Raw genomic sequence first — 70,393 nt, 5'->3', positions numbered from 1 at the left:
GAAGTTTCTTATCCTAACACATAAAGCCACAGCATCCCCAGCTCGTTTGTCCCCAGTGCTTTTGGTGTTCTGGTGGCTTTGCTGGGCACATGTGCTTCCTGCATGAAAAATACGAGCCCCAAAATAAGTTCTGTAAGGTCGTAAGGGGAAAGTGAATGGTACAAGATTGTGGTGCAAAGAAAGTTTTCAGATATCAGGAGGAGGAAGGTCGGTGTGAGCTGCAGCTGGATACTCTGATTTAGATTCAGCTATCGGAACGTGATGGTGTCAGAATGTGATTGTACATACACAGAGCTGAGAAGGAAAGCCCACAGCACCTGCGTGTCTGCTGTGGTTTTTATCCTGGGGTAACCCAAAACGTTGTTGTATTCCGTGTGTATCTGTGCCCAAAAATTGCTATTGTCTCCTTAAGCCCCTGCAGCCAGGAAGCTCGGGGGAGGCAGGCTGCTGTGGGGCACTTTTTACATCGGTGCCCTCAGGCAGTTCGGCCTTTTTTTCTACATTGCGCTGGCTTCAGTGTCTGCTCGGTCTTGGCTTAAGGAGCGGCTTTGATCCCTTTTTGGGTTCTCTCTCTCTTTTTTTTTTTTCTTTTTTCTTTTTCTCTTCTCTGTCTCAGAGAGTGCATCCAGCAGTTTCAAGCTGCCTTAGAGCGAATTGCTGAGGCGCTGCCAGCTCAGGCCGATTGCCCCCCTGCTCCAGGAGAGAAAATGAGGGATGTAGACGTTCTCCTTTTCCCGGCCGCTGTCACTGAAGGCAGGAGCTCTGCTTCGGAGGTGGCTGGTTTGGGTTTGCAACTACAGCCACACATAATGACCGCGTTTTGCGACTAGAAACTGCTTCAAAGTGAACTGGGCGAACTCTGCCCACAGCCAGGACGAAAGCCAGCGAGCTCCGCGGCCAGGCCGGGCTGTGGCAGCGCCCTCAGGCCGCTCCTGGCCCCACAGCCCCGGCAGCAGCCGTTCAGCTTCAAACTCCACGCGATTGAACGTGATGTGGTTGAAAGAAAAATGTGATGTGATGTGATTAAAAATGCACAGCAGCAGTTTGTTTGGTGTGGTTTGTAGGCTATGAGGGGAACGTGCAGGCCCGCTCTGGGATTTTGTTCAGGGACCATTCCTATGGCAGCAGCAGCAACTGGATGTTTTACGGTTTGAAAGCGGCTCTGTGAGGGTGAAAAAACAAGACAGTGTCTGTAGCTGAGGGCCTTAAGGAGACAATATCAATTTTTGGGCAGACGTACATATGGAATGTGGAAGGTGCAAGGCCCCCGTGTGTGGTATGTGTGTGAATTGCTGCCTTGAGAAAGAATTATCCTGCTATTGCTTCTACAGTGGCACAAGCTTTTGTTCAGTTACATGAACGTGTTGGTCTCTGCTTAACTGAAAGCGATGATGGTGCGAATGGATGAGTAGGGAAGTTCAGAGCAACACAGTGTGAGGGCAATTCCACTAGCTGCAAACAGAACAAGACTGTCACTTTATTGTGATGTGAATAAAAGCTTCTCAACCTAAGGGGCAAGGTCCAAGTGACCTCTCTGTCCTGGCACTTTTATCTGTGAGTTACAGCTGGAAACTTTACAGCTTAGATTCAGACTGCAAGAGTCCGATTGTATGAGTACCTGAGAAGGAAAGAGCGTAGCAGCGGTGTGTTTCGTGCAGTTTATAGCAGCAGGGGAAGGAAAAAGCAGGTTTTTTGTTGTAGTACTGCTTCTTTAATGGGAGCACCTGCGGGATATTTTATGGTTTGAAACTGGGATCTGACAGTGAAAAAATGTGATGGTACACACAGCTGAGAAAGAAGATGCATAGCTCCAGTGTGTGATGTGTTCATGAAAGGCTGCAAGGCAAAGGGGAAATTGAGCAACTCTGTGTGCTGGCACATTTTTCTGTGAGAGAAGTGTGTCAGACTCTGTGAGACTGAAAACGTTGATACATAGCTGAGGAAGCTGTGCAGGAAGCACCAAGTTTACAGCTTGTTAAGGGAAGAAAACTGCCATTTGATTGTGGATCGAATACAGCTTTCCAAATGTAAGGGGCAAGGTCTGAATAAACATTTTGTTCTGTATAGTGGGTTGACCCTGGCTGGATGCCAGGCACCCACCAAAGCTCCTCTCTCACTTGCTTCCACAGCTGGACAGGGGAGAGAAAATATAATGAAGGGTTCATGAGTTGAGATAAGGACCAGGAGAGATCCCTCATCAAATACCATCACAGACAAAACAGGCTCGAAATTAGATATATAACTTAAATTTATTACTAACAAAATCAGAACAGAAAATGAGAAGTAAAATAAAAACCTTAAAACCACCTTCCTCCCACCCTCCTCCTTCCCAGCTCTGTCTCCTGCCCCAGTGGTGAAGGGAGACAGGGAATGGGGGTTATGGTCAGTTCATCACCCACTGTTTCTCCCGCTGCTCAGGGAAAGGAGTCGCTCCCCTGCTGCACCATGGGGTTCCTCCCACGGGAGACAATTCTCCATGAGCTTCTCCACCGTGAGTCCATCTCACAGGCAACAGATCCCTGCAAACTGCTGCACTGTGAGCCCATCCCATGGGTTAAAGTCCCCATCAAACTGCTGCAGCGTGGGTCACCCCACCATGGGTACAGTCTGCCAGGGACACGCTGCTCCAGTGTGGGCTCCTCCTTCCACAGCCTCCCACGGGGTCACAGCCTCCTCCCAGGCATCCCCCTGCTCTGGCATGGGTCTCCTCCACGGGCTGCAGGTGGATCTCTGCATCCCCATGGATCTCCATGGGCTGCAGGGGAATCCCAGCTCCAGTGCCTGGAGCACCTCCTGCCCCTCCCTCCTCACTGACCTTGGTGTCTGCAGAGTTGTTCCTTTCACAGATTCTCAACCCCACTCTGGCCAGAATTACAACTGCGCAATGATATTTTAGTTTTTCTTTCTTCCTGAATGCGTTACCACGGAGGGTTCACCACCATTTCTAATTGTCCCAGCCCTCACCAGTGGCCTGTCTATCCTTGGAGCTGCCAGGGATTGGCTCTGCCAGACATGGAGGGAGCTTTCAGCAGCTTCTCACAGCAGCCAGCCCCACTACCAAAACCAGGCCATGCAAACCCAATACACTGGCATCTTTGTCCATGCCAGATGCAGATGGAAACATTTTAGTTCGGATTCAGACTGCAAGAGTGGCAGAATAGGACAGTTCAGGTGGCTGAGAAGGAAAGTGCAGAGCATCAGCATGTTTTGACAGAAGCAATCGGATGGACTGATTCAATACTGATGCATTTTCCTCAGCAAGAAGTAGATGGACATTTCAGACTCTGCAGAGACCAAAACTGATGCAACATATAGCTGAGCCTGGAAGTGCAGCGCACCACACTTGTGTGTGCAGTTGACAGGCTGCAAAGAAAAATAACTGAATACATGCTTTCAAATGGAAGGGAAAGAAATTGAAATCTTTCTATTCTGGCATGTTGAGAGAAATGGACTTAGGATCCTCACATTTGATGGGCTGGAGATAACCATGGTGCTCTTACGCCTCTGTCAAGTACACACTGCCATCAAGTGGACGTTCCCTCTGTCGCCATTCAACAGCTCCACTAGACAGCAAGCATCAAAACCCCTAAGAGTAGCTCCAAAGGTGGAGACATCTAGTCACGGTCCTCCAAACACGTGTGTTCAGGACAGAAAGGTTTTTCTGACCTTCCCGTTCTCTATACAAACTCCTATTTGCACCACATTCAAACTCCCTCCCAATTATACGTGCTAACAAGTTCTATCACACCCAAAGGGTCCAGATTCAAACTCCAAAGCATCTGACAAAAATAGAACTCACGAAACTACCAGGTAAGAAAGCTGTTGCAACATATCCTTCCAAAGATTGCTCTAAAAGACAAGACAGGTATTTCTGGACTTTACCTGTCCTAGTCACACTGCTCAGTACAGCAGCCTCATTGTTTTGTATTTCACATTCGAATAAAACTGCAGCTATTGCACCAAAGTTCATCTGAGTCCCAAAGACATTAAACTGCCTTCATGAAATGATATTTCAGGACTGTAAAAGATTCAGAAATGCATTCCAAGCCCAAAAATTGTTGTGAGGAAAGATCCTACTCTCCAGCTATTACAGATATCAATCCTAGTCCTCAAATATTAGTAAAGTTTTGTGTCATTAAAATTTCCTCTTGCTTGCAAACTCAGAAAGCTGTATTTTATCTACCTAGTAAAAATAAAAGTAAAGGGCTCCATTGCACAGATATACAAAGAACAGCCTGAGGTCAAAGGTGAGGGATTACAGCCACCACTCTGGGAGGCCTGATTCCTCACATCAGCCAGGGAAAGGGTCATTGCACTGACCCACATCAGGCCAGCACAGCCAAGTTACCTCTGCACAAACCCATTTAACAGAAACTGCAGGCTAGGGAATGTAACCAGGACAAGAAGATTAACAGGCCAAGAAGATTAACTCCATCCCCTGTCACCTCTCCTTAGTTCTTCATCAAAAAACATTACTTTGGTCATAGCTAAAACATGCAATTACCCAGCCTCTCTGAATTACCAAAGATATTTTCTCTTCTTCTTTTTCTGCAGCCAAATGACTCCTAATAGTAGCTGATAGTCAGAACAAGCCCTTCAACCAACACCAGATTCACTGAAGAAGGAAGTTCACTGAAGTAGAAAACTGCCATTTTCTAAGTGAAGAAATGTGAGTCCAGTCTCTGTAGACTTGCCTGGTACAAATGATTCTTCACAAGGAGCAGTTCTGAGGCAGCAACAAATGGTCTTGCTTTTATTAGAGACATCTAGACTATCACCATAATATGGTTATTAACAGTTATTAACACAATATGGTAATTAACTGTGCTGGCTTGAAGGCAAAACCAGCGAGAGACTCCAAGTCAGAAAAAACAATTTAATAGGAGAGGAAAAAAAAGTAAAATAAAATAAAACACATGCAATGGTACAAAAGATCACTGACAGAGTCAGAATACAACCTGAAACCGTGGTGGTGGCAGTCCAGATGAAGTGGTCTTGTTGAAGCCGTGTTCTTGCAGAAAGGTCTGGTAGCTCTTGTCCTCTGGGAGTCCAGTGGGTAAGGCTGCCTGTGCTGTCCCAAGGCCCCGATTATATCCAGGTGGGAATGCTTGGCTCCTCCCCCTGGGTGGAGCATCTCACAATGGACTGATATCATTTTATCAGTTTCGCAATGGGTCCTTGATTGCCTATTAAACAGAGATAGCTCCTGGGGAGAGTTATCTATGAGTCATGCAGGACGGTATTGATGGGCCATTAACAGAAGATAGTCTGGAGGGAGGGGCACGGGAAACAGTGGTGCACAACAACATTTCATGTAGATGGTGATAGAATACATACTTTGGGCACATTTTACATTGTAACCTAGGACATAATCCACCCCTTATTCTATGACCATCTACATTATACTTAAATTAATACATTCTTACAGCTAGATAGATAAATATACACATATACAGAATGAAACCCTACACTCAGTTCTCACTTAAAATTAGGTCTCCCTGTGGTACACAACGGGTTTCCCCATCTTTCTGCATTACCCACCAAGTGGAACCAGGTCCTTGAGCAAAAACAATCCCACGGATGGGTCTGCCTTTGCTTGATGTGGGATTAATCCAAACAGTTTTTCCTAAGATGCCTTTCATGTGTACCACAGGGACTTTATCTCCATCCACTGTGTGCAAGGGTTCAGACTGGGCAGGACCAGCTCGATTGATTGACCCTCGAGTGTTGACTATCTAGGTGGCCTTTGCTAAGTTCAGTTCCCAATTTTTGAAAGTCCCCCCACCGAGCGCCTTCAGGGTAGTCTTAAGTAACCCATTGCACCGTTCAACTTTCCCGGCAGCTGGTGCATGATAAGGGATGTGATATATCCATTCAATGCCATGTTCTCTAGCCCAGGTGTTTATAAGGCCGTTCTTGAAATGGGTCCCATTGTCTGACTCGATTCTCTCAGGAGTGCCATGTCTCCACAAGACCTGCTTTTCAAGGCCTAAGATAGTATTCCGAGCAGTAGCATGAGGTACAGGGTAGGTCTCTAACCATCTAGTGGTGGCTTCCACCATAGTTAGCACATAGCGCTTGCCTTGGCGGGTTTGGGGAAGGGTGATGTAGTCAATCTGCCAGGCCTCCCCATACCTGTACTTCAACCATCGTCCACCGTACCACAGAGGCTTTACCCGCTTGGCCTGTTTGATTGCAGCGCAGGTCTCACAGTTGTGGATGACCTGTGAGATGTTGTCCATAGTAAGGTCCACCCCTCGGTCACGGGCCCATCGGTATGTTGCATCTCTCCCCTGATGACCAGACGCATCATGGGCCCAACGGGCTAAGAATACTTCTCCCTTGTGTTGCCAGTCTAGATCCACCTGTGATACTTTCACCTTGGCGGCTTTGTCCACCTGCTCGTTGTTGTGATGCTCTTCATTAGCCTGACTCTTGGACACATGTGCGTCCACGTGTCGAACTTTAACGGTCAGCTTCTCTACTCGGGCGGCGATGTCTTGCCAAATCTCAGCAGCCCAGATGGGTTTCCCTCTGCGCTGCCAATTGGCCTTTTTCCAGCGGTTCAGCCATCCCCACAGAGCATTAGCTACTATTCACGAGTCGGTGTAGAGATAGAGTCTTGGCCACTTCTCTCGTTCGGCAATATCTAAAGCTAGCTGGATGGCTTTAAGTTCTGCAATTTGACTTGATCCACCTTGTCCTTCAGTAGCTTGTGCAACTCGTCGTGTGGGGCTCCATACTGCAGCCTTCCATTTCCGGTTAGCGCCTACAATTCGACAGGAACCGTCAGTGAAAAGGGCATATTGTCTTTCAGTCTCCGGTAGCTCGTTATACGGTGGGGCTTCCTCGGCACGTGTCACTTGTTCTTCCTCTTCTTCAAAAGATAGTCCAAAAGTCTCACCTTCAGGCCAGTTAGTTATAATTTCTAGAATTCCAGGGCGATTCGGGTTTCCAATACGGGCGCGCTGTGTGATGAGGGCAATCCATTTGCTCCATGTGGTGTCAGTGGCATGATGCGTGGAAGGAACCTTTCCCTTGAACATCCATCCCAGCACTGGTAGTCGAGGTGCCAAAAGCAGCTGCGTTTCAGTGCCAATTACTTCTGAGGCAGCTTGAAGTCCTTCATAGGCGGCTAAGATTTCCTTCTCTGTGGGAGTGTAGTTGGCTTCAGATCCTCTGTAGCTTCGGCTCCAGAATCCCAGTGGTCGGCCCCGAGTCTCCCCAGGCACCTTCTGCCAAAGACTCCAAGACAGGCCATTGTTCCCGGCTGCTGAGTAGAGCACGTTCTTCACCTCTGGTCCCGTCCTCACTGGGCCAAGGGCTACCGCATGAGCGATCTCCTGCTTGATCTGGGCAAAGGCTTGCTGCTGTTCAGGGCCCCAGTGGAAATCGTTCTTCTTGCGGGTGACCAGGTAGAGAGGGCTCACAATCTGGCTGTACTCAGGAATGTGCATCCTCCAGAAACCTATGGCGCCTAGGAAAGCTTGTGTCTCCTTCTTGCTGGTCGGTGGGGACATGGCGATGATCTTATTGATGACCTCAGTGGGAATCTGCCGCCGTCCATCTTGCCACTTTACTCCCAGGAACTGGATTTCTTGGGCTGGTCCCTTCACTTTACTTCGCTTAATGGCAAAACCAGCTTTCAGCAGAATCTGGATGATCTTTTCTCCTTTCTCAAAGACTTCCCCTGCTGTGTTCCCCCATACAATGATGTCATCAATGTACTGTAAATGTTCAGGAGCCTCACCTTTTTCCAGTGCAGTCTGGATCAGTCCATGGCAGATGGTGGGGCTGTGTTTCCACCCCTGGGGCAGTCGGTTCCAGGTGTACTGTACGCCCTTCCAGGTGAAGGCAAACTGGGCCCTGCACTCTGCTGCCAAAGGAATGGAGAAGAAGGCATTGGCAATATCAATGGTCGCATACCACTTTGCTGCCTTGGACTCTAGCTCGTACTGAAGCTCCAACATGTCTGGCACAGCAGCACTTAGTGGTGGGGTGACTTCATTCAGAGCACGGTAATCCACAGTCAGTCTCCATTCTCCACTGGACTTACGCACTGGCCATATAGGGCTGTTGAAAGGTGAACGAGCCTTGCTGACCACCCCTTTGCTCTCTAGTTTCCGAATCATCTCATGGATAGGAGTCACAGAGTCTCTGTCGGTGCGGTATTGCCGTCGGTGTACTGTTGTTGTGGCGATTGGTACCTGTTGCTCTTCAACTCTTAGTAGTCCCACAGCACAGGAGTCATCTGAGAGACCAGGCAAGGTACTCAGTTGTCTGATGTCTTCTGTCTCTACAGCAGCTATCCCAAAAGCCCAGCGATATCCTTTTGGATCTTTGAAGTATCCATTTCTGAGGTAGTCTATGCCAAGGATGCATGGGGCCTCTGGGCCAGTCACGATGGGGTGTTTTTGCCATCCATTTCCGGTTAAACTCACTTCGGCCTCCAATACAGTCAGCTGCTGGGACCCTCCTGTCACTCCAGAAATAGAAATGGATTCTGTTCCTACATACCTTGATGGCATCAGGGTACATTGGGCACCAGTGTCAACCAAAGCCGTATATTTTTGTGGGTCAGATGTGCCAGGCCATCGGATCCACACAGTCCAATAGATCCGATTGTCCCTTTCCTCTACCTGGCTAGAGGCAGGGCCCCCCTATTCCTGGTCATGGTACACGTTGCTTCCTTCCTGTAAATATGTTCCTGAGGTCCCTTCAAGTGGATCAGTCATATCATTCTTCTTATACTGTCTGGGGTTCTGTGCCTTTGAGACTGGAGCAATGTTGGCTCTAGATGAGCTCTTCGTGGTAGGTGTCTCTCTCTTCAGTTCACGTACCCGGGCTGCTAAGGAGGAGGTGGGTTTTCCATCCCAATTCCTCATGTCTTCTCCATGTTCCCGAAGAAAAGACCAGAGGTTACCCCGTGGAGTGTATGCTCTCTCCCTGGCTGGTGGGTACCTGCTCCTAATGGCAGAGACTCTTGTTGGTTCTGGCGAGATGTGGTAAATTTCTTCCTTAAGTTCCTTTTTTAGTTTCTGATGGCCCTCTTCAATCAAGCTCCGGACTTGCTCAGCCAGCCTTGTTTCCACGGATGAGACATGGGTACGAAATGGGGCGGTGACAGTATCCTCGTAAATTCTTAGTTTATTGACCAAGACGCCCACCTTGTCCTCACCTTCCCTCCATTGCAGCGTTGCCAGGTAACGGGAGTACATCTCTGGTCCAAGCCGTGCAAATCTTAACCACATCTGCGATGTGCACTGGACATCATCTGGGCTTTTAGGAAATCTCTCGTCTTCTGAGAAAATGATCTCCAGCACAGCCAATTCCCTCAGGCATCGGGTACCTTGTTCCATTGTGCTCCATTTTCCTTGGTGCACCTGGAGGTCTTCTTTACAAAGGTATCTGTCCCTCACACTTGTTAGCAGTCGCCGCCAGAGGCTGAGAGTTTGTTGGGTTCTCCCGATCCCCTGGTCAATGACCACATCCCGAGACAGCGATCCCAATTGCCTGGCCTCACTTCCATCCAGAATGGTGTCATTGGCTGCAGCGTCCCAGATGCGGAGCAGCCAGGTTAGGATGGACTCGTTTGTCTGGCGGGTGAATTCCCTCCGCAGGTCACGCAGTTCACCCAGGGATAGAGAGCGGGTGATGATCTCTGGCTCTGTCTCTTCTGCTGGGTGCGAAGGTCCTGCCACATCCTCATCAGTCATTATGCGGACTGATTTGCTCTTTGATTTCTTCTTCTGAACAGGGGCAACTGCCACTGGTTTAGCTTGTTCTGCTTCGGTGACAGTTTGTGTGGAGATGCTGATGGCACTTTTGGTTTCTTTCTCCTCTGTGACAGCTTGTGTAGACACTGACACTGTTGCTTTGTTTTTGGTTCCTTTCTCCTCTGTGATGGTCTGAGTAGATGCAGAAACTGTTGCTTTGTTTTTGGTTCCTTTCTCTTCTGTGATGGTCTGAGTAGATGCAGAAACTGTTGCCTTGTTTTTGGTTCTTTTCTCTTCTGTGACAGTCTGCATAGATGCGGTTCCTGTTTCCTCTACGACAGTTTGTGTAGATACGGATGCCATTGTTTTGCATTTGTTTCTTTTTCCCTCCTCCTCAAGGAGACGCTGCACCACCCCATGTAGTGTTTGATTTCTAAACATGGTGCAGGCCGTGCAGAGAAGGCAAAGCAGAACTAACAACAATATTATGCTGTCCTTGGCACCTAGAGAGAACTCAATACTTTTGAAAACTGCTGTGCCATACCTAAAAGACTGGAAAAAATCATTCTTTACCCCTCCCCACAGGGGCTGGGTGCGATTATTGAGAGCCCAGATGTAGCATTCTGGACCAGGACAAGAACACAAAATAGAGTATATATTCCGAATGATGCTCATTGCCTCAGAGGTTATCATACAATAAACATAATAGACCAATACAGCAATTCTGGTACCATACCCTGGTCTACACATGAGCATTAAGACCGGCAAATACTGCCCCATGTGTGGGAAAATGTAGAGAGCTAGGTATAAGATATATGAAAGCATGTTGAGCATCATAGCGGACAGCTGTTTCTTTTTTCCTCACTACAAAATTGTAATTCTGACTTTTCTCAGTACCTCCTGCCCCACGTTGGGCGCCAAAATATATGTGCTGGCTTGAAGGCAAAACCAGCGAGAGACTCCAAGTCAGAAAAAACAATTTAATAGGAGAGGAAAAAAAAGTAAAATAAAATAAAACACATGCAATGGTACAAAAGATCACTGACAGAGTCAGAATACAACCTGAAACCGTGGTGGTGGCAGTCCAGATGAAGTGGTCTTGTTGAAGCCGTGTTCTTGCAGAAAGGTCTGGTAGCTCTTGTCCTCTGGGAGTCCAGTGGGTAAGGCTGCCTGTGCTGTCCCAAGGCCCCGATTATATCCAGGTGGGAATGCTTGGCTCCTCCCCCTGGGTGGAGCATCTCACAATGGACTGATATCATTTTATCAGTTTTGCAATGGGTCCTTGATTGCCTATTAAACAGAGATAGCTCCTGGGGAGAGTTATCTATGAGTCATGCAGGACGGTATTGATGGGCCATTAACAGAAGATAGTCTGGAGGGAGGGGCACGGGAAACAGTGGTGCACAACAACATTTCATGTAGATGGTGATAGAATACATACTTTGGGCACATTTTACATTGTAACCTAGGACATTAACTATAACCATAATATGGCTATTAACAGTAACAGATTAAAATTAAAGCAGGTAACTGTAGACAGTAAGGCATTTCCTCAGCAAAGAAAACAATAACTTCTTTGTAACAAAGAGCTTTTCATTTTAACCTCTGGCTTCTATCAGCTTCAGATGTTCTGCAGTTGTTTGGAGTTTACTGCAGTGATAAGATTTTACATGTGATTTCTGAGGGCAATGCAAGAAGCAGCAGTTCTCGTGTCTGTAAGAAATGTACCTCAATGGAGCCAGGCTAATTCATATAAAACAATTATGTGGCCATGATTTCTTAAACAGGAAGTTATTTTTCCCCATCCTGATGTTTTTTCCACTGCTTGTCCTTTCAGGTTTGCACAAAATTAATTGTAACCAGATGACAAATATAATTCTTAACTTCTTAAAAGTTGATTTCTGCTCTTAAAACACCATAGGAAGTATTGTAAAGGCAAAATGTGAATTACCTGCCCTCAGCTGAAATGCTATGAAGGTGTCTGGCTTTGGTCTAGCAACCTGCTGTATGGTGCCCCAGCAGTGCTGAGCTCTCCTGGGTCAAATTCAGTAGGAAAATTCATATGTGAACTGCCAGATCCATTTCTACCCTGGCACAGGTAATCTAGTGACAGCATCTGATTGGAAACTGCTGATTGGAAAGGACTTTGGAAAGTTTTTTTTTATGTTATTCACCATGTGTTTTGTGATAAAATGGATACTGACAGGCAAGATTTTAGGAAAGCTGTTCCAGGTGTAGGGCTTGGAGCTCCAAGGCGGGTCCCACTGAGAGGGAGGTGCTGGCACAGCCACTGCCACCCAGGAGAGCTCAAAGGGTCACATTCAGGACTGTTGTTTATAGAGTCCCAAGGCTCATCAGAAGTCTCTGAGACCCTAGAGCAGGCCCAAGGATGAGAGGGGGTGCGTGCATGCACCCCCACACCATCACAAGCATCTGTGTATTGAGAGCAAGTTAACTTCTCTCATATTGTCAGCTCCTTTCTTCACTTAGGTGACAAAGGTCCCTGAATTGCCTCTGAAGTCTCCTGCCCTAAAAACACAGAATGGAATTTCTTCAGTTTGTCTTGCATAAACCTTAACTTACACTGGCAGCAGTGTTAAAAGGATGTTATGGCTGCAAAGTCAAGTTAGTTAAGAGTAGAAATCCCTATTACAGATATTTCTGTAATATTCATTTGGCATGTTATAGGTGTTATGGTACTATCTTGAATTACACAGTCACAAATTATTCTTCTGCGTGCTTCTGTCTCTGCTGATTAATCCAGCCTGTGTGCCAGATAACACTGCTTTCAATAAGGAATGAAAAAAAAAAAAAATTACAGTCTTGAAGTTCCAGTTATCCATCCCTCCCTGGGAGGTAGATTTGGTCTCTTCACTTGTCATGGAGTTCTGGTGCTACTCTGGACAAAAACACCAGCACAGAATTTTTTTTTTTTTTGTGATCAGCAGTGCTTTGTTCTTTCTTATCTGGACTCAAAGTCTGAGGATCCAGCTCTGATTTGGAGAAAAAACTAAGACAGCTGCTGCTGTAGTCAGTGAGAAGTACCTTGCAACATGCAAAGTAGTAGTACAAAACAGACCCTAGTAAATTTGCAACCAAATTAAGAAATATTATTTTACTTTAATTCCTACATGAATCATTTCCTCTTATCTCACAGGAAATTTAAAATAAATGGCTTAATAGATTTCATAGCAAGTAAATAAGTAGCTTCATCTCCAGCAGTGGTTTAGAGAATATGCACTACATTAAGCACAAAAGTTGCACATTTGACAATCATGAGAAATTTTTTTTGGAGCAAGTACCATCCATCCTGTATACTAAAAGACAAAGCAATAGGACGGGGGAATGAAATATGTGTTCCTATGAAGTCATATCATAGTGCAAATCCGTGGTGAAGCAAATCAAGGATGAACAGATAATGCTGACTTTTATACCTTCTGTCCTAGTATCTGAGCTGGAATCTCACTGTAATGTTCTTGTAAACCTTTTGCAATGAATTTATTTAAATTTGCTTACATTAACATAGAAACCTTGCAGTAGATTTGTCCAAGACAGTCTGTTTTTCAGTCTCTGGTTAAGCCATTTATTCTCACTCAAATTCAGTAACTTAAAATAAATTACCATCTTTATATTAATCTTGAGTATATTTGCATAAATGCTCTCATTCAGAGGCATTTAAATCAGATAGTGACTGCTATATTAAACTCAGCTCCTTGTTATTTAACAATACAGCTAAAATATAGAACTGGACTTGTAAATCCAAAGAATTCTTTCTAAACCTGCACAGGAATTCTTCTGATTCCGGCATCCTGTGGTGTGCCGTGCTTGTATCTGTTCCAGCTAACAGGTGAGGAGAAACTGAAAAGGAGCCATTAGCCAAAGAGATTGAAGCCTTGGGAAATTCCTGTTAGTCCAAACTTTTTTACTATCCTACCTTTCCACAAAAATCAGGGCTAACACTTAGGTGAAACTACCTATAGGTATCTGAATTACCTCCAAAGGAAATTTTTCACCCAGAACACAGTGCAAGCTAAATTTTTTTTATTATTATTTTTTTTATCTTTGCTGCTATGAGTCACTGTAAGGGATGTAGCAGGAGGAGGCAGCAATGTATTAGAAAGCTGACTTTTAAAAAGCTACCCACAAACTCACTAGCATTTTCTATAATCAAGATTGCATTGGTAGAATAAATCTAATTTTACTTTTATTGTTTCTTATCAGGAATGGGGAATTCTGGAGAGATCCATACTGCAGTATGAGTCAATATCGGAGCTGGTAATTTGCACAATAAACCCAGCAAAACTGGAGATTACAGAGCCTTTTATGCTTTATCTAGTTAAAAAGACTTGGAGACAGTTAATGAAATAACAGACTAAAAATTTCTTACAGAAATTTCTTATTGTCATATATTCTAGAAAAACATTAAAACTCAAAAACATCCTTACAATATTATCTTTCTTTTGTAGAATGCAAGACCTTCATATTACATCTTTTTGAGCTTTTATGGGTTACATAGTGTTCCAGTAGTTAAAGCTGAGGTCCGAAGACATTGCTGTCCAACAATTTTGTCCGAAATTTTTCAGTGATACAGGATCTAGGTGGTTCTGAATGAAGGCCCAGATTTCTAAATGTAAAACACAAGGCGAGCGTCCAATTATCTCAGGGCAGGAATCTGTAATATTTAATGGAATGACAGCACATGTTACAGCAAACCACTTTGCTACAACATGCATTAAAAGAGATTGTAACTGAGACCTCACACCAAAATCCATGTATAGTACATAATCTGGCTCTCAGCTGTCGGTGATGTTAATCCAAGCGGGATGTGAACGTGGTACAATGCTTCATTTCTCTGCAGGCATGCTGGGGGCACAGGGCACAGCAGCTGGCTGGATACAGAGAACTTTCCTTCTGAAATAAAATTTCTTTTGGATTACATCCCTGGGCTCCAGGGCTGCGCTCACAACTTCCCTTGTAGGCTGGATGCTGACTTCACAGGGATTACAAAGGCAGCTACACCCCAGATCAGGAGTTTGCAGAACCATTTAAGCTCCAGGAAAGACCACATTAGCAACCATGTCCAAGCAAAGGTTTGTTTACTGGAAAACTGATGAGGCTTGGCCATTCAACACCTTTATCCCTCAGTTGCCCAGTGACCACCAGCACACTGAGTCAGACAGCCAGACTGACTTTCACACAGGGTCACAGGCTCCTGTCCTCAGGGCTTCCTTGTGCTGCAGTTTCAGAGAATTCCAAGATGTTAACCTCTGTCTCTGCACTGCATTCTGCACTCATGTGCTGGCTCTTGTCTGAATAAGCTCTCAGTTTGCTGACCTGTGATTGTGCTTTAAGCTTGTTAAATTCTTGCCTGGGTAGAAGAAGCAGCCATTGCACCACAAAAACACACCAAGCAGGAAGAAACTCACCTTACTAGTTAATACCACAGCTGATCTGTTCTAAAACAGCAGAGTAACACCTCTGCTTTTGTCCCTCATTTATACAGGTTTTGTTTACGAAATTATTTTGGCCAGCATTTTAAATTTCTGATTTTTGACAAACAGAAAAGAGCTTTTTGCCAGGTTACCAACAAGGCTCATTTCCCTGACCTAGCTAAGTTCTTTAACTAAGTTCTTTAACAAGCAAAATCTGAGTATTTGCAATTCCTGTCTGGCTTTCTCTCTCCCCATTCTTTACAGTAGTGTGTTTTGTTTAAATCCATTCCTTTCAGGCTTCAGAATGTTTTATTTCCTTTTATCCTCTTTCTATCTATCTTATTTATTTATTTATTTAGTGTCTGTCTTCTCTCTGGTTTTGTTTTGCTCCCCTTTTCCATTACAGTTCTGCCTCTTTGCAGTGGTTTTCCTCCCTTTCCCACTGCTGCACACGTTGCTGCTGCTCAGAACAGGTAAGGCCCTTGTGACAGAGCTTCTTTGTTGTTTTGTTGTTTGGTTGGGGTTTTTTGGTCAGAAAAATGCACAATACAAACTCTTTAATCAAAGGACACTCTGTTTAGTTACACTCCTTAGTTTTTCAAAGCAAACTCATGCATTCAGACATTTTTATAAACAAGTTCAAACTAAAGTCAAGGTCAGAAAGAGGGCAGCTAGCGGAGTTCATTTCCCCTCTCATTTACCCTTTAATATGTACTTTTTTTTGCAAGTGACTGCACTGAAATGATCACACTTTCAATGTTGCTAACAAAAGGCATGTGTGAGAGAGGCAGGTGCAAAGTAATGCAAAATTTGATGGTAATTACACTCCGTTAGGTAAGAGGTGATTGTAGGGAGACCTTGTTGGTGAAGATGTGCTTAACACTTGGCAGCTTTAAAAATATATCTGCAGTTACATCCAGAGTTATTTTACAGATCATGTCACTCATACACACAGATAATGCTGCGAGTCAAAGCTTATCTTTGAAAATTAATCTTTACAGTCAATCATGGGTAAACTCTAAGTGAACTGACACTGGCTTTTGAAAACATACTTTGAATTTCTGACAGTATTTTTCTTCTTCACAGTATTTTATAAACTATTCTGTTTACCAAGACGACAAACTAGTAAAATCCATTCGTCTCCAAGTTAGAAAAGAGTAATCCCCTAATGGGGAGGAACTGGCAGTTCCATTGTGCAAGGAATTTTATCTCAATCAACACGGGCAGACTGGCTTCCTGCTATGGAAAAAAAATAAAGCACAAGTTAGTTGGTGTCTTAAAGATATTTTTAAGCAAGCTCAATAAGCTTTCCTTATGAGTTTTGCTTGGTTTCTTTCAAACCAGCAGGTTCTGGCATAATGTAGGCTTGGACTTACTTTATCATAACTTCTCAAAGAGCAAGATGTCAAACATGTAATGTAACCAACATTACATTTCAGTTCATAGGACCACAGCTGAATAATCAGATGCATTGCTTCTTGCAGCCAAAACCAACCAGCTGCATTTCTTAGCCCGATGATATCCTTCCAAGTGTTATTTCCAAAGTTGGCAACAACCCCTCAAATAAGCAACTGACTTAAAGTGTTGTTAGTACACTTGGACAACAGATTTACTATGAGATAAATCTGAGTTTGAATCAAGTGTTGGACCAGAGCAGTTATCTCTTTTAAGTGTGTGTTTTACCTCTCAGACATTCTCAACTGCCTTTCTTTGTTGCTTCTTGAAAGAAACCCAATTTTTCAAAGTTCACGGGTTTCAACTCACTCCAAAATTCTTTTTTCACTGTGACTTTTGCTCCTGAACTTTCTGCCCATTTTCTCATAACAGTGTTGGCCTGCCACTGTCAAATTTATTTGTTCACATTTTAAAAAAATAACACGGAAATATAATGCATAGTAATGCTGTTACTTCTTATTGTACATTTGGAAAAGTATCTAAGCCTCCTTTTGATTGTACTTTATGTAGTTTTGTACTGTGTTTGGTTGGAAAGTACTGGTATTCTTTATCCTTAGTAACTTTCCAACTCCTTGCAGGGGAATCCAGAGATTATGAAATGTACTGCTCTTGTGATTGCTCTTGGGGTTTTAAAATAACAGTGTAGTTTAAGGATATGAAAGGAGCAAGGCTTACAGGAAAAGGCAGTAACACCAGATAAATTGATTCAGACTGAAAAATGGAAATGCTTTCAAAGGCCTTTCTTCACAAAAGTTTCCTCTCACATTTCTTTTTAAATGAATGTGAAATAAAGAATATTAAGCATTGTAAGTCTACAGGATGGGCCAGACGTTGAGCCTCAAACTCAGGCAAATATTTAGCAAGTCTTTGTAATTCCTATCTACAGCTGAAAAAATATTCTAAAATACACAGCAAGTTCTTTAGTAATACATTCCAGCATTCGTACAATACAGCGTCAAATAGCATTCCAAAGTGGATTTCATACATAGTTGCTGCGTTTAGGGAGAAGAATATCACCTAGTTCTTTTAAAACACAGTGTCTTTGACCTCGAGGTTTGCAGAACCCTTGATATCAGCATGTTGAAATTCCTTGCTGCTTGACTGGCAGCAGTGAAGGGTGAAAGGCAAAGAGCTGGAAACACTGCAGAGCTCCCCCAATTCAATCATGTGTCAGTTTTCAGGTCAGGTTACTTGCATTCTCCCTTCTCCCTCCCTGTTCTCACTGATCCTACCCTCCACATTCCTTGTCCTAGGAATACGATTCTCTAAAGATTTGTTAAGCCTTTCTAGAGGCTGCAATATAGTAAGATAAGAATAATAACAGAGCCAGAAGTGGTGTCTAGGGAATATAACACAGACAGTTCACAAGGACACAGTGTTCTTACACAGGCTGAAAGTCAGTGATTTCACAGTGGTCAACACAACTGTTCTTGCCAAAACACTGGATATGGAGTAAAAACTGTGCTTATATGTCATCTTCAAAACTGGCTACAATTACCAAAATTCTTCCTAAAACAATACCAGAATATCAATACAACTCTGGCATTTCACGAACATAAGAGAATGCTCAATTCTATCACATGGACATGCAAAACCTGTAGTCCTGACTGCACCCAAAACTAATGGGAATGGCTGACCGGAGAAACAAAGGAAAGGGGGAACCTTATGCCAAGAAGTACTCCTGGTCCTTAAAAGTCTATAAAAGTAGTAGAATCATAGAATTACAGACTGGTTTGGATGGGAAGGGACTTTAAAGCTCATCTTGCTCCACTCCCTGCCATGGGCAGAGACACCTTCCATTATCCCAGGATGCTCCAAGCCCTGGCCTTGGACACTTCCAGGGATGAGGCAGCCACAGCTTCTTGGGCAGCCCATGTTAGGGCCTCACCACCCTCACAGCAGAGAATTCCTTCTGCAAACTCCAGTTCTGGAATTAAAACCAGAGACTTATGCGTTTTCAACAGAGTTTTGCAGCTAGGATTTGGGGGTACAGGTCTGTAGCAGCCTCCTTTGGCACATTTACAGCCTTTACCCATCCGACTGCCAGGATGAAAGCAAGGCGCTCCAAAGGGAGGCGGGACCGCTGATGGAAAAAGGACACTGCAGCTGAGCTGAACGCTGTTAACCGAACACCAGGACAAACCACGCTGAAGGACCTGGAAGTTTTCACACCCTGGCTTTAAGATATGAAGAGCTTAAAAAAAAAAAAAAAAAAAAAAAAAAAAAAGAGAGATTCCATTCGAAGGGGAGGAGGAGGCGCTGTGGGTGTCGGCGATGTGACTATTTAAAGAAAGCCAGCTGCTCTCCCTGCAGGTGACCGTGCCCAGGTGGCCGGTGCCGCTTGCGCCGCCCGCTGCCACCGCAGCGCCCCTCACGATGCCCCGGCCACCCCCGCCGTGCCCTCGGTAGAGCCGTCCAAGGTAACGCTGCCGTCTGTTCCTTCTTTTTTGTTGTTGCTGTTTCGCTTTCTCCTCACCGTAATGTTCTTCCACGTCTAACACCTCTGTCACCAGCACGTTTTCAGAGCACCAGCCGCTCGATATGCGGGTTAGTTTCAGCCATTTGGCGTTCTCCTGTGCTTCACACAGACCCGCGGCTCTGTACGCTTGTCTCTCAGGGGTTTCAGGGAGCCGGGGCCTAGGGGACGGACCCCTTCACCTCCCCGCCGCTCACCCACCGGCGGGTTTGAGCGGTTTGGGAGCGGATTTTAGTTGGAATCTGCATTTCGGAGCTGCCTGGAACGTCGGGGCGGCGCGGCTGTTTCCCGGGGGAAGGGAGGCTGCGCTCCGTGCCCGTCCGGCTCTGCCGGAAGCAGGCGGGGAATGGGGGCGGCACAGCGGCGGCTCCGCCCCGGCTCCGGCTCCCGTTCCCGCTCCTCTTCCCGCTCCCGCCGTGGCTTTTCTCAAAAGGAATTGCCGGACTTGGGACGGGACACTCCCTTTCCCCGCGGCTGCCTTCGGGTCGAACGCTTTAGGCTGTTTTCAGATATAAAAGTGCCCGGCCAACGCTCCCTTCGTCCGGTCAGCGCGGTGAGCCGGAGTTTCAGTCGGTGGACAGAGCTCTTATTTCGCTGATAAAAACGGAGCGTGTTGAGCAGGGAAGATGTGAGGTTGGCAGCCGTTCCGACGTGCCCTGGTTGTGTCGGCAGTAAGGACCCGGCTGCCCTGAGGAAGCTTTGTTGGAAAGCGGCTGCCCAGAGGTGCGGTCATTTCCCGGAGGATGTTCCCGAGCAGCTCCCAGGACTCGGGGCACGGGCAGGTTTGGCTCCATCGCTGATCGCAGCCATTTCCCTGTGAGGACTGGGGCATCCTTGCTCCCGCCTTCCCGGAGGCGGCTTTGGGAGCTGAGAGGAAACAGCGAGGTCTGAAATGTTGGTATTGGCAGCAGCCCCTGGTGAGACGCTTCTGTTCAATTTGGGGAGCTGTAATTAATAAAGCTTTCTTGAGCGGGGTTATAAAATAAGAACTGTCTTTCCCACGAAAGTAAGTTGCCCTTCCTTCCTTCCTCAGTGTTCCCATGCGTGAAGGAGTCTTGTGGCACCTGGGAGCACGTTTTAGGGGTGATTTTGGTGATGCTGGGGTGGTGACCTTGATGAACTGGGAGGTTTCTGCCAGCCTTGATGGTTCTGTGTGATTTTTGAAGTGCTTTGCCCTAGACAGATTATTGTCCTGATTTTTGGACGTGCTAATGATGATAGTGGAGCAGAGTACCCAGCAGATACTGTTGGTCAGGGAAGGGAGTACAGAGAAAATAAATATTACAGCAAGAAAAGATTTTTCTACCTTAAAAGACATCCCGAGTGCATTTGCTGAAGACAGCTGTGGGCTTTTTTTTGTTTGGGTTTGTTTGTTTTTGGGGGATTGTTTTGACTTTGGTTGGAGTTTGTTGCTTGGGAGGGGTTTTTGTGGGTTTTAAATTTTTTTTATTATTATTTTTGGATTTTTTTGTTGTTGTTGTTGTTGTTGTTAGCTAAATAATCTCCAAACTTGGAGCCTCTTGCTTCCAAATTAGCTTCCAGCCCATGAATGCAAGAACTGGCAACTACCTTAGGAGCCCTAGGCTCTGGCACATTTTTATTTGAGGGATCAGGGACTGCAGTTTGCCATCACCGCCACCAAAAACTGTGTCTCAAAGCCAAACAAAAAATACATCCTCTTAAAAAAAACCAAAAAACAAACACAGGTAATGAAACTTGGGGGTTTCTAAGTAATGATCCCCCAGCCAGTTCTCCTGCCAAGACTGAGTCTATGTTGTACTTCAGACATAAGATATAATAGATGATACAAAAAAAAGTTTGGTTTTTTTCTCAGCAAATATTTTAAATAAAAACTGTCATACCCTGCAGTCTGGTCATGTAGCCAGGTGGCTCTCAGAGTGCTTCTTGTGAGCAGGATGTCATGTGCAAGTCTGGTTTCCACAAACTGGATTGAATAAACTGATTATTATTATGAAAAACCCCAAAAGGTCATTAATTGCCTTGAAATGACTTGTAGTTTCAGTGGGTATGATGAAATTTATCTTGAATTTAGACACAGGTATTTTTTTTTTTAGTTGCATGAATAGCTACATTTGTTATCTCAGTCCTGTGGCGTTTGGAAGCTTAACTGGAGCTGTGCTGGGTTTGCACACTTGTCCTTTGGCAGGTTTGTTTCCATCAGTGCCTTGCTTCACTGGGATGTGACACATGGAGCCTTGATATTAAAATAGTTGGTAGGAATAAAGAGAAAAAAGTCAACAGTAATACATCTGATTTTGGTTTTGGCTTTTTCTAAGATGGAAGCATTAAGAATTATTTTGCTTTTTGTTTTTGTTCAGGGCTCAGAGATGGATTCGCCAGAAGGGGCCACAATTAGGAGTGAGCAGAAATTCAGGTAACTTGTACTGGAGTTGATACAAAATTGTCTCTTAATGAAAATCTAAAACCACAGTGGGAATAAACTACTGAATATTGAATACAAGATCAACATCATGCCTGAAAACTTAAAATTATCCCAGAAGCCGGTTTCTTTACCGACCAAGTACTTCATGCTCGCTCAAGTTGTTTATGATGAATAAATAATGATAGGAAACAATTTGGGCTAAATGTAGCAGGAGGGCATGGGGTCGTCAAACAAATTTTATTTGTAGGCAGGAGCTGGCAACCGTACCTGCATGTTTATTGCTCTGCCTGAGGCCGTTTCAAGTTGAACATTATGGTCTGACCTAGATAGTTTCAGGTGATTGTGAAATAAGAGGTGTTAATCATCTTTATTACCATGTTACCAGGAACTGAAAATCTGTAAAGGTGGTTTGGAAAGTCAGGGGGGTTCTGAGGTTCTGTACTGCTGAGATCCTTGTTTGTCCAGAAGTGATTTTTGCTGTATGGTTTATACGCATTTTAACTTCTTTGCTGGTTAATCATGAAAGACAGATTTTCCTCACAGCTCCCTGTGCTGGTTTGTGCAGAGAGTGTGCACCAGCACACCTCTGAGAGGGATCTGTGGGTAGTGAAGTCTAAACAGTGAGCTGGATGAACCCTTGATCTGAACCAGCATGACTGCTGTGTTCACATATCCTACTGTGATCCTAAATGAGAAGAAAATATTCCACTTTTTCCCCCCCAAAAAATCCCAAAGTTTGTTTTCTTGGAACATTATGACTTGTCCCTTTGAAATACTTCTACTTCCTTTCTATCACACATGTATTAGTTCAGTCATTGGATGATCTTTTGCCTACTTTTTTAAAATTTTCATTGGAAATGCTGTTTGGCTTGCCCAGTGGCCTGGAATTTGGCAGTGGTCAATTTGGATCTCAGAGACAGTAGTGATTTGAAGTTGTTGCCTTTTTTTTTGGCCGGCATTAACCGTGCACATTTACTTGTCTGAAATGACAAAAAAAGGCTTCAAGGGTATTGTTGGTTTGGAGGAGACCGTGAGCTTGTGTGCCTGCCCATCTCATCCTGTTCTGTAGGGATGGAGCACTCTGTTCCTGCTGCTTGGTTGGTGTTTTGCAGAAGCTTTAATGGCTCAGGTGAACTTCTGGAGTCAATCCCTGAGCCCTTCAGGCAAGCCAGGAAAGGCAAACAATGAACAATGAACGCTTTTGTTTTCTGTGTTCAAGAAAATTCTTAAAAAGCCTCATAAGGAAGCAGCCTCGGGACCTTCTGCTGGTCATTGGGACGGGGGTGAGCGCTGCAGTGGCCCCAGGAATCCCAGCACTCTGCTCCTGGAGAAGCTGCATTGAGGCTGTCCTTGGAGCAGCTGAGCAGCTGGAGGTGCTGCACCCGGGGGATGTCGCTGAATTCCGTAACAAAGTCAAGAAGGAGAGAGACCTGCTTGTGGTGGCACATGATCTCATCAGGAAGATGTCACCAGTGAGTGTGTTTATAACCTCTGTTAATTTCTGAACCTATTGTGTACTTCTGTTCTGTTCTAAGGAAACGCTGCTTCCAAAAGTTGAATTTTTTTCTGGTGAAAATGGAAGTTTTGTGAGTGATCATACGACACGTTGTGCATTTTGGGGAGGCTAAAAAAATCCCTGAGTTTTAGTGTAAGTTAGAATTCATCAGAATTAATGCAAACAAGAGTCCTGACTATTAAATATTTGCTGTAATGTTTCTGAGAAGAGTAATTTCTAGATCTGTGGCTATAACTGGGGAGACCTTGAAAGTACAGGTAGGCTTTGAGGACATACTGAAGAGCTGAATACTGATAAAAGACTGGTATGTCTGAGGCCAGGGTAAGATAATTTTAGTGTTGTGTTGTTGTACTTGTACTACAAGCTCTCTTGAGAAACCCAGACAATTGTTTGGAGCTACACTAAGTAGAGGCAAGAGCAGTGGAACAAACTGAGATTTGTTTTGGGTGGTGTACTGTTCAAGCCCTCTTTCCCAGGAATGCTGTGGCATTAAGTAGGCAGAGGGTGAGGGTTCTTGTGGGAGGCAGTTGTAACAGGGCACATGGGCTGATGGAGTGTTCATCTCCTCTCCTCTCTCCTCAGCGTACCGGGGACACGAAGCCCAACTTCTTCCAGGACTGCTTAATGGAGGTGTTTGATAATTTAGAACAGCACATTCAGAACCCTGTGGTTCTGCAATCCATCCTGAGGCTCATGGAGAGAGGCACAATGGTTCTGACTACAAACTACGATAACTTGCTCGAAATATTTGGTCAGCAACAGGGTAAACCTATGGAATCTTTAGACCTTAAAGATAAGGATAAGGTATGATGAGACCAGTAAAATTATTTGACTTAATGTATGACAAGTCAGCACATAAGCTGCACTGAAAGATGTTTTCCTGTTTAAAGAGCCAGGATTAAAATTTGTTAATTGTTAAAGCATGTCTATAAACTACAGCAGATGCCCAGACATTTCTTTTACATATCTCTTTATTCTGAATAATCTGGTAACAGTTACCAAGGAGAATTTCAGTGACTTGTTTGTTAACCAGTTCCCTGCCATTTACTGGAAAAACCCCACCAATTATTTAACTTAAACTTGTTAAAATTCCAAATAGAATTTCATCTGGCTGGTAGTTAATTTGCTGTTCATACCTTTTCTGCCAGTGCTGCTGGAACTTGCTGCTTGGTTGCCTGGCTGTTTAACCCAAAAAGCCGGGGACAGCTGCGGTATCAGCCATCACCTCTTTGTTTAAATCTCACAATTTAAACTGAGCTGTGTAATTAATAATCAAAATCTCTTGCTGTAAGAAAGTGCAAAAGGAGTTGTTTCTCCTTTAATTGGTTAGTAAGTCAGTTCAGCTGTACAGTTTTGCAGATTGCTGGTGAGTGTGGTATATTATAACAAAGGAATGTATCTTGCATGATGTGCTGTAGGTTCTTCAGTGGGCAAGGGGCCACGTGAAATACGGAGTTCTTCACATTCACGGCTTATATACAGATCCCTGTGGAATGGTGCTTGATCCCTCAGGATACAAAGATGTTACTCAAGATCCTGAAGTCATGGTTTGTGTGATCTTTAAAATTTTGACAATGTTTTGCTAAACAGTTTTCTTGTAATCACTGCGGAGAAGATACCTAGGGCTCTGTGGGATCATATCAATTAAATACTTGGGGACCAGAGGAATTATTCAGAAGGGTGGCTCTGTTGCAAGGGCAGTCTGTGCTCTTGGGTACTGTGGTGGTGTAAATCACAACCAAACCCCTCAGCTGGAGGTCACGGTTTGTGTTTATCTTTGGAAAGAACAGCAGCCTCAAAATACTGGACACCAGGACAAGGATTCATCATCATATGATTGCTAGATTTCTTAGGGGTTTAAACTGGTACCAGCTCTGGATCCTGGACTTGATGTTGACTTAGCTGTCATAGAAAGTCAGGCATTTGGTCAAGAATATTCATTTTCCTTATTTAGAGATCGACCTAACAGGAACACAATATTCTGTCACCCTAATTCTTTCAATTTAAATTCCCTTGCTGGCAACACTTACGTGCCTATTTAAATTCAATGGAATGGCTTGGGTTGGAAGAAACCTTAAAGATCATCTTGTTCCAGCTCCCATATTTGTATGATAATTTCTTTTGTTTTGTGTAGGAACAATGGTTATGAAATGTCAGTTTGGCCTGGTCGTAAAACATTTGCTTTTTCCAGGTCACTAATGAGGTTCTGCTCTGCTGGTCCTTTTCTGGCTGATGTATTTTACAAGTTCTGACCTTGGCTTTTGTCTGCTGAATTAAACGTGGCTCTTCTTTGTTTCTGTTCCTTCACAGGAGGTTCTTCAGAACTTGTACCGAACCAAGTCTTTTTTGTTTTTGGGCTGTGGAGAAACTCTACGTGACCAGATATTCCAAGCTCTTTTTCTTTACACAGTAAAGAACAAAGTGGATCTAGAACATTACATGTTGGTGCTCAAAGAAAACGAAGACCACTTTTTTAAGCTCCAGGCAGATATGCTGCTGCATGGGATAAAAGTGGTGTCCTATGGGGACTGCTTCCAGCAATTCCCAGACTATGTCCAGGATCTGACTGCTCAAATCTGCAAACAGAGAAGTCCAGGTAATGTGGCCTTTTCAACAGCACAATCTGGAGCAGGTTCTGGGCAGTTTGCCCTGCCTGAACCCTGCAGCTGATCCCAGGCACTGACCTCGTGTGCAGCTTTGTTGCTTGTCAGGGACATGCAGAGTTGGAACATGTGGCCAAACTGTAACTAGATTTTTTTTTCTTTAAATCTGTGGGATTTGGAGGTCTGTGGATTCTTGCAAATTTAATCTTGAATTCTGGATTTGTCTCTTCGTTAGCATTTAGTAAAGGTGTTTACTTAGCATATATATATATATGATGTGAACTACTTCAGCTTTCTGAGTATTACATTATCAGAAATCTGATTTATCAGGAAAAGAGACTGAGAATTGAAGGGATTGACTGGTGGGATAAGCTGGTTGAGCCACAGTATCTGACTGAGCATAGAATGGGAAATTAAATCAGTGCATCCAATAAGCTTAGTACACTTAGGGTTGTGAAGAGAAACAACAGCTGTATGTCTGAGGAAAGAGATTTCTTTAATGTTTTCCAAACAAGGACAGTTCCATTTTGGTTTATCCAGATAACAGAGGAAAATCACTAAATGACCTTGGGAACAATTGCTATTTGACAGCTCTTTTATTTAACATTTCAGTGAGACTGTTTTGTCTAGAATTATTCCCAGATGGCGCATAGCAGGAACCTTTCCCTAAAAAGTGCACGCCCAAATTAATAGCCTGGGTTTTGGGACTTGATGAATATTCCAATTAGACCACATTCTGTTTTTCTTTCCATGAAGGCTAGGAAAAAATATCACACCACTGAGATTTCAGGAAGTTTGTGTGCATTCTGATGCACATCAGACTTACAGGAGGGACCTTACTCAGATTTGAAATTCCATGATCTCAATTACAAGTCCAGATCCCAAACAAAACCACTTTCAGGTGTGCAGGACTGCTTTGTACATCGCCAAACCATCAGGGTTTGGTTTTCTTGTGCCTATTTACAAACTCTCTTCTAAAATGTAGCAGGGGGAGTTTGTTAAGAGCGTCATATTAAAGAAATGAGAAATGCAAAACCAAAATCCTGGAATTCTTGAGGACCACTTCCTAGGAGAGGTGATGGAAAACCCAACAGAGGAGAGGCTGGTGGTAGCCTGGGCTGGAGTAATAATGTCCTAGTTGAATTCTCAATCTGCTAAACCATGATGAAGTTGCTTAGCCACATTACTCAAAAAATTGTGTTGACTGGGGAAGTTCCCACTGACTGGAAAGGAGAAAACATAACCCCCACTTTAAAAACAGGAAAAAAGGAAGACTTGGGGGATGTGGGTAAAAAATGGGCTGGATGGTCACACTCAGGGCTGTACTCAGTGCTTTTATGTGTGGATGGAAACTGATGGAAGCTGCATCCTCCAGGAGCCTGTGTTAGCACCAGGACCATGGAATGGCTTTGATGGGGATGTAGACAGTGAGCTGGAGTGTGTTCTGAGCAGATCACAGCAAGCTGAGGGCAGTGGTTGGAGGGAAGGGGTCACATCCAGAGAGGCCTGGATAAGCTGGGGATGTAGGGCTGTGCAGTCACCAAGTTCAGCAAGGCCAGGCTCTGCAGCTGTCAGGGTCAGGCCAGTCGCACGCACAAATCCAGGCTGAGGATGAGCAGATGGAGCAACCCTGGCAAGGATTTGGGGGTGCTGGTGGGTGAGAGCTGGCCAGGCCCCATCCCCGAAACCCCCCTGTGCTGGGCTGAGCCCCCAGCATGGGCAGCAGCGGAGGGGGGATTCTGCCCCTCTGCCCTGCTCTGCTGAGACCCCACCTGCAGAGCTGCCTGCAGCCTGGGGATCCCCAACATCAGGACACAGAGCTGCTGGAAGTGGCTCCAGAGGTGGGCAGTAAAGATTATCAGGGGCTGGAACACTTCTGCTTTGGAGACAGGCTGTGAGAACTGGGGGTGTTCAGCCTAGAAGAGGAGTCTCTAGGGAGATCTTAGAGCAGCCCTCCAGTGCCTAAAGGGGCTCCCAGAGAGCTGAGAGGGACTTTTGGACAAGGGCACATAGGGATAGGACAAGGGCGAATGGCTTCAAACTGAAAGGGCAGAGATTTAGATTAAAGAGGACATGTTTTTATGATCAGAATGGTGATGCCCTGGCACAGGATGCCCAGAGGAACTGTGACTGCCCCATCCCTGGCAGTGCCCAAGGCCAGGCTGGATGGGCTCTGAGCAACCTGGGATAGGGGAAGGTGTCCCTACCCGTGGCAGGAGGGTGGAACTGGATGAGCTTTAACATCCCTTCCAACCCAGACCATTCTGGGAGTCTAAATACAACCTTGCTGGTTTTTTGGGATGGTGCATCAAAGTATAAAAACTTCCTGCATGCTCATGTGCCTTGCTGATGTCTCTTAACTTCCCTAGATGCTGAACGGGTGGACAGCACAACGCTGTTGGGTAAGTGACATTTTTATTTTCACAGAAAGTTCCATAATCCTACCAACAAAAGAGAAATACTCTTCTTAATTCCATACTAATTAAGTAATTACTGTGCAGAGCTCTGAGTTAGCTCTGAAAGTTTGCTGAACGCTTTTTTTACTCTCTTTTTCTGCCTAATAACAGGTAACTGATGGCTTTTTCAGGTCTGTCAAGTGACAAACGATAGCATTACGTCAGAATACTCTGGTGAATGTTAGTAACTTTTTATATACATTTTCAGGAGCTTTTACATGCTAACATCAATGAGATTTTTGGCTTAGATTTCCAAATACAGGTTTCTGTTCCAAAAGCCTTCCTTAAGGGGGTCAGGAAGAGTGAATCTCAAGGGTGTGGTACCGAAGGTGATTTTTCAGCTGAGCTGTTCAGGTTGCTTTGTGCTATTTCTATGAATAACCCAAGCAACAATACATCCCCGTTGATGGAAAAAATACAGTGAATCAACTTAAAAAGATTGCACTCCTGAGAGATCTGTACTGCTGTAGCAAACATCAAAATTGTACAGAAGTATCATTGGGTACTGCAAGTGAGGGCCTTTGGCAGTGCAGGAGGTGAAACCCCTGCTCTCTCCCAATTAAAAAGCACACAAGCTCCAAGACGCTTGTGGTGCAGGGGTAAAGTCAGAGTTTTGTAATTCCAATGGGCTTTTAAACTTGCCTCTCTCTCAACTGAGTTCATAAATCCCATTTTCAGTGAAGTACTATTGGGTGGAAGAGAAACCAAAACCTTGAATACAATTTATTCCAGTCCCTCTTAACAGTCCTCCTTTACTAGTTAGCACCATCTTTAGATAATTTTAGCACCTGTTTACATGTAGTTCAGAATACAGACCAGGTAAAACCCCCAGGATTACTATGTGTAACACCCCACAGAATCTAAGTGAATGTTCTGGTTTTGAAGGAGTTTCTGTTCCATTCATGTTGCTCTCCAGTTATGCTGTGCATGTACTTCTAAGAGCAGCTTACACCAAGGATTTCTCTTGCAGACTCCAGGAATGGTTCAGGTTGCGACCATTGGAATAATCTATTTCAACCCCCCAGCTCAAGCTGGGGCCTCTGAATAAGGGATGCAAACTCAGCTGTGAGCTCCACAGGTGTTAAATGAGCTTTGGCAAAAGGCAACTGAATCCTCAGCTCAGTCCCTGCTGTTTGTGCCGGTACTAGAGATCAGTTTTGGGGGAGAGCCTGAGCCCAGACCTTTAGCAGGGTAAATGTTACATGTAATTCAAAATCCAAACAGAAGAACCTCAGGGGATCAGGATTGTGTTTATCTTGCTAGCTGGTTCTTATAATAAAAAGTACACCAAGCACATGAATGTAGCAATATTAATTTGTTTTCTTTTCCCTCTCTCACCCCAGGCACGTCGTGTGTGGACTGTGCTAAAAGGAAGTTAGGAGAAAGCGGCACTGATTCTCCGAAGAGGATCAAGCTGTCAGATAATGATGTACCCACTTTGGAATGAAAAAATCCCAACCACCCAAGGCCCACCCCAGAAGCTTTTTAACAGTAGGTGTTCTACATCTGCTGCATGGAAAGTTTTGAGCTGGTATTTCCATGATTTTAAGTGGAATAAAATTGTACATACTTGAGCTTTCTCTTTTCTAAAGCCATAAACGTGTCATGTGTGTAAAGATTGAGAGTGAAATGAGTCACTGCCCTGGCACTGCCAGACCCCTCAGGCAGGACTTGCAACTTCTCTTTGCATCTGTGTGAAGCCACTTGGACCAAACTCTTCCCCAGGTGAAGCCACACAATGCTGGCATCTGTCACAAGTGCCTCTTGGCATACCTGCCTTGGAAGTAGAGGGGTTTCAGTTCTCCCATCAGCTGAACTGCAGCTGGGTTTTGGATTCCTCAGTGGTCCTGCAGGCTTCAGTCTCTGATCCCCAGGTCCTGAAGAGCTGTTCCACATTTATGGAACCCACTTTTGGCATGAGGATTTATTTTTCCCTTTGGTAAGGCACAAGGTCACCTGGGGAGGAAAGGCTGGAACACTGCAGAGGGACAGACTGCAGGGCAGGCACCCCCTGACCTCTCTGCAGTGGGTTCCTGTTTTAAATATTGCTGCATCACAGACTGAGCAGTCTGCTGCCTCGGACGGCAGCTAAGAGGCAGTATCAAACCATCCACCTGCAGGTAATTAATTGCTTTTGGTTGAACTGCTCCAAGGTGAGGCCCAGCAGCACCTGGTACTTCCCCCACCTGCAGCAGAATGCCGACAGAATGCCCACTGCAGCTGCCAGCACTGGTAATCGTGTGCAGTTTTCCAGTCAGCTGGCTCTCACCATGTCCACAGCTGTTCTTTATGCTGGTGCCAGCACAGGTGGACCTGGAAGGGCTGAAGGATTGCTCCTGTCAGGTTTGCCTGTGGCTGTTTCCTGAGGATTTCTATTGTGCCTTCTGAGAGCAGGTCACATTGTACTGGGATTTTATAGGGAGGTCAAGGAGTGGGGCTGGCAGGTGACCTTTCTTTCTGAACTGGGATTTGGCAGGTCTTTACTCCCTTGTCACACAACCAACTCTTGCAGTTCCCTGGGACAAAAAGCTTCAGTGAGGTACACTGTGAGGATGCTGCTGTGCTCCTGCAGCCCTTCAGCCAGCCCACAGCCACCCTGTTCCTCTGAAAGAGTATTTACATCAAGATCACTTCTGAAAATGGTCTTTCAGCATCATGTAGAGCATTATCTGTGAGACTACCCTATAACATAAGCTTGTGCAGTCAGCATGAATGGGCTGCTTTGGAAAGTGACCACTCAGGCTCTTGTGGATCCTAATAATCACCTCGGAACAGTTTGCCTGTTGCTTCAAGCTGAAGTAAAATCCCTCATTTGCACTGAGGTATTTGATTGTATTGACCCTGATTACTGCCACTACTTGAACCCTAAAGTTGTGCAACTCCTTATCATGTGCTTGAAGTTGGGTGCACAATAGGAAATCCTCTCCCTCCCCCTTGGTAATTATCAGCTTACACCCAGCACTGGTCATTCTTCCCTTGTAGACACTGCTGAACTGCAGCTTGTCCAGCAGCCTCCCAGCTCAGGGGCCATCTACTGTATCCTCAAAAGCAGAAGAGTGAGGGGTTATTTTATCTCCTAACACATCTGTTACTGGATTCTGAATTAAGGCTCTGATGCTGACTCATGCCTCAGAACAAATTATTTTATTCAATGAAGTGTAGCAGTAACACAAATGCGTGATGAACATCTGCATTCCCATGAAACATGTTACACTCCTGCTCAACTTTCCTCCCTGAGGCTGGATCCCCACAGGCCCAGCACCAGCCCAGGGCTCACAGCACATGACAAGGCAGGTATGTGTAAGCAACCCACAGGACAAAAGGAACCTGCTCTGTGAACACAAGATACAATTATGAACAACCACAAACCACCTTCAGCACACACAGAGGTGGAACATAAGCCAGAAAAACTGATTCCAGCTTTCAGTTTTCTGTACCCAACTTAATTAACTTTAGATGAGAAGTTCATTAACTTCTATCTGCTTAGATGAAAAATAGCCAGCAAAGTAACTTCAGTGTACTGGGACAGCTGCATAGTAACAAACCAATATATTTTTCTATATATATTTCATTTGCCTCTATAGCATCTGACTCATGCTTTCCACTCCTCTACAAGGTGAAATAGCTCAGAGGTGGAATTTTTTCAAGGTTACATCACAGCTCTAGAGCTGCAGGGCAAGTTTTTGTATAGTTAACTAATACTTGCCTAAAGTTGGAGTGGAAGACTGAAGTTTTCTGGTTGTCACAGAAGTCACCCAAGACAAAGAGCACATTCCAGTCCCTTACAGTTTTAGAGTAGAGGAGATAATCCTATCTGAAGGCAAAGAGATGCAGCTACAACACAAAAGGTCCTGACTGGAGCAGTGAGCACCTGACCAGCATGCTGGCACTTTTCCTAAGAAAAGCAAGAGGCTTGTTCTTTAGGATTACTATACTTAGAACTGAACCTGCAGCCTTTCTTCATACAACCAAAATATTTGGAATGAAAGCTTTGGGTTTGTGTGCACACCTCAGAAATAGCCTCGGGCTCTCACTCCTTAACAAAACTGCATCAAAGAGTAGCAGTTAATTCCTAGTATTTTGCGTAACTGTTTCACCTGAAAAGTGAACATTTCCCTGTCAACCTCGACTAGGAACCCTTGAACTCAGGTTTGTAAGAGGCAGCTGTGAGCCCAGTTCCTGCTGTCACCTGGCCCTGATGCCATCCACGTGCTATTCAAAGAGAGAACCACGGCTAGGCTTCTCTGCTGCGTCCTGCTCTTCCCCCTCAGGGTACACGGTGAGATCCAGCGTCAGGACTTGGCTGAACATCACATCATCGTGCTGAGAAGAGGGAGGATCACACCAGGTAACACACTTCTGGTACTTGGAATGAGCCTTTCCTAACTAAGAGCTGCAAATCATGAGCTCGAGTTCCCCAAAGGATGGTCCCTGGAGCCGGTACCTGCACAGCAGGACACGCCCAGCCACCAACCGTGTGTGATTCACTGGAGCAACGCTTCAGGTGTGACCCAGTGCTCCAACAACCCCGTGTGCCTTATTAATAACCACAATTAATTGTTACCTCGGGACACACTCCGATCAGTGCATCTGCCTTGCAATAAAACTCTTCCTTCAGGGAAATAACTATCATTTGGAGCTGTTCATGTGCCTGTTCCCTAATGAAACTTGAGACCTTTGGAAAGAAACCAAGTATTTCAGTTAGTTCTGGCAACCTGAAACAGTGCTGTGATTAGGGACTGGTGAGGGAAGAACTGAACTGTGCTAGCTGCAGAATTCCATCATGAAATAAGACTGCTAAAATGAGAAATAAACCAAGTTTTAAAAGCCAGATATTTTGCATGGTTTTAACACTACCCCTCGGGGTGTGCTGCTTTTTGAAAACATTTAAGAAAATAATGTTTCATTCTAATCAATAAAGCTCTAAAAAGACACCAGTGCTAATGAATAACAATTTTACTTTATAGAACTAGAAAGGAAGATGGAAATTCCTAAGTAAGTTTTAAAAGAAGTGTGGAAAGTTTGCTACTGGCTGTATAATATTCTTATATTAGTTCACTGCAGACAGCAGCAAGTTTCTCAATGATAATGCAACTTAAAGGAAGAAAATTTAAGTTGTTAATTGGTCCCCCAGTACAAATTAAATGCTGCATAAAGGAAAACCAGTACATTTTTAATTAGCCCTCTGCCTGCACAGGTCTATTTACATGATAGAGAAATTACTTTTTTAATGGAAGAACTGTTAATAAGTTCCAGGAAGAACTGCTGTTAGTAAGTTACAAACTTCACAATAATTTCAGAGCATAGTTCCAATTAGTGAGAGATCTGCTTTAATACATCATCACTCTGAAAGAATGGAAAGAAACAGATGTGTAATCTTGTTTTTAACCACGTCAATGAGAGCCAAAACCCTCAAGCTTCCTTAGGGATCTTCATTATAGCCCCACTACATCCCATCTGATGTTGCTGAAACACACTGCACCAAATAAAAAACCACCTCAGGGGCTGGGTAATCCTTGTGGACGTGCATCCCACGGATTATTTATGGAATCTGGGTTCAGGAACTTCTCACAGTGAGCCAGTAATGTCCAAGAAGGAACTGAATTCTATCTGGCAGGCACAAGTGGTAGAGCTTCCCGTTATCTATTCCTCCCTACAAACAGTCCCTCTGTTCTGAGTCTCCCCCTTCCAGGGGCTGCCACCCACAGCTGCAATCTGCTGTTTGCACTCCAGCCTCAGTTCTTGTTACATTGAACTATTACTGGCAAAAAGGGAGAGAAATTGAGAGGGCAGAAAGGTGTTTTAATCAAGAAAAGTCATGTGGCTTTCATAAAATGACAAGCAACAGCTTAATTGGGGCTAATGCAAAAATTGTTATTAAGCCAATGATATTAAACTCTCCAGTGACAGAATGACTTGGTTTCCACGCGCACACACACTCCTTGCTACTTCTCAGAGCAAGTGACTCCAAGGCCTTCCCAATTCCAAGCAGCACAATTCCCAGGTGCCCTCCAGGTTAGACTGTGCCACGTGGGGTTACAAACACACCTGCACACCTTCACACTCCTCACCACCTCCTCTCACCTTCACAATTTAGAGACCAATCAAACACACCTGGATGAAGGAATTTAAAGTTTTCCCCTATCTCACAGGCTCTCACTAATTTAGCTCTAAATCCAATCTAATATAAAACAGGTTCAGTCAGGCTATTCAATTCCTGTATCCTCACAACCTGCAATGGAAGTAGCCACCCTTCTACAAAAGACACCAGACATTGTGGGTGAAAGAGGAACTTACTTTATCAATGTTGGTGTTGTCCAGTGCAGCATCTATCTCATCCAAAATAAAAAAAGGAGCTGGACGAAAGCTGCGGAAGACAAGACAGTATTTTGCACGGAGATACCAAAATGTTAATCAACGTTTTAATTACTTACTTACTCCATGAATAAAGTTGATTATATTTAATTAAAATAAATATAATAATGATTTTAATTAATTCAGTATAGTTTAATATTTCATATTAATAGGCAAGAAATTAATTAACAGTTAATATTTTAATCAACAGTAAATTCTATATTATATAAACTCATGACAGATAAAGAATAAGGACTTCAGGACGCTCCATTAGCAGGATTTGCTAATGTCCTCACATTAAGGACATTAAGCACAACTGTCTCTCTATCACCTACCTGACTTGGAGAATAGCCTAATACTTCTTTTTTTCTCCCTTGGATATTCCCAGAACATAAATAATAATCCATAAATAATCCTTTTACCTGTGTATGGCAAACACAAGGGCCAGGGCTGCCACTGTTTTTTCCCCTCCTGACAAACTGTCCATTGGCATAAAGCGCTTGCCCGGAGCCACGCAGTTAAAGCCAATGCCCTCCAGGTAGGGCTCCTCAGGGTTTTCAGGACTAAGGAATGCCTGGAAACAAATACATTTAATTGTTAAAAGTGAGATTTATCGATTTATTTAGATAGGTATTTTTTAGGTTTAAATACTGCCTGAGCTAGTGAGGAAACCAGTGAGTTTGCTTCACTTTTAGGGAACCTGTTCATCCATTCTGGGATCAGCAGTATCTGGAGAACATGGTTTTGTTAAAAAGCCAGGAACCAAGAGGCTCAGTAACAAAACCAGTATGGAAGTGGTGCCACATGTAGCTGTTACTTCCAATCTTTCAACTGCTGAACAAATTTGATTTTATCACCTTTCATGTAACTGCTTTGATTTTATTTGAATTATTAGTTAGACTTCAAAAGCAGATTTCTTCTTTTTTTGGCCTGGAAGACAATTTATTTGCAAAACTGCCTTTTTCTTAGTGAAAGGTTGGCTTTACAGAACCTAGCTTTGAGCAGGACAAAGATTGCTTGTATTAAAGTCTTCTTCTATACTTCGTATCCCTGTTCCCAGGGACAAATTTAAAAGCATTATTTTAAAGGAATCACCTTTTTTCCTAACCACTAAAGGTATGTTGGGTAAGATCTTTTCTGCATGGTTTATTTTTCTCATTAATGGAAGAGACAATAAAATAACAGACTCTTCCCCTATGCACAAGTGGAGACAGGCAAGAGAAATTTCCTTATTTAACCCTCATTTCAAACATCTCCTCTGAGATCACAGACATCATGGAAGAAAACCAAACCAACTTACAATATGCTGAAGGAAGACACAAAATATTAAGGCAGACAAGAGTTCAATCCTTTAAACAATCCACAGTCCATGGAATTTGACATAACCAAAGCATTTGGGAGTTCCTTCTTTGGTATTAATACAGTAACAGTAACAAAGATAATTGTGACACAATTTTTCTACATGTTTCTTAGAAGTTGCAAACATTATGTCTAATTATGTTTTCTAAATATTTAAGTGGGGTAGAAGGTGCTTCAAGACCTTGTAGAAAACACTTGCACTGATTTCTGATTTTCAATTATCTGTACTAATGATTATTATTTGTATAACTTGATCTGTAAACCAATGTTATTTTTAAATGAAGTACTCAATTACATTCCACACTGGTGTTCTGATAATTTATAAGTCTGCTAAAAGCAAAGAGTAAAACTAAGCCAAGCTGAATAGCTCCTAATTCTGCTCACAGATTACCTCTCTGTCTAATGCCAAGCACACTCTGGTTTATTGCCTATTCCCTCCCTGTCCCTAAACTTCTGTAGTCTTTATTTCTAAAATTTTCTTCTTAAGGTTTGAGACTGTCTTTGGAAACCACAAATGTTACTTTATTCTATGTAACAAAGCATCCAGTGAGGCCTTTAAGGCAAAGCTCCTGAGCAGGACAAACCTGAGCACTACTGTTCCTGCAAAGCTTCTTGTAGATCCTGTCAATGGCTATGGAGGCATGCTCAAAGCACTGGCTAAACAGCTCATATCTCCTTTTTTTCACCTCTTCAAATTCCTGCTTGCACATTCTGGCCTCCTTTCTGCTGGCCTCAAAAGCTATGGGAAAAAAAATAAAATCACAGGAATTACTCCTTAAGAAGTCTTTGAGCAGATACACAGAAGAAATAACAACCAAGAACAAACTGGGTACCATGAGCAGCATCAAAGAAAATACTTACTGCAGAAAAAGGAACATACTAATTTAGTGTGAGTTTCCTTCCATATTTCAAATGGAGGACCCACAAACCAGCAAAGTTGTGATATATTTAATCTGCTCTGTGCCACATTTGTCTGGAGCAAGGAACAATATTCTTCTCCTAATTCCTTCTGGGAGCCAGGCAGCACTGACCTGGTATAGCTCCAGAAGCCATTAAGTTTCTTACATTGTTAGTATCTTCAAAACTCTCTGGAGATACTAACAGTTTTGTAGAAATGCTCATGTCTGAGTTTTGGACAACATATACAGTTCCTTCAGTTATGTAAGAAAAATTTAAGCAATTTTAATATTAAAGTCAGTACTTCTCAGCAAGCAAGTAAAAACACTTTATGATGTCATGTGGGGAACAAGTATCTTCTCAATCATTCAAACTGCATTTCAACAAACTACTGCACACTCAAGTGTGTTAATGAATTGTTTACATATAATTAAAAAGATAACTGAGAATAAACACTTAAGCACAAAAAAACCACCTTAATATCTGAAAGGGGCAAAGCCAGCAGGACCAACCCCTAGAAGAGGAGTTTCAATTAGGGTGGAATCACAAAAGTGACTGACATGAGAAGACTCAGTGTTACCGTCTATCGATTCTTGGAACTTGCTCCGAGCTATCTGTAACTTCTCTCCTGCTCTCAGGTTTGGAGCAGCTGTCTTCATTAATGTCACCTCCTTAGCTTTGATTTCCTGCTGCATTTGATTCACATGATCCTCTATATCTTTATCAGATTCTAGTTCCTAAATAAAAAAAAACGCCAAAAACAATAGAGCAATATCATTTGCTTTTTGGCCAAGACATTTCAATACACACAGCAAGCACTCATGGTTCCTGAAACAATTATCCATTAATAGCTTTAACTTGAAACACAACTGAAAATAGCACCCAGGTCTTGGTTCTTGCAAGACCTACCAGGCCCTCACTCTTCTTTCCCAAGACCTTTAAAAACAGGGAGCCAATTATTTTCCCTCTATTCCCTTTTTAAAATACAAATACAACACAGGAGCAGGATTAATGCTTCACTCCTTGATTTTTAAAGAGATTCTCAGTGACTTCTTTGAGATAAGTTCTGCTGATGACAGATTCATCCTTTTCTCTGTGCTTTTAGCCTCTGACATTTAACTGTTTTCCTCAAGACTAAAAAGGAAAAAGAAAATTACAAAACCTGCTGAGAAAATGTGACCTAATGGGCTGTTAGACAGGGAAGGATGGGAAGCCTTGGTCTCTGCAAAGAGAAGGTAAATAACCCCCCACAGCCATCCAGTTTTGAGCCTTAACGTACAAAGCTGGAACTTCAAGGCACGAAGGGAAAAAAAACCAACAAAACAAGGTTATATTAAGTCTCTCAATTCCATTTCTGTGGTTGAGGTAAGCTGTAAGGTAAAGCCAGTTATATGGGAATCTGACCTATCTAGAAATCCCACACGTCAAATGCTAAATCATGAGTAGAAAACCAGAGCACACAGACATGCACCTCAGCTTAGCAGTGGTTTTACTAAGTGTCACTTAAAGAACCAGGGTGAAGAATAAAATAAACAACAAATAAAATATCTTTCACCTCTAATAATTTAAGGCAGAAAAGATTACCTTTAAGTTGATTTCTAGGGTACTGTAGTCTATCTGAATTCCCTCTTCCCTTTCATAGATCCCTGAGAGAGCCTGGGTGCCTTCCACTTCAGTTCCTAGCTGTAAGATGAAGGACATTCCAGTTCAGAAATACAACAGGTAACTTGGAAACTGTAAAACCAATTCATTCAAAGGTTTTGAAATTAAGAGACATGGTATGACGTAAACTTTATCCATGGCTCTTCCCCTGGCCGAAATGGGAGTGAACAGTTAATATCTCATGAGCCTAATTAACGAACACACACCTCTGTTAAATGAAGATGAAAACATCTACTAAACTCAGCCTGAAGCTATGTTAAAAAAGCAGCAGCAATCTGTTTATTACATATTTACAACACTGTACATACTGTAAATATCCTGATTGGAAAGATGTACACTCCCTGATACCTCAATCCTTTCCAAGGGGAGGCTGAAGTGCGTAAGCTGAGACACTTCTTCCACTCAGATTCAAAAGAATTGAGGAGCTTCAGCTCTGCATGGCATAAGCAGAGTACATTCTACACTCTGTAGCCTGAATTTCAAACAGTCACCTTCCCTTAAATGAAACGTGCTATCTCTCATTATTAGACCCCTTTCCTACCAAGATTCTTTCTCGGAACCAAATCTTGCTGGTTGTCTCAGTGAGTTTAATTAAGAATCCACACTGTTATTCCTTCTGCTCCCCTCCTTGGTTTCCTCTCCTTCTTATTCAGAAACAGTGAGAGCAGAGTTTCTACACACACTGATCATTCACAGCTCTTGCTTCCTCCCTTCACAGACCTCACTGCCTGCATTTTGTCTGCTGCCCAGTTCATACCTATCCTCCAGCAAAAATACTCTAAGGAGTGGGTTCAATAAAAATCCTTCCATATTCACACACTTGTTTTAAGTTCTTCAAAACCCACAGCTCATTTCTTTTATTACAAAGTTTATTTCTCCTCACAAAAGGTATGTTGGAAAAAGAGGGAAGATGGAGACAAATAATAAGGGGCAGTCATCAGATAGAAGGAATATTTCCATTTTAGCCTATCCCTGATTTCTGTGAGTACCTACATGTACTGAACACAAAAGGATGATTTTATATAGAGCAATTGTATTATGGATGTTAGACCAAATATGATCTCAACCCTTGCACATGCTGTATTTATCTACATTTCTGAACTGACCCCTGTATATCCTCTTGCTCATCTTCACACCAATTTTCTTGTACCACAAGACTTTATATATATCACAAGAATATGTTTCAAGCACAATCAAAAATACTTGCAAACAATATTTCTGTCTACAAAAATAAAAATAAATCCTTCTTTTGAATGAAAGAGACCTGGTGACACAAATAGAGTATATTGGTTTGAACATTACTGTGTAAGAAAAACTGTCCTTTAAGGAAAAAAAGAGGATCTTTAAATTGATGAGGAAGTGCTCCTCCATGCTATCTATCTTCTGTAAACATCAAGTACCTCTATTTCACTGATGTCATCCAGTGATCCAAACAGTAAGTTGATTCTCAAGTCCTGCACCTTGCACTCAAGCAGCAGATTATGTCGCCTTAATCTCTTTGCTTCCAGAGAGCTTTCTAGAGCTGCAGCTTCCCTCTGCAACTTTGTGGCTTCTCTACAAGCACAAAAGGCACAACCCAAGAGTGGAAAAATCACTGCTAATAACATCCAAACAGCATGATAAATACAACATGGAAAAGAGATTGCAAGCACCGAGGGGGCTGTTTCCTCTGCAATAGCTCCCGTCAAACATAAAGGGAAATGGTACTGTACTTCTGCCATCCCCTCCATTCTCCTGAATTACTCCAGGAGGGAGCCTCAGTCTCACTACATTGCCAAGTTCACTTAAAAATCAAGTTCAAATACCCATCCTTCCTAATTACAGCCCACCTCAGTTCAACTCTAGTGAACATGTATGGAGATTTGATCCTTTAACACATAATCAACTATCTTTTATCATTACTCTCCTTGAAACAGCTTGATTCTTTGCAACCAGTTCCTCTGATAGCAGGAAGATTCCACAAGTCTGCCTAGCCATAGTGTGCCAACACGATGGGGTTTTTAAACAGTGATGACTCCTGATTAAGGGACATCAAGATAAGCAAGGACAACAGAACTGAAGTATAAACTCTCCACAAAGGAGTTGATTTAATGTAACAGCAGGACAAAATAATGACCTAAAGTTAGTATTAGTTTAAGGTATCCAAAACATGAAAAGTCTGGAAAAATAACAATGAAATTGGAAAATAAAAAAGTTCCCATTAATCAGACGCACTGTACAACTCAAACTAAACTGTGGAACTACGAGGGAGCTTGACATGCTTCCAATCAAGCTGTAAGCTACTACATACCAACCACAAGAGATGAGAGATCTGTGGTCAGACATCACAGGGAGACACCTAAGACTAGGGAGATGATAAAATAATTCTGTATGGTTTATGGGATGGCTCTCTTGAAAAACTCTCCTTCACACACTGAATTACAAAAACACGGTTAAACTAAGGCACACTGCAAATGCAAATCCTTATGTGCCTAATAAATCTTTCACAAGAAAACAAAACAAGACAAATCCAAATACATGATCAGTAAATCCCTTCTAAATATTATCCCTTTAACCATCTTCCCAGCAGTAGAAGTAGGAATTACCTATTAAGAGTTAACATCGTCTTTCTGAACTCTTCAACTTCATTTTGGCTTTTTGCAAGCTCAGATTTATGAGCACTTAATCTATCCTTAAGGTGTTGCTGCTCCTCCAAAAGTTCATTCACTTTTTTTAGAAGCTTTTCCTCATCCTGCATAGAAATATTTAAGTTTTTAACCCCCCACCAGGAATCTAGATCTGGAACCTCTACTATACAGAAAGGAGTTAAAGTTTAAACCTGTTACATTCAAATGTTTTACAGCACAGAACTTGAAGGGCACCGGGAAGTGGGAGTTCCCCTACTTTGTGGCAGTTTTATACATTTCACTTTTTGGTTTTTTTGTTCAAAGCACTTATTTTTTCCATCCCTTTACTGTGAAAAAGCACAAAATTGTTTCTTTAACAAGCAGCATCAGCACAATACAGGATAAAAAACACTGTGAAGGAGGAACCCATACATATTCAACTAAAAATCTAAACTGGTTTCATAGGATTACTTTAAATGTATTAGTGGGTGCAAAGTAGCTTAAAGACTTAAAGCACCAGAGTTGCTTGCTCTTATTCATAAAATCTTCTGTTGAATCTGAGCCACATGCTGCTGGTTTTATCTTTAGTTGTATGTTGCTTTCTCATATCAACTGAACACGTTAACTGAACAAAATCTAAAATAGTATTGTACACACAGTAATCCGAACCTTAATTTTTAGTTAAGCTTATTTTTAATAATAAATAAGCATCCAAATATGGCAGTTTATTCCAAGGTTAAAATGCAACATACATCCAATAACGAAGTCAATATTGAATTAACCCCTTGAAAAATTAATCCACAGCATCAACTACATTTATTCAAGACTGGAACTGAGAGGAAAGAATGCACTGAATTACAGAGACAGAAATTGATTTTAATATTACCTTCTGTAGCTTGATAATCTCAGCTTCATCTTTGTGAACTGTCTCCCTCACCTTGCTGACGGAGTTTGCTAATTTTTGTAGATGATCACGATTATACTCCAGCTGAACACTCAGTCGTGTCCTCTGATTTTCAAACTCAAGTCTAGACGAAGTACAGGATTTAAAACCAGTTCTTACAAAGCAGGCTATTAACTGTGATTGGACTCTATTTAGATACCATTGCTGTATCTTCTGTGTGAACACAAAAATCTGCATGACATTAATTCTATTACACCATAGCCCATGGATATAAGGGAAATCACAAAGATACAGTGATATTGGTTAAACAAATAGAATATAGCCACATCATGGAAAGTGACACTTGAACTTCAACCATCAGCTCATTTGAACATTCTCCTTCTAAGACACAGATCTGTGGTGCAGTGACAGGTTATCTGTGAGAGAAACACTAGCTGGGGTTGCCTGTGAAAAACTCAAGAATCTGTTTTCCTTATGAGTCTGTTCCCATACCAACCACCTGCATCTTACACCAGTTTTCCTTAAGATTTTTCACACGCTAGAGACTATATTCTCAATCTGGGAATAGTGCCATTTTTCACGGTGGGTATTAGAAAACTATTCTTTATTTTCTTACAATAGTGCCAGCAGAAGAATAAATGTTACCTTTCAAATTTGTTGCAAGCTGTCACTGACTCTGTCTAACAAGCCTGAGTCATAGCAATGGTTTTACTAATCTATAGCAGTGGCCTAGCTAATCCTCACAGTGACAAGGAGAACCTTCTGCATTCCCCTAGGACTTTGTGTTACTTCCAGTGAGGGAGTTTCTCAAGTACCAGTGTGCCCAATCTAATGCCAACCACTGGTTTACATTTCAGTGACATACACCACCTTCTCTTATCAATCTCCTCTTGTTGTCTCACATGTTCTTGTTCATACACGCGAATATTTTCTATACCAATTTCTTCACAGAATTCCCGGAAAACATCATCTTCAACCTTTGAAAACAGAGAAATGGAACAAAAAAAGATTATATTATTTTGCAACTCGCAGATGTGAAATATTCAATCACTTCATGCTACTAGACTAGATTTTTAAGGTGCTTCAAGAAAACAGCTACTGAGAAGTAATTTGTACTTGAAATTTTCAAGTAACACTTTGAGTCCAAACGCCAGATGTAAGGCATACGTGCCCGTGATCTATCAACCAAGTGTAACTTCAATCTCAGCTCTTCTTGACAGCACCTGGTCATTCTGAAGACAAAAGTCACAGTGTAACCAGCTTCCCTGGTTTTGCCTGTTGTTCCCAGACAGCTGAAGAAGAAAAAGCTAGACAGGACACTGTCAGATACACCAGATTTCTTTAAGTTGTAGTTCAGTTCTTTATTTGAATCCTTTCAAGAGACTCATAAATATTAATTACTGTGCTCTGTTTATAGAAAAGTCATAGCAAAACTCTCCCATGGAATATCTCATTTCCTAATTATACAGCAGATACTAACAAAAGCATCAGTCAAAACCAATTCTAAAATTTTTAACAGAAATTTAAGCAGGCAAATACTAGGTGCATATGGCTGGACTGAACCAAGAAACAGCAACAGCCTGTTTAAAAGGAAACCCAATGGACAGAACAAAATTTTGAGAACTTTACAGATCAAAGCCTGGTACTGTTTATACTGTTTTAGTATTCAGGTTTTTTTAGCCAGGTATCAAATACTACATATCAAACCAAGTGATACCACCCAAGTTACACCACTCTTTGGAAACCAGTGATTGGTTCCAAATGATAGCCTCTGTTCTTAGTTTTTTCAGAACAAACAAAAGAGAAGTTCCTGTATCTGGAATTCTTACATTGTTAACCATCAATGACTTTCTCAGTGTTTGCAGATGACAGACATCTGCACTCCCTCATGCCTGCACCCCAAGCAAGACAGAGAACAGGCAGCTATTTTGGCTTGTTCTTACATGTAGAATTCCAGTCATGGATTAATCCCAGACTGACAGATGAGAATTGGGTCAGAAGCCAGGAACAAAATTACAGATGTACAATACAGCCTGAGTTACTGCAGACAGTGGTGAGGAATCTCACTTTCTCCAACAATATCCACTTACACCAGCATCTAAGTCCTGGGCTGTGAATGCCCCAGAGAGAACTGCAGTGCCATTTTTCCAGAGATTATACCAGATGACTTTCTTTGACAAGAGTGGGAACAAAGGCAGCTTCAGGACACAGGTAGGGATGAAGTACCTATTTCCCCATGAGGTCAGCTGCTGCCTACTCCAGCAGAACACAGCAGGAAACCCCTCTGGGCATCGCATTAGGCTTTACTAACATCCCTACACTGAATGCCTTTAGTCTCTTCATGACAACCCTGCTCTGCAATCTGTCCACTGTCTGTATGAACTATTCTGGGCACCACTGGAAGATCAGTAAATGACAGGGAAACTGAGGGATGAGATGGCAGAAGTGCCTACACAAAAAACTGCTGAGAAATCCAAGTGGTGGATGACATATCACAGAGAACTTTTCCTGTTGCTGATAGGAAGCAGACAGGAGTACATTCCAAAGACAAAAGCTGTTTAGTACTGTAACAGATAATGAATTTGGACAGGTGGGGATAGAACAGAATCTCCAAGTTCTCCATCGCCTGCACTTCAAAAGAGAGGTAGAACACTCAGTTTTAGCACAGCCTAGCTCCATCTTCCATGAACTGGACTTGAATACAGGTATACAACAGTCTTAAAAAAACCTAACAAAATACCAAAACAAGCCCCAAACCCACAACATGCAAAAACCCCAAAGAACCTTCTTCCCACCCAGCAAAGAAAACCTCCACAGAAACAAATAAACCCCCCAAAACAGTGAAATAGGAATTTGCTGACAATCATCATGCACATCCCAGCCACTCTCCCAGGGGAATCAGAGCAGAGAAAAATCAAGAACAAATACTGGCTACTTCCCAAGAGAAAGGAATTTTTCATCTACTTTCCAAGCAGACAGGCCAAACCCCAGACATGTCACCTGTAGAGTTCAGAACAAAGCCCTCTCTCAGTGCTGAGGACTATTTTCAGCTCTAGAAGGCTGTGTATATTAAGCAAAGCTTAAAGTTCGACATGTAGATGGGTTTGGTGGGTTGGAGTTGTGTTTAGCACTTGACAGTCACACAACTTTGACTCCAAGGAAACTGATTTGCGAAGCTGTGACTCATTTACATTCTCTGTTCACAGTTACCTTGGTAAGAAGGGTAGAGGATGTGGAGAGGTTGCTGGAGTAATGTACAAGCCTTGATGACAAAGCAGTTTACAAAGTTAGAAGTTGTCCAGGTATAAACATCAGTAAAACATAAGTTTCTGTAGCCCAATAGCAGGAGCTCTCAAAGCTCTGGCAGAGGGGATTACCTTGTTAATTTTTTTCTGAAATTCTTCTATTTTTTCTTTTCTTTGTACTATTCCTTCATTCAGCATATCATGCTGAGCCTCAATATTTACCAGTTCACTTTCCAGTTTTGATTTTTCCTAGAGAGAAAGGAAGAAGATGGCAATTTTTCTTAAAGAGATGCTCAACTTTCTCGAAATTAAGAGAAAGCTCTGTTCCAGGTTAACTGTTTTCTGTGATTAAAAACATTAAATATTTTCTTCTCAAATGCCACTTAACCACTATTATTGCCAATCTGCATGTAACAATTGCAGTTTTAAGGAGCAGAAAAGCAAACTAATTACCACATAAAGTGCACTTTGACTTACAGACTTCTGAAGGCTACTAAATGATAAACCAAGCTTAACAGAAATCCAAGTTTTAAAACCACAATAGAAAAAGCCTCGTGTAAAGTACTCTGCAATCTTGTTTTTTATATTTTATCAATTCCTTGGTTGTAATTGCTTTATGTAAAACTGAGTTTGAAAAACTATGTAAGGAAGTAGCATTACTTGATCAGTAACTGCAGTTTAAAACAATACAATTTTTAAACATGAAAATGATAAAGACTTAATATTATACCATGAAGAGATTAGCAAGATGTTTCTTTTTAATCATGTCTAATTCACTCTGTGAATATTTAAGTCGTGTCTGAGTTCCTTGGCACTGAGCACGCAATTGCTTCAAGTCAGCCTCCTTCCGTCTGATCTTCATTAAGTGCTGGGAAAGTGGGAGAAAAGTATTTTTAAACAAAAGGTGAACTATCTGAAAATTATTTGTTTTCCAGATTTAAAGCTAGCCTCACTGATGTAGGCCTCATTCAAGGTAAAGGCTGATAGCACAGGTCATATTCAATATTAATATTGTAATGGATTTATTACTCCGATGAAAGTATCCACTCACAGATTACATTACAACTCCATCCCCCTTTAAAAAAGCCAACACTAAAGGCATGACAAATCATTTTACACTGGCAGGCTTTGGATCATGCCACATTCACGTGTCACAGTCATATTGCCATTTTCATGACAAGTCTACAGTTCTTTTTCCTGGAGGGAGCTTGGACCAAGAGTGTAGTCCTGTATTTCTGCCTGCAAGCTGAGAATCACAGCTAACAATTGAGATGCAGAATTCACTGTTAACTAGAAGAGGATGAACAGCTATTACGTCGTGTCTGCATCTCCTAGAAGCTTCGCAAATCACATTTTCAGACAATCACCCTCCCAGAGCTGAATTAAGTCAGACACAGTATGATTTCGGTAGTTAAGTGCTTTTAAGAGACCTACCTTTAACTCATTAATCAAGCTATCTCTTCTTTCTTTCATTTTACTCATTTCTTTCTCATCCCAAATTCTAGCTTTAAATCTTAAATCACTTGATCCTCCAGAAATCACTCCAGATTTCAAAAATAAAGTTCCATCAAGAGCCACTGTCTGGAAGAAAATAAATTATATCCAAATGAATCTGAAAAAAATCCAAGATACAGTATTCAAGCAAGTAACAACCACATTTGAGTTGGACTCAATACTCAATTTTTTCTTTTCTCTTCCAAACCTGCTAACATGAGACATTTGAAGCAAATAAAGGCTGTTGCTTCTTAGCAGTAATCACATTCTGGTATTATTACAACTGATCAGAAAATAAAATGAAATTGTATCATTTCCATGCATATAGCCCCTTGTGTACGCACTTGTATTTAAAAGGTGTAGAACAGACACATTTTAAACTTGGTAGGACAGACCAAACAGCACGGTAAAAGAGTAAAGGCAAACAGCTTGTTTGTAAAGTGAAAGTGTAAATTTTAGTAAAGAATATGGGTGGTTTTGTGACTTTATTTCAAGTAAAAATAACTTCACACTTAGCTTTAAGTTGAAGGCATCTTAATCAAAATTTTAGAAGGTTTATTAAATGAGTAAAATACTGTGTGCAGCAATAGAGACTGGAATAAGAAGAAAGAACTGCAGGAATTGATAGAGAAGCTTGCAGTCCTTAACATAATCCATGTCTACAACCAAGAGGTTCTAGGAGGTATTTTAAAAATTTTTGAAAGCATTTCTTCAAAGAAAATCTTGCAAGATAAGGTCTGTGTTTTTAAAACAGACAGTTTTAGAAGAAGGATTATCCATCCCTCCTATTTCTCCTCACATGGACCATACCAAGAACCATATTTGGACACTATCCATCCTTTCATTTGCCTCCTCCTTTTCCCAAGGAACCACTTAACTACCAATCAGAGGAAAACACAGCCATGCGAAGTACCTAGTAATTTGTTTCTGTGGGATTAGACAGCAGGCTACCAACTCTGTGCTTATCTGCAATACTCCAGCACGTTTACAGAGAATTATTTAATGGCATCAAACACAACTGCAATGAAAAATGTATGCAATAAACTTCGACTTCTTACTTTCAACCTCACTGGTCCATCAAATGCAATGTGTTTTGCCTCCTTAAGTGTTTCACAGATCAAGGCATTCCCACTCACAAACTGAATCACTTTTTTCAGTGGAGCAAATTGTGTTTGTACAACATCCACCATCATTTTTGCTCCCTTTATCTCCCTTAGCTTCTCGTTAATTGGTTTAACCTGTAAAGCAAACAAGCACTGTTTCAAGTCCATGTTGTTACAGCAAAGCACGTCCAAATCTGAGTAGTCTGGGGACAGGATGTATAAATCAACCAACAGGGAGCTCAGGCACTACAAGACTAGAAACACATCTTGGGTTTATGTTGTCTGTACACCACTGTCCTGCAATCTCTGTAACCTACTGCATCACTATTTATGGTGCCATTAAGATACTACTGTATAACCTGTGCACCAAACCAAAGACAACAATGCATTGAGAACAAACAAGAGAGTTCAAGATCTGTGTGTGGTTGCAGGGCTACCACCCTGCCCAGAGAAGCTGTGGCTGCCCCATCCCTATAGGTGTTCAAGGCCAGGGGCTTGGAGCAACCTGGGAGAGTGGAAGATGTCCCTGCCCATGGCAAGGGTGGAACTGGCTGAGCTTTAAGATCCATTCTAAACCAAACCAGTCTGTGATTCTAGGATTTCTGGGGTCAAGGAGTCATGATCTGATAGTTCCTCTAGCTGGAGCAGTGCCATGGAGGGATACAAGCTTTTTGGGAAGGACAGGTGGGGTAGGGAGGAGGAGGTGAAGTTGCCCATTATGCGAGAGAACAGCTGGAATACATGGAAGTTTGCCTGGGGAAAGAAGATGAGCCATTTGGGAGCTCACAGGTTAAGGACTGAGGGGCCTGGTAAAGGTGACCTTGCAATGGGTGTCTGCTACAGGCTGCCTGATCAGGAAGGACAAAGAGATGAGGCTTTCTACAGGCAGCTAAAAGGACAAGAAGAAAGGGCATAAGCAATCCATGCCGCTCCTGAGAAGGGCTGATGACCAATTCCTCCCCCAACTGACAGAGATGCCAGAAGGTGGGAATGTGAGGTGTGCTGGAGCTCAAAAAGGAGAGGATTGGAGGAGATGGGGAAGTCAAAAGCAGCCCTGGCTGCAGTAAGCATGACACAGAGGAGTTCTGCATCCTGAGAGAAGGCACCAGGGCAAAAGGCTCACAGCCCTGAACTTGGGCCTCTTCATGGAACAAGGGCCCCAAACGAAGACAGGCCCAAGAATCCTGTCCAGTGTTCAAGGATCAGCTCCTCCAGTCTTAACAGGGTTAACATACCAATGAGCAAGGAGTCAGGCAAAAATGCCAGGAGGATAAATAATGAGCTCCTGGCAAAACTCAACCGCAAAAACGAAACAAACAAAAGGTGGAAGAAGGAACAGGCAGTCTCAGAGGAATCCAGACCTGCATGCTTGGATTGCACTTAGGAGGTTAGAAACTCAGCTGAAACCAAATCTGACAAGGGATGTCAAAGAAATGGTGTCTGTAAATACACAGCGATAAAAGCAAGACTAAGGCAGATGTGAGCCTGCTACTGAATGAGGCAGGGGCCTTGGTGACACAGCACAGGTTGAGGTACTGAATTCTCTTCACTTCAGTCTTCACCTTGCAAGACTATCCTCTGGGAATCTAGGCAGGATCCCAAGAGGGAGTCCAGAACAAGGAGGACATATTCTTGCAAGAAGAGGATAAGGTCAGGAAAACTTAAGTAAACTGGATTCATGTAAATGTGCAGGCCCAGGTGCAACCAGCAGAGCTGAAGGATGTCATTACAAGGCCACTTTCAATGTACCTCTGAGTGATCATGGCAACTGAAAGAGGTGCCTAAGGATTAGGGGAAAACAAATGTCACTGCTGTGCTCAAAAAGGGGCAAGGAGGACCTTAGGAGCTGCAGGACTGCCAATGGACGTTGATCATGGAAAAGGTAACAGAGCAACTTATCCTAGAAACAAGTTCCAGGCATATGAACACAAAACTTGGAGAAGTAGTCAGCATGGATTCACCAAGTCAGTCATGCATGATCAACAACAGCCTGACACAACAGAAATGACTGGCCTGGCAGACCAGGAGAGAACACTGATTTTCTACCTGGACTTCAGAGAGACTTTGAACACTGTCTCCCCTAAGATCATCATGGAGAACCTGATGAAATAGGGTCACGATGAACAGGGAGGTGAACTGAAAACTGTCTGAACAGACAAGCCCACAGGGTGGTGACTGGTAGCACAAAGCCCAGCTGGAGGCCAGTAGGTAGCCATGTCAATACTGGGATTGATCCTGTTTAACATCTTCATTAATTATCTGGATGATGGGGAAGAATGTCCCCTCAGCATCTGCTGATCACTATCAACTGGGAGGAACGGCTGATATGCCAGATGGTCGTGCTGCCATCCAGAGGAACCTCAGCTGGCCAGCACTGGGCCAACAGGAGCCTCACAAAACTCACTTCCCAAGGCCTCTGCCTTAACACTTAAGCTGACTTTAGCTAAACTTAAATGAGCCAGTATCAAATTTACAAGTGTATTAGCTGGCTGATGACAGGAGAAAGAAAAACATACTTACATCAAGGTAATCCAAAGCAAGGAAAGTTTCAGGTTCAGCTCGTTCTTGCTTTAGGAACCGAATGCAATCTCTTGCTGTTTTTTCAGTAGCAACAACGATAGCAGTCATGTATTTGCTGAACACCTTGGTAACGGCAAGCTGGTATTTTTTATGAATAGGATGACACAGGTCAAGCAATCTTCCAAACTGGAGATTAAAATACAGAGAAATATTATCGTCATAAACAAATTTCTTACTCTCTGGAGTAAACAACATGATATTACTCTCTGGAATAAACAACATGATATGCTTTCCATATTCTGGGGAGGTTTCTGCAAAAGACCAAGAAGCAAAAAAAACAACTGAAAATGTTTTACTTTTTATGTTCTGAAGGCAACATTGGAAATCTGAGTAAACATTAAAAAAACATTAAAAAAAAAACCTGCCAGCTCGTACATCTCAAATGACTATGTACCCCAAAAGGGACTGATTACACTGAGTCATACTCAGATGCCAATTATTTAACTGAACATATTTATTAAAAATTTCCAATTTGAAATGGCTTTTGGTGTTGGAGTCTATCTTTTTAACGTCACTAAAAAGATGTAAAGATGCTTCATAAACCAGTTAATGTCTGCTGACAATTAAGAATCAATAGATAAAACCCTTAAATGGCATTACTGAAACGTAATTTAATGAAAATATGTAAAATTTCCTAACGTATAAGCGAAGACAGACCATTTGATAATATAAAAATTGTCTTTCAGAAGCAGTATTTGTTCCAGAATGAATGGCCTCATGGCTAACCTTTCCATTCATTTGTTCAAAATAACGAAGTCAGAAAGGAGGACAGAAGAAAACAAAACCAAATAAGGAAAAAATGAAATAGTTAAACACCACTAAATCACACAACAGATCAAAATTACTATTTGATGCAAGCAGAAATCCCTTCATTTTTGGACCCTGTGAAAAATAATGACAGTATATGCTACTATTCTTCCAGTAGTATTATTTCATCAAGTATACTCAAGCAAGAACAAAATTTAAAAGGATATTCCAGACTGTCCAATTTACTTACAGCTGCTTACTCAGTCTAATGCAGAACTTTGAAGTCTTAACTCTACAAGAAAGCACTTAAATGAGGCCATTTCATTACCACAGAATCTGGATAAAGCCTTTTCAGACTTTCCAGGATCTCTGCTCTCATCTGCTCACGCCTTCCTTCATGGTAATCAATTTTGGCATTCTGCAGTTCATCAACTATTTTGTTCAAGTCTTGGTTCACTTCAGCCATTCGTATTGTTGCATTCTCAATTTCCTTAGCCAGCACTTCCTCCTGCTGTCTTTTTTCTGTTAATGAGCCACTTGGAACAGAAGCAAAAATAAAAAGCAACTCACAATTTTGTATTTGCACGCTTTCAGTATAAATTAAGGTAATTCTCTTGTCCCCTAACTTAACAAGGAATAAATATCAGGAAGAAGACCCAGGAGGCAAGAACCAAGCTGTGCTAATACACAATGTAAATATTAATGCTTTCTAGAGCAGCACAACTACAAACTGTCCTGTTTCCTTGCTCAGAATTTGTCCAATAAGCCCCATACCCACAGTAACGTAACTTGTGAGTAATTAGAATTATAGAACCGATTCAAACAAAATATGGATTAGTCATCATACCTCCTACTTTATTTTGACAGCTACAGGGACTGAAATATTAAGTAAAATTAGTAAGAATTAGTAATCACTCTAGTTCTTATTCAAATTTCAAATAAAGTAGTTAGAAGGAAAGAGAAACCTGTGATGTTTTGAAAATTGTCAAGACCCAAGAAATCCAGTTAGCTTTTAACTTTTTACACATACATGCACACTTTAGCATATTCTTCCAACTTCTCTATGCGTTTTTCATGCTCTTCTACCTGTTCCAGAGTCTGTTTTATGGTTTCCTATGCAGTCACAAATAGAATGTGTTACAAATAAGCCACAGCAAAATGACAGTTTAAAGATATATAGCTCTACATTCAGAACAAGAACTGAGATAAAGCTTTTCTTCTTTATTGGTGTTTCATGGTGAAGTAACAGCATCTCTTCTGCAACAGTGCCAAGCTGCACCTGAACAAATAATATAGGGAAATTGTTTTACCAAGGCCATTGCTGGATTTTCCACGTTCAGCTACAGTTTAGGGAAAGCCCCTTCAACACAGAGAGTCATGACACCAACAAATAAAAAAACTTTAAACAAAGAGCCAGGAGATTATAGGTCTTGAAACAGAAGAGGTGCTATTCTTGGCCCTACATCAATAGCTTTTTCCAAAGAAGTTGACACAGTTTCCAAACTGACACAAAACACTGAAGTAAAAAAAAACAAAAAAAAAAAAAAACAAAAAAAAAAAAAAAAAAAAACAAAAAAAAAAAAAAAAAAAAAAAACACAAAAAAAAAAACCCAATGGTAAACCAGGAATTTTTATTTACTCAAATTTATTAAAAACACGTTAACTGAAGCAAGTGGAGAGGAAAAAAAAATACTGCTATCTACCCAGTTTATTAAGCCTTAATTTAACTCCTGAACTCTTTGTGACCTTTTAAATAGTTCTAGGGATGGAGAGTTAACCTCATCTTGCACCCACTACAATGTTTGCATATTCATATTTCATGCACTCTTAAGTATTCCTCTTTCCTTTCTCAACAACACAATGGGACTTGTTCAGTTTAAGCAGCACAGGCAATGGAATTTATTTAAGTTCTAGATACTAACTACATTTTCCTAGGAATTACTAATTCAAAAAGAAACAGGGTTTGTTAATTTTATGAAGAAAAAAACGGATGTATGAATATTAGCTTAGCTATTACAGTAAGGATAACTTTATATCCTCATAAATATGGAGGAAAATACAGACTTTTCCCTAGAAGCAAGATTATATGTTCAAGAATGAGGTGTTTGGAATGCTATCACTCTAAGTCTCATAGGATGTATTTTTAAGCTTTCTGAACAGCAGTCTCTCTCAACTCTAACTAAATGCTAAAGAAATGCATGTTGTCTCTCTAGCTTCTTAGTAGGTGACAAAAATACAAGTTAGCAGAGTTGGAAAAAAACCAGACCAACCAAAAAACACAAAACAAGGACAAGGTTCCCAGCAAAACAGAAGTCACCAGCTGAGCTTCTGCCCTTTTTACTTCTATCAGAAGAAGACATCAGGCAGAATAACCAAGCTAGAGTGATAAATATACATATTTTATTGTTACATGTTTGGATCTGCAATGATAAAAGATACCAGAATCAAAATGACTGCACCTGTATTCACACAAAAAAACTGCCTCTGAAGTGCAAGAGAAGAGTGGATGGACACTGAGACTTTTTCAACACACAACTGACCTTAAAACCATCTCAGCAAAAAGGCAGCTGTGATCACAAGACACCTCTGCAGAGTGTGAGGCACATACAAAGGCAGTGGGACATCTCAGAAAGACTACACTTACAAAACCAGAAACAGGTGACACTTAAACCAATGCTCTGAATAACTGTAAAATATCAGAGCCAAAGCTTTCAAACCCAAATCCTCAGTGTGGGCCCACACAAACAATTGCTGAACAAACTGAGAGGCCTTTTTGCTAAGCCTGCTGCAGCATGGAAACCGAGTTACCACTTGCAATGTTCTTCTGCTGAGGATTTGATAACATCAAAGCACTGAGCATGTTTATATAGGCAATTTTACCACAGGGAATGGCAGAGAGACATTTTTCTCCTAAAAATGTAATTCTAGTTTGATACAGATACCTCAATTTCCTTTTTCTTCCTGCGATTCAGTTTCAGCCTTTCTTGATCTCCTTTATCCTCCCAACGAAGTTTTTCTAGCTGCTGGGCTAGTATAGCTACTTTCTTTCTTGCCGTTTCCTTTAGCTCTTTGTACCGCTCTAACTGGACAAAAAGAAATTAAAAACAATTCACTCCTTGGAAAGACTCATGTTGTTACTGCCTTAAGTAACTCTACCTACCTAAACTTCATGAAAACCACCCAATTTTCCAGAAGACTCTTCTAGCTACTGATTGCATTATAACAAGTTGTAGCTTTTCAGAGTAAGATTCAATCCAATTATACCATATAGTTCTTGCCTACAGTCTTTTTTTAGCCTTTTTTATTACTCCTATTGTTCAGGGAAGTTTACAGTACTTCCCATTCAATCCGAAGGTTAACAGTAAGTTTTGGCATAGCCCAAAATTAGGGCAGTATTTTCAGCATTCTCATGATATTAAAAAAATTCATAGAGTAGGTGAAATATAAATATTTTAAACAAATCTGCTAAGTGATGACTAACTGCTTCTAAAGCGAAGTGCAGGAAGATTCACAAACTGAGGTTAACAACTCTGCAGGTTCTTCATTAATTGATCAGAAACTGTTTTAAGGAGACAGTGGAAGAAAAGCTATCACATAGTTTTACAAACATTCATGGCCATATGGTTGCAAAGACAGCTTCTCCCAGAGTGAATATACCATCAAGGGATGTAGCCCTTCCCTTCTCAAATGAGCTACCCCAGTTTCACTCACACTCCCAGCAAATGGTATGTATACTACCAGGTCTGGTTTATTTTTTTTGTCTTCATTGGTTTTCCCCAACTGATACATCAGATGAAAAGTCTGTTCTCAAAAATCACTCACCCTGAGACCCTTAAAAACGTCTTCTGTTCTACCCTCCCACAATGTACCATGTATCTAAATAAAACTTGGAATTTGGGGGTTTTTTGAGTTCAAGGGCAAAAAGATCACTAAAAATCGCAGGTCATTGGCGAAATAACAGTTTCTGTGTAATCAGGAGTATTTTTGGACTTCTCTAATAAAAAACACTTTTGGGCCTCCTGGCTCACCTGACTTTCTTCCAGCTCAATATCTGCTGCTCTCTGCCTTCTCTCTTCTTCAATTTTCTCCTCAAACGCTCTCCATGCCTTCTCAATATCATTCAGTTCTACTTGCAGCTCTTCTATGTTCCGCTTTTCCTTATCATAGGATTTCTCCTTATCCCTTAGAGATTTTCTCAACATTTCTACTTTCTTGATTTGATGGGATGTGTTTTCCTTTGCTTTTATATAAAGGGGTCTCTGCTGAATCAGTGTCGCTTCCAGAGTCCTAAAAAACAAAACCAGAAACAAAACAACCGACCACCACAAGACGCAGCCAAAACAACAAAGTCACAGGAAAAGGGGAGAGAAGGAAGACAGGAAAGGCACCGCCCCCCCCAAGGATCAGTTTTAAACCTTAAGATTGGGGCTTACACTGAGGTTGTACCCACAGAGGTGGTTTTTTTTTAATATCCATTGAAAACAGTAATTTAAAAAGCTAAATATGATGTCCTAAAAGTTAATAGCAAACAAGTATTTCTATAAAGAAATATGTATCTAGGCATGGTAGAGGAGGTAAAAACCAATTCTGGATTTTACTTGAGAGAACTGCTAGGAGCTGACTTCCATAGCACTGGGATATCACTCAAATTTTTACCAGGAAGTGCGCACCTGCCAAGCAACTCCCAGTGCAGATAATGCTTTATTCAACTATCACAGAATCTGATTGGAGAACTTACTTCATTTCTTTTTCCATATGCTGTTGGTCCCTGTTTAACATCCCAAACATTTTTTTCTTGGCTTTAAATGAATCTTCTGCTGCAGAAAGAGCCTCTTTCTTAATATGAGCCTCCATATTTTTTTCATCCAAACTGTTTTTCAGAAAGTCAATTTGTTTTTCATTGTGATAAAGCTGAAAAAGCTGCAGCTGTATCCTTTCTTCATCCAGTTCCTTGATTAGCATCTGGTAATGCTCTGCCTACCAACATTAAAATTCAATTTATAGTTTATAAAAACTGTTTTCCATTATTACCAGTCTAATTTCAAGGCCAAAGTCATGTAAGATGACGTGCAAGTAGCTGCAGTTCCAGTAATGGTCACTAATCATAAAACTCAAACATTTAAGTCAATACTTAATTAAATTATACTGGCAAGCCTACCCTTTATTCTATTTATATTACATGTAATTGTCTACTTTTTAAAATGATATTACATTTTTATATAGTAAGCCATACTGAAAAAAACTACTAGACCAAAACCAACAGAAGTTTGTGGGTTTGTTTTCTTGGTTTGTTGTGCTTTTTTAAACACTATTGAAGTCCACAAGAGATGTAAAATCTGGCAACTTAACATGAAAAAATGGAATTAAGTGGAAGGTACCTCATCTTTCTCCATCTTTGCTTGTTTGCGTTCTGCTGCCACACTTTTTTTCTTGTTATAATTAAACTGTGCATCCTCTTCTGCTTGCTGCATTTTCTTCTTCTTTCGTTCATAGTCTTCAGCATATTCCCATGAGTTACTAATCTGTTCAAAAAGTTGAGTTCTCTCCTTTGGCTTCTTCATTGCAATTGATTCTACTGTTCCCTAAACCAAAATTGAAAATAAACAAATTATGCAGCACTGCAGATCATTCTGATGCCTTGTGAATTTAATATAGTACAGACTGACCTCTGTATATATTTACTGTGAACAGAGCTGGTGGAAATGCATCTAGATTCAAACCCAAGGAAAAGTTTAGTGCCAAAACGAGCATCACCTAGCTGCTCAGGTTTCTAGAATTTTTTAGAACATTTCTAGAAATGTTTCTGTAAAAGGGAAAAATCCATTCTTCCTTAGGAATTTTTGTCAGCAGCTCTAAGGAAGACGACTTGATGAAATGTATTATGCATGAAAAGCCTATGCCATTAAATTCTTGGAAACTAATAGCTGAACAGAATTTTCAACCCTTCAATCTAAAAAAAAAAAAAATCCTTTATACTTTCATGCATCTTTACTAACAGGAGCGTTTTAAGATGAAATTACCTTTTCCCAGCACTCCTACAATTAACTACACTAAGCATTTATACAGACCCATACTTTTAAATATATTGTGAATAACAGAAGCACTCAAGTTCTTCAGGATTAGCTTCTTTCTTACTAGTGCATGCACATACATACAAACCCCATTAAGTTTATTTTGTAGTCCTGCAGCTCTTGGTAAGGTCAGGAAAAAATTGTTACCTTGAGGTTGGCTAAAGATGCTCTCACTTCTAGACAATACTTAGCTGTGTATTCGATGAAATAGAATTTTTTTCTTTTGTTTTCTTTTCAAAGTACCTTGAAGGCTCACCTGAAAAATAAGGCAATTCCTGGCCTTGACAAGAATGCCTATTTTTTCAAGCTCAGATATGTACGCAGATCGGCTGACAGACTTGTCATTGAAAAAAAACTCAGAGCAACTACCTAAAGGAGGAAAGAAAAAAACAAAAATACTGCTGAAAATGGCTACAACAACAACAAAAAAATCCACTGGAAAAGAATTAAACTAGTGGAATAATTTAACTGAGCAATTTTCTCAAAGATGGCAATAGATTTCAATTTACTCATTTATTCCTTTCGGTAATTTATTTTTTCTGTTTGAAAACTCTAGTTTATAATTTTAGTGCTTTCTAAAGGAATTGATATGCTAATAGTGCTCACACCTGCAGCAAGGTGTCAGACCCCATTTCCTAGAGCCTACATCACCTGCAGATCTCAAGGAAATACCTGAACAGATACAGAGCAAAGAACATATAATAACTTGTTTGATTTTTTAACTAATTAACCCAATTTTTTTTTTTTTTTTTTCCATTTACAGCACTACTAAAATGCTGTCTGAAGAACTATACTCATCTGCCCAACTATGAACTAATATTTGGGCATCTGAAATTCCACATTAGGTTACTTTTGGTCCTCATTTCTTCATACATCAGACAAGTACAAGCAGAATATACTACCTACCACGGATAACTCTGGAAAATGTTTTTTCTTCCCCATCTTCCTCACAATATACTATCTTCACACTAGCTGTAGAAGAAATAGGTTTTCCAACATGTGCTCCATGAATAAGTTCTTGAATGCTTTTAACTCGCAAATTTGATGTCTTTTCACACATCACAAAGCTGACAGCATCCATTATGTTAGATTTTCCTTTAAAAAAAAAAAAAATTAAGACATCTTTGACATGACAAAAATGGGAGAATTTTATTAAGAATTAAAGAATCTGGAGAACTGCCAAATTCTTTTGAAATTCTGTTTCTAATTATGCCTTTTTTTTTTTTTTTTTCCTTTTAGGAAGAAATTCTTCTCTGGGAGGGAGGTGAGATAGTGGCATGAGCTGCTCAAAGAAGCTGTGGATGCCCCATTCCTGGAAGTGTTCAAGGCCAAGCCGGATGAGGCTTGGAGCAACCCAATCTAGTGCAAGGTGTCCCAGCCCATGGCAGGGAGGTTGAAATATGAGGTCCTTTCCTACCCAAACCATTCTATGATCTTGTGATTTTATGGAGGAAAAGCTGTTGCACATAATAAAAACAATTTTTTTTAGATTTCTGCCAGCAGAAAATAAGCCTGTGATAAAAATTATGACAAAACTGATTTATTTGTTCAGCTTTATTTAAGAAATTTTTCACTTTTTCTAAGCAGGCTTCTCTAGTGGAGAGCGTGCCATATCATCCTCCTTCCTTGGCTTTCTGTGGTGAAGTGAGGGAGGTTTCTTGCATGAGCACTCCATTCCCAAATTTTCCACTGCAACTCCAGGCTCCTGAAGAACACAAGTATTTCCTAGATCCATTCACCACAACAACAAAGCTATATGATCACAGTCCTTTGACAAAAATCCTCCTAAATGGAATCCTCTTTTTGCTTTATCCCTTTAGTCTTCAGCACGTCTGCTGACAGCTTAATTATTTTCAGCCTTCAACCTTGCTGATTTGACAGTATTTTAATTTACTCTCCAAACTATCAGAAAAGTAAGAACACTAGGAGGAAAGCAGAGATATAAAAATATTCAATTCAGGGATTACAGAATATTCACATTCTTTTTTTCCCCTGGATTCATCTATAAAATGTACTCAGATTTAACTGAAAGAGCACCTGGAAAAAGCGTCATAATTCTGAGACTCTACAATATAGAGCAGTGGGGATAGGATGATAAAGAACATGGTAACAGTGCTAAATATATTTAGCTTATATTCACAGATCTTACTTTAATCGGGTAAGTGAGGAAAATACAGGGTCGACAAATCTGAATTATAGATTAAATCATTAACAGACTGGAGAAAATAAGGCGAAATGTTAAACCCACCCTCGCTGCTCTGTTAGTGATAGTGATAGGAGTGATGCTAGGAGGTGCTGCTCTCACCTCCTATCGCTTTGACAGACACAAAATCGCCTTGGCTGAATGGAGCTTTTTGAAGAGATGGAATTTTACGAAGTTGCCCCCACAGCGCCCCGCTCCACGGCAGCCGCCATTTTGCAGAGCCGCGCTCCCCGGCCCGAGGGAAGCGCAGCAAAACCCACAGACTCCCATCAAGGAGCAGGTTTCCACTGGCACAGCCCGGAGTATTAAAATAAAACCACCTTTATAATGTTTGTAAGCTGGGGTGGACAAGACAAGCTGTGCTGTTTGCAAACTAGGCTTTCTGCTTTAAGCCGGAAATGAAAGTTCCATCAAGCCCCTTCTCCTCCCAGCTTCCATGCTGGAAAAACCTACACTTTCAGCTAAGAATTACAGAGCGGGTAGCTTCAAGGCTTCATGTGTGCTGCCACCCCTTCAGGTGCACACGAGGAGATTTTCAGCAGGTCCGTGAGGCTAAATCCCATCTCCATGTTGACAGAAGATGGAGGAGCTGCCCCCGACCCACACACCCACCCACACTACCTGATCCATTGGGCCCGATGATGCAGTTGAACCTCATGAAGGGGCCGATAACCTGCTGCCCCCTCCACGACTTGAAGTCCTTCACCACCAACAGCTTCAGGTAACCCATCCCCGCGGGGAAACGGAGCTCCTGAGCTCCACGCCTCAACCCTCTCAAAGAGTCGAAGAGGTTATTCCACCGGTCGATCCACTGGCAAAATCACACCCCAAACCAACGCGCCTCTTCCACAACTTTATCGCCTCAAAGAGACGGGCGGCACCGCCCGGCCCTGCCCTCACAGCCCGCGCGCCTCGTGCAGCGGCCCCGCTCCGCCCCGCGGTGCCACCGCCCCCGTTCCCATCGCGACGGTTCGCCTGCGTCCCGGCTGGCCCCCGCCGCTCCCGTTCCCATCGCCACGGTTCGCCTGGTGTCCCGGCTGGCCCCCGGCGCTCCCGTTCCCATCCGAGGGTTTGGCTTTTGTCCCGGCTGGCCCCCGCCGCTCCCGTTCCCATCGCGACGGGCCGCGGTGCGTCCCGGCTGGACGCCGCTGCTGCTCCCGGCCGCCGCTCTCACTGCAGCCCCGCCGTCCCGCTGTTCCCTCCCGGCGCCATGAGCGGCCTGGGGCCGCAGCGGGAGCTGGAGGAGGCCGCTGCCCTGGAGCGCCGGCGGCGGCGGGAGCTGCTGCGGCGGGACCGCATCTTCAACCCACGGATCCGAACCATAGGGGTGAGGGCGGGCAGGAAAGGAGGGAAGGCGCCTTCCAGCCGCTGCCAGGAGTTCTGAGAACGGCTTAACGCGGGGCCGATCCCCAGTGCGGGGCAGGGAGGGAAGGGGCGGCCGAGCCGGGAGCGGTACCGCAGTGACCTCCCCTCAGGTGTGTGCGTGAGGGGGAGCAAGCAGGAAGGGAGAACCCAGATGAAACTTTCAGAGTCGCGTTTAAAGTTACAGGTGAAAGAAATCGCAGAATATTTAGGGTTGGAAGCGACCTCTGAAGATCATCCATTCCAACCCCCCCCGCCAAGGCAGGGTCACCCAAAGCAGGTGACACAGGCGCATGTCGGATGGGTTTGGAATATCTTCAGGGGGAAAGACTCCGTGACCTCCCTGGGCAGCTGTTCAGTGCTCTGCCAGCCTCGATGGAGAGAGGTTCTTCCTGCTGTTGAGGCAAAACTAGTTGTATTTTACTTTATGGCCATTGCTTCTCATGTGTATCTGTGCCCCACTGCTCTGGATTCAAGGGCAAGGTGTCATTGCCCCCTAACAGCACGTAGAAATTAAGCGCTGTGATGTATCTCTGTGTAGGATTACTTGGAGGGAAGCCAAGAGCTTCCAGAGTCAGCTCATGTAATGTGGCTGAAACAAGAAATTATTTTTTTACCTCTCTGCTCCATGATACTGCCCTTGTCTGCTTGAACCTCTCTAGAATTGATGCTGTGAGAGATTTAATGCTCTAAGTGTCCTGCAATTAGTACACATTTTGTATCAGACAGGGCAGATCCATCCTTGTCTATGTAATTAATTGTTGTGTCTGTTTTTTCTTGGTGTGGATGTGTAAATGTGTAAATGTGAACACCCTTCAGGCTGGTGGATTTTCTCCAGAGTTTACTGGACGTCAGGGAATAATGTGCTCTATACCTATTTGACTTTGGAGGCAGCAGTATGAATGCAATGAGTCTCCCTGTGATGTGTCCAAAGGCCCACATTAAGATTTTGTGAGCGTGCGTGGAGGGAAGAATGCTGTGAGGTGATTTCATTGAACTGGTAGAATTGCAACAGCTGTCAATTTGATCCTCTTTTCCTAGGTACAGAAACATGTCTCAGTGGAAAGATACCTTCACCGTATCTCTGACAGGGCATTGAATTTATTCTTTTCACTCTTATGCGAGAGTCATTGTGGCTGCAGAGTAATTAGCAGTTCCCACTTAATGAACATAGCAGGTGTGTCCACCTGGTACATCATCCTGACACACACCAGCAATATACTTAAGTACCCAACAGTGTACCTAAGTGGAAGGAGCTAATAACATTTTGTAGCCGTTGTGGGATGGGTTAAGGTACTTGAAATTCCTTCATCAGAAACACATACTTTCTCTATAAACTGGCTTTTCTAGAGCCTTAAAAAGGAAGTGCAAACCATCTATCCTTAGTTAATGAAATAGCTGACAACTAACAAATCCTGGTGCGTTTTATTGAGCCATACTGGAGTACACCATCTGAAGGTTTTGCCCAAACACTTTTGTAGAATTGACTTATTTTGTAGAACTGACTTAGGCAGGTTTGGATAGATCTGTTTACATTGGGCAAACATCTAAAATGAAGGAGAGCTCATCTGGGGAATTTTGATTAACAGTCTATTTTGATTTAACATCATTCAATGTACTTGAACAGTGATGCTGACAGAGGGGACTGTTCTTATGCTTTGGAGTTAGGCCAGGTCTGAATCGTAAAGAGCCAGGAAATCCATATAGAGATATTCTGTATCAGTATTTCTGTGTGATTTTAAGATTCTTTGCTTCTATTCTGTGACCAGTTTACCTAAGTGGCAGTCGCGGAGAAAATTTAAAAATCAAGACAATATTTGACTTAGAAACTAGAAGTCCTAAAGCAGGGTTTGAATATTTTAAAAAGTTGGAGGTAATATACTGGAAAGTGGAATGGGAAGGCAGATTTTACATTTTTTTCCCTTGATTATTACTAGTTTTATTATTCTTTTGACTTCTATATCTGTTTTTTCATCTAAGTAATGGAAACATAAGATAATGCCCCTTTCACTTACAGATTGAAGAATTTATCCTCATTAAATCACTGATTTTTCTGAAGAGTTCAGATGAATAATCCAACTGAAAAAATTACTTTCAATTTACATGTGAACTTTATACATAAATAGAACTAGTTTAGAAATTAGCTGCCTCAAGCTGTTCATAGATTTCTTATTTAAACACTTAAAAGTGAAACCGATAGTTTTATGTGACTGGGAATGTCAGTTTTAGGGATGTTCTTGTGTGGAGTGAAAGTGTTTTGAAGAGGACAGAGCCAATAGTGTAACACAAGTCGATAACTGACCTACCTCTATTATTGCCAGAAAACTAAGAACTTGTATTGAATTTCTCTTACCAGTATTTCCTGTAGTTGTATTGTTAGCTTGGCTTTCCCAGTGAGACCTCTGAAAGAGTTCATATTTAGTGTTCACAACACCTTTGTTTCTGGATGATAGAATTCTTGATGGTTTCACCCTTGTTTACAAACTGACCTCTGCCTGATTGCTATTGTCAGTTGTCCTTTACAGCACTAACCATGTATATTTTCAGTCATGATCTCTGTCTGTCTTCATCTGAATAAGTTTTAGATAAAGACTATTAAAATTGTCTGCCAGATTCTTGAAGATTTGTCATTGTATTTTGGACAAAATTTTTAAACACAGTAAGTGACTTGACAGTTTTTAAAAAAAAAAAAAAAAAAAAAAAAAAAAAAAAAAAAAAAAAAAAAAAAAAAAAAAAACAAAAAAAAAACCACCAAACCAAAAAAAACCCTCTATGTTTCTTCCTATTAATTTGCCACCATCTGCCTACAAAAGTGAGGCCACATTTTTTTGCCTAAGATGGAGGTGCCTGCTCCCATTTGATGGTGTTTCCTATATTATTCTTCGCTCAGGTCCCACTCCCCATGGATGGGGATGTTCTGTACCTTATCTGTCAGCTCATCACAGATCATGTACCTTGTAGCGCATTTCAGTGACGGTGTGAATCTCTCTGATAAGACTGGAAACGTTTCCATTCCATTCTTATAGTGAACCTTCTGTATTTTTTTCAAATATGAACTCTTACAACTTCCTGTCATCTTTACTGTTAAAGCACTTACCTGCTTTCTAAATGAAAGCAGAATAATTTTAAAAAATTGCCAGCTGTGAAGGGGAAAATATATTCTGTGTAATGCAGAAAATATTTATAGTTCTATGTATCATGTAAATGCGGTGTTTTCATCTGATCAGGTGCAAGAGCATAGCTGTCATTATTAAAACAAAGCAAACAAGAATACGTCTGTTTCTGGGGTTTTTTTAACCTACATTAGTAAAGTATATAAATTCTGTTGCTAGTGGGTTTAAATCTGCCTTGTACAACTGTGAGTCAGTGTAGCTTCACAATACCTGTTTTAATTGTTCAAACACAGTATCTCCTAAAGAGCTGCTTTTTTTTCTGTTTTAATAGGTTGATAAAGATGCATTGGACGCGCAGGTCAAGGAGAGGAAAATGCAAGAAGCAGCTGAAAAAGCACAACATGAAAGATTTGGTATAGTCCTAGATACTGTGATATTTCTGTGAATAGTTAAATGTTTTAATCTGTTTCCTGCTTTCTTTTATCCCTTAATGTATTCTCTAAATTCAGTCATCCAATTGATGTCCTATTTATGTTCATACATCTACACTGGCACAGTATGTATTCTCCTTGCTATCTTAAGATTTGTGTTGACATGATTAAACTGGCTTAATAGGCCAGAATTTTCAGTGTTTTCTTTTAAAAGGTATTGACAAATAGCTTTATTTTAGTTGCTTTCTTGTAGAGTGAGCTCATCTTCTGTCTAGCCATTCTTCCATAGAATATACAGATTCTGTGGAACCCTCTCTAGATTATTATTGCTGGAAGCATGAATTATGTAAGGCGATAAGAGGAGCCATTGCTGAGTCAGAACTTGCAGCCACACAAATATTTCATGCTGTGCCCTGACCTCAAACCCTTTTTGGTCTTCAGTGCTTGGCATGCTTTCTTTGCTATCAGATGAAAAGGTCCCACAGCCTCAGCTCTCCATGTGCCTCAAGAGGAGCTCAAATGGAGCTGCCAGCTTCCATGCTGTGCCTCTGCTGCAGCTGCTTGTGATTTCCCTGGCTGGAAAATACACCTCTCAGGGTCTGACTCTTGGGAAACTACCAGCAGCAATGTGGAGTCTGGCAAAAGAGGAAATGATCTTTTCTAGCAAATTATTTTAAATCACTAAAATGGCTAGTTGGGTGGGATTTTTGTTGTTCGCTTTTTCTTAAAAATGCTGTAATTTATTTAGTTTCAATTAAATGGGCGGGAGCTCTTAAGCTGTTCAAAACTTAATGCAGGCCAATGATTTTATTGCTATGGTTAGAAAAATCATTGGAACTATTTAAGAGCTACCTATATTCCTTTCAGTTGAAGCCAAATTTTAGTTTGCCTTCTGGCAAGCAACCACATATTTCAGCTGTAGTTGTAAACAGGAGTAAATGGAAACAACTGGTTTACATTTCTTGTGTTCCTGCAGGTTTTCACCAAATGAAACCTCATAGCTCTAGTAGTTGTTATTGTATTTGTTTCACATGCATGTATTTCATTGTAACATTAATAATTTATACCTAAAAAGTTGAAAATACTTCTTAAGTAAATATTACTAACATTAGAGTATTTGCTGGGCTGGTGTTATGGATCAAATACTCTCCTAAGGCATAACAGTTTGAAGACTTATATTCTGTTTATTCATCTTGAAAATTTTATTTTCACCTTATGTGTGCACTCCAATGACTCGTGCACCTCTAAGACTTGTGGTTTCATTGTGTTCATTTTTGTCTAGCTCATGACATGAAGAAAAATGACAAGCTCATGTGTCTGCTAGAAGAACGACAGAAAAATGAAATCAAGGACATAAATAAGGCTCTCAGTGAATTTCAGAAGAATTTTCAGAAGCCAGAAACAAGACGTGAATTTGACCTGAATGATCCACAAGCCCTAAAGAAAGACAGACCTGCTCGAGTTTCAGACGATGATCCTCGATGTACTATATCTGGCATGCAGAAGTTCATGGGTGAAGACTTAAACTATGACCAGAGGATGAAGTTTCAAAAGGAGCAGTTAAGGGAGTGGTCTCTTCAGCAACAGAAAGACACGAAAAATGCATTAGCTGATCAAAAATTGGAAGGTAACAAAAAAGATAATGTAGTTTTAATCTTTTTCTGAAGTTGTGATGTATCTGATGAAAATATGGAATACCCTATTGTATATATAGCTTATAGAAATACTAGAGCAGTTTTTACTCCATAAACTCTAATGTAGTCACTATTTCTGCTAGGAAGCTCTATTTTGTGATTCTAACATAACCTAGGTTTCATTTCTGGTTTATGCCTCCAGTTGATAATGCTTACTTCATCAGGCCAAAATGTCCAATCCATACTGTCCTAGAGCAGAAAAAATAATACTGATTTTTGTCTCCCAGCTTGTCATGAAACATTATTTTCTGCAGTACTTAACATACTTTCATTTTAACACTAACTGTTTAGACAAGATAGGTTACATATTAAACTGATTCACGAGTCACCTGAAATCCCAAGTTATACAGCTTTGATGGTAGGATTTGGAAATAGTAATTTAGTCTACTGTATCTGTAGCTCCCCCCTGCCTCTTCCCCTGGTTAACTTATATGGCACATCATGTCCATGAATATTGACTAAATTTCATTTGAATCTAATTTAGATGATCTTTATGACAAGTTTAGGATTGAACTTGACCGAAAGATTATGGAGGAACAAAGAAAAGAAGAGGAAAGCAGGCGTGTTGTCTGTGCAGCTACTAAAAATTTCAATAGAATCCAGGTAAATTAATACTAAGTTGGTTTGTTTGTTTTTTAGAAAATGTGGAGACAGAGAGGGAAAATAAAATGCACGAAATCGGAAGGAATAGTGTTACTTTCACTGGGGTTTCTTTGCAGCTGACTTCCAAGTTTGTTTCAGCTTGGAACAAGAAAAATTTTATGCACTTTGCCAAGTGATCCAAGGTTATTAGGTTTTTGATCTTGGCCAATAAGATGATGATGACAGTATTTGTATGTGATGCTTTTCACAACTGTATGCAGGTAGAAAAGATACTGTTATGACGTGTTAACATTTTTTCAATGTGTTAACATTTTTTCATCCCTTAGTTCATATTTCTCTTGGAAAAGACATCACTTCTCTCTTTCCACTAAATTTAGGCTGCTGAACTAGATCATAAAAATGAATTGGAAAAGGCTCAAAAAATAAAAGATGACATGGATGAAATTACCTGCCTCCTTCGAGGAGACTTCCTTTCTGAAAACCCTGACCAAGCAATCGGTCCCTGGAGTAAACATCCTGTCCTGGTGGATCGATGGAAGGGAATGAATCAGGAGCAGCTGATGGCAATTCGTCAGTTTCAAAAGGAACAAGCTCTGGAGAAACAGGTATTTAAGCTCACGTGTTTTCATGCATTTGCTGTTTTCTTGGTTGTAATAACACTAGAGACCGCTAATGTTTGGAGAAGAAAAATACCATCGTTTGCCCTGGACATGCCAGTATCAGACTGTGTTTTCACTGATCTGCATTTTACCCAAACTTTAATCAGTCTAACTGAACATAGTACCTCTGAAGCACCTGGAAGATGTCATGGAGTAGGCTGGAGCCCTGGAGCTGGACTGGAGTGGGAGGAAGGTTGCTGAAGAGCCCAGGGCCAAGGGGAGCTTAGGGCATGGCCCATGATGGTCCAGCTGAGCAGCAGTGTGCTGCCCAGCCTGAGACCCAGGCTTCATGGTGCAGTTCAGGACCTGAGCGTACCCAAGCTGCCTGCCAGGACTGGGCTGCTCCATAGGGAAGTAAGATCTGGGAGCTGAAGGTGAAAGCAGGGCAGGCCAAAGTAGTGTTCTCATGCTCAAGGATACCCAAGCAAGGCAAATAGAGCAGGTCCAGTGACATTGCTCATGCATATTTCAGAGGCCTAAAAGCTCATGAATGTAAGAATGTGATGGAGTTTCATTTCCACCATCTCACACAACTATGAGCCATGCTGTAAAATAGAACTTCAATGGTAATGGTTGCTGCTCTAGAGGTGCATAGAAGCAGGCAGTCAAAATGAAGATACCTAGTCTCCTATGAAGTCAAGAGTGCCCAGGCCTAGATATTGGGAAGTGACTTGCCTCCTTCAGTGCAGAGGCTGCATTTATGACAGCTAAGGAATAGTGTTTTATTTTATCTTTATGTCCTTACTATAGGCTATACTGTGTCTTACCTAGTACTGTTTTTAAAGCTGAAGGTCAAATTGTCATTTTCCTGCCTCTCCTATTGCTCTGAAATGAACCCATTCAAATCATTAAGCTGGCTGAAAATGAGTACAACCGAGAAAAGTTAAGTTTTTTGCAGGCCTAATTTTTTGATTCTGTTCAATGAGGTGTCAGACAAGAAGTGAGGCAGAGGAAAAAACCAGTTTCAGTCTACTCATGTGGTGTTCATGGCTCCCCAGTTACACCAAATTAGCTATATTATAAGCCATACTGATATCTGTGCACTTCTTGCTTCAAGAAGTTTCAACTCTTGCTAACAAGATTAATAAAAATAAAAAAATCTTGCTGCTCTGGGCTTTTACAGAGAGAAAAGAACAGCTCTTTCATTGGCCATATCTTGCTTCTGCTTGGTTTAGAAATTCTTGCTCCCTTCTCCCCATTTCAAGTGCTACCCCTAGTGTTCAGTAATGACAAGCAAGTTTGTTTGGATGAACTTACCCATGAGACTTTATGTATACAGTTCCATCTTTGAAAGAGAAAATGAAGGGTTTTTCTCCCTCCTGCAGAGAGTGAGAGAGCAGGAACGCCGAAGAGATGCAGAATGGGACAGGCAACGTCTGCAGGCTGCAAGGGTCCAGTTGCTCTGGGAGCGGCACCTGCAGCGGCAGAATCGGGTACAGCGCCAAGATTTAGATGTCAGGAACGCAGAGCTCTCTCGGGAGCAAAAAGCAAAGTAAGTACCAAACCAGCGTTGTTCAAATAAAAAAACCCCTATCATTATTAACCCAATAGCTTGTCTTTCAAGGAGCTTTTTTACTTGCTCTGTTTGTAACTTTTTTAACACACTTGTTACAAGTTCATGCTTTTAAAAAAATCGGCGCTTCATCTGAAGTGTGTTTTCCAGTATTATTTAATCAATCTTCAAAGAGTAGGTTTTGAGTGTTAACTGACTGAGATGAATGAATTAGGAACTGGAATTCTTAAAAGCATTGCACTGACAACAGACTGTTTATATAGATGGCAAAATAGAGAATAAATATAATTAGCTATGCAGAAAATTACATTGTCAGGTACACATTTCTTTAATTTATCTTAGTTTTCTGAAACAAAAACGGATGAACTGCCAGTAGAGCTGCCAGTTTCTGATAGCTCAGGATTAATCTAAAAACACAAACGGCGTTTCCATTATGTATGACAGAACTAGATGATTCTTTAACTAACCACTGGATGTCTTGATGGGCAGTTCTTATGTCTGCTCTTATGGGAAAGGAGGAAGATAATATGTTCAGGAAAAGAAAAACAAGCATGATTGGTGTCCAGCTCTTAAATGAATGGCCCATATGGGGATTGAACCCGTGACCTTGGCATTGTTAGCACCATGCTCTGACCAACTTAGCCAGTCTCAGGTTCATACATACCTTTTGCAAATGAATTTGCAATACATGATGCCTTCTTACTATGAAAACGAAAGTTTGGAATTATGTTAATTCAGGTTTCTTTACTGTTGAGATTTTTGGAGTGTTACTTCAGGAAGAAAAAAACCTCAGCTTGCTATATCGAGATGTGGCATATATTTTGGAGAACAAGTTCTAGTTACATTAAATTCCATTTCTAAGAGTTTATGAACATTTATGGATGTTAATGCATTACATCTTTTTTAGGTTTCTCAGGCTCCTTCTGTATAATAGCAAGGAAACATTTACTAATGGCTTTTAAAAATTTTTATTTCTTTCCAGGAACATTTATCTTAAAGAAGAAGAGTATTCAAATATTCCAACAGAAGAGTTTTACGCACAGTTTAATACAACCACCCGGTGATCTGGATAAATCAACTGGAATTATACATATGAAGTATGTAGACACATTAAAATCTTCAGCTGAGCAATCCCATGTTTTATTGTTTTTATCTGTTCCCTGCCCTGCTCAAACACTGCACTCAAACTAAAGGACAGTCTGCTAGGCCAGATCTGTTCTAAGAAAAAAAATGTTGTAATGATTCTTAACATGATCATTGTTCTGAAAGGACTAGTAGATTCAGTAGTAGGCTGTTTGACTTTTATAAGCCTTTGTCTCAGGCTTTGCTGTAATATTTATATTATTCATGCCTATAGGAATCAATTTCTGGAAAGAAATCTAATTTAAACTACAGTGCTGTTTTATGCAACTTGGCCAGAGGGGAATGCTGTCTCACACAGACCACAAGTGATGCCCTTCTCTGGGAGAGAAGAAAGATGACCTAGGCAGAAGAATTTGGGTTGGTTTGTTTGTGGTTTGGTTTTGGGTTTTTTGTTTTGGATTTTCTTAAAGCAAAAAACCCAGCCAGACACAAAGGCAATAAAAAAGAAAGAAGTGGTCAAGTTGGTCAGAAACGTTGCTTTTATTTTGTGAACAGTGGGAATAAGGAGGTAAGAGTTCAATAGTCGTCGAGGTGATTAGTGCACTGAGTCATGGCACTGACACAGATTGTGTGTTAGTGTGGAAAAGTATTC

At 41.8% G+C, this 70,393-nt stretch overlaps 3 protein-coding genes across 7 annotated transcripts; 2 read left to right on the top strand and 1 right to left on the bottom strand.

The window, feature by feature from the left end:
- Positions 1-18,921: 18,921 nt before the first annotated feature.
- FAM118A (family with sequence similarity 118 member A) lies at positions 18,922-29,657 on the top strand. 3 transcript variants are annotated; one of them, XM_040063100.2, is made up of 8 exons: positions 18,922-19,023; positions 21,419-21,474; positions 22,703-22,955; positions 23,582-23,803; positions 24,418-24,546; positions 25,310-25,595; positions 27,972-28,004; positions 29,402-29,657. In XM_040063100.2, exons 2-8 carry the CDS (start codon positions 21,428-21,430, stop codon positions 29,503-29,505), a joined length of 1,074 nt encoding a protein of 357 aa, XP_039919034.1. In that variant the 5' UTR covers positions 18,922-19,023; positions 21,419-21,427; the 3' UTR covers positions 29,506-29,657. The 3 variants fall into 3 exon arrangements, with proteins under 3 accessions (XP_039919034.1, XP_039919036.1, XP_039919035.1); XM_040063102.2 differs by lacking the exon at positions 18,922-19,023 and adding an exon at positions 19,489-19,802; XM_040063101.2 differs by lacking the exon at positions 18,922-19,023 and adding an exon at positions 19,489-19,996.
- Positions 29,658-31,153: 1,496 nt separating this feature from the next.
- Positions 31,154-60,112, bottom strand: SMC1B (structural maintenance of chromosomes 1B). Of its 3 annotated transcripts, XM_040061994.2 has the most exons (25): positions 59,905-60,112; positions 57,987-58,175; positions 57,337-57,449; positions 56,388-56,591; positions 55,748-55,986; positions 55,038-55,296; positions 53,952-54,092; positions 52,040-52,122; positions 51,338-51,545; positions 50,203-50,388; positions 47,638-47,817; positions 46,520-46,666; positions 45,816-45,953; positions 45,218-45,334; positions 42,711-42,817; positions 41,823-41,964; positions 40,916-41,061; positions 39,731-39,884; positions 38,253-38,351; positions 37,249-37,405; positions 36,356-36,510; positions 34,835-34,986; positions 34,356-34,425; positions 32,623-32,733; positions 31,155-32,381 (listed from the first exon to the last, which is right to left on the bottom strand). In XM_040061994.2, exons 1-25 carry the CDS (start codon positions 60,011-60,013, stop codon positions 32,271-32,273), a joined length of 3,717 nt encoding a protein of 1,238 aa, XP_039917928.1. In that variant the 5' UTR covers positions 60,014-60,112; the 3' UTR covers positions 31,155-32,270. The 3 variants fall into 3 exon arrangements, with proteins under 3 accessions (XP_039917929.1, XP_039917930.1, XP_039917928.1); XM_040061995.2 differs by lacking the exons at positions 39,731-39,884; positions 40,916-41,061 and having other exon boundaries at positions 31,154-32,381; positions 59,905-60,099; XM_040061996.2 differs by lacking the exons at positions 39,731-39,884; positions 40,916-41,061 and having other exon boundaries at positions 31,154-32,381; positions 41,874-41,964; positions 59,905-60,099.
- Positions 60,113-60,478: 366 nt separating this feature from the next.
- RIBC2 (RIB43A domain with coiled-coils 2) lies at positions 60,479-69,765 on the top strand. The gene is made up of 7 exons (XM_040062777.1): positions 60,479-60,610; positions 64,090-64,171; positions 65,472-65,816; positions 66,368-66,486; positions 66,864-67,091; positions 68,471-68,637; positions 69,641-69,765. The coding sequence occupies exons 1-7, from the start codon at positions 60,494-60,496 to the stop codon at positions 69,720-69,722; spliced, it is 1,140 nt and encodes a 379-aa protein (XP_039918711.1). The 5' UTR covers positions 60,479-60,493; the 3' UTR covers positions 69,723-69,765.
- Positions 69,766-70,393: the final 628 nt, after the last annotated feature.

Source organism: Hirundo rustica, chromosome 4 (genome assembly GCF_015227805.2).
Source record: "Hirundo rustica isolate bHirRus1 chromosome 4, bHirRus1.pri.v3, whole genome shotgun sequence".
NCBI classification, from domain to species: Eukaryota; Metazoa; Chordata; class Aves; order Passeriformes; family Hirundinidae; genus Hirundo; species Hirundo rustica.
The sequence above is the reverse complement of the archived record's forward strand: the minus strand, read 5'-3'. Positions and strand labels throughout refer to the sequence as shown.

Bases quoted from the DNA above. Each gene is read 5' to 3' on its own strand.
- FAM118A (XM_040063100.2), top strand. From the start codon at position 21,428: ATGGATTCGCCAGAAGGGGCCACAATTAGGAGTGAGCAGAAATTCAG. The intron at 23,804-24,417 runs GTATGATGAGAC...GATGTGCTGTAG, and splicing joins ACCTTAAAGATAAGGATAAG to GTTCTTCAGTGGGCAAGGGG. The intron at 24,547-25,309 runs GTTTGTGTGATC...GTTCCTTCACAG, and splicing joins CTCAAGATCCTGAAGTCATG to GAGGTTCTTCAGAACTTGTA.
- SMC1B (XM_040061994.2), bottom strand. From the start codon at position 60,013: ATGGGTTACCTGAAGCTGTTGGTGGTGAAGGACTTCAAGTCGTGGAGG. The intron at 55,987-56,387 runs GTACCTTCCACT...TAATGTTGGTAG, and splicing joins CAAAGATGGAGAAAGATGAG to GCAGAGCATTACCAGATGCT. The intron at 32,734-34,355 runs GTAAGTTCCTCT...TTCTTTCCAAAG, and splicing joins ACAACACCAACATTGATAAA to GTCTCAAGTTTCATTAGGGA.
- RIBC2 (XM_040062777.1), top strand. From the start codon at position 60,494: ATGAGCGGCCTGGGGCCGCAGCGGGAGCTGGAGGAGGCCGCTGCCCTG. The intron at 60,611-64,089 runs GTGAGGGCGGGC...CTGTTTTAATAG, and splicing joins CACGGATCCGAACCATAGGG to GTTGATAAAGATGCATTGGA. The intron at 64,172-65,471 runs GTATAGTCCTAG...ATTTTTGTCTAG, and splicing joins AGCACAACATGAAAGATTTG to CTCATGACATGAAGAAAAAT.